The 69,150-nt window shown below is 58.4% G+C and overlaps 2 protein-coding genes and 1 pseudogene across 2 annotated transcripts; 2 read left to right on the top strand and 1 right to left on the bottom strand.

The window, feature by feature from the left end:
- The first annotated feature begins 33,710 nt into the window (after window positions 1–33,710).
- LOC141966717 (nuclear pore complex protein Nup98-Nup96-like) lies at window positions 33,711–43,411 on the top strand. The gene is made up of 4 exons (XM_074919739.1): window positions 33,711–33,814; window positions 34,942–34,986; window positions 41,073–41,194; window positions 42,170–43,411. The coding sequence occupies exons 3-4, from the start codon at window positions 41,155–41,157 to the stop codon at window positions 42,367–42,369; spliced, it is 240 nt and encodes a 79-aa protein (XP_074775840.1). The 5' UTR covers window positions 33,711–33,814; window positions 34,942–34,986; window positions 41,073–41,154; the 3' UTR covers window positions 42,370–43,411.
- On the bottom strand, window positions 39,285–40,805 carry LOC141958791 (protein canopy homolog 3 pseudogene; annotated as a pseudogene).
- A 2,797-nt stretch (window positions 43,412–46,208) lies between the features above and the next one.
- Window positions 46,209–48,011, top strand: LOC141966710 (neuronal acetylcholine receptor subunit alpha-10-like). Its single transcript, XM_074919726.1, has 3 exons — window positions 46,209–46,305; window positions 46,731–47,127; window positions 47,258–48,011. The coding sequence occupies exons 2-3, from the start codon at window positions 46,851–46,853 to the stop codon at window positions 47,740–47,742; spliced, it is 762 nt and encodes a 253-aa protein (XP_074775827.1). The 5' UTR covers window positions 46,209–46,305; window positions 46,731–46,850; the 3' UTR covers window positions 47,743–48,011.
- Window positions 48,012–69,150: the final 21,139 nt, after the last annotated feature.

The raw sequence follows: 69,150 nt of genomic DNA, 5'->3' as shown, positions 1-69,150 counted from the left end.
GGTGTTGTGGGGGACCGTGGTGTGGGCCTGAGAGCTGCTCCCATCTCACCCAGCTCTTTGGGTTTTGCAGGGGATGAGGACAGCAGTGAAACGTTCCCGAAGGAGAGCCAAGGCCCAGACGCAGAAGCCAAGTGGTGAGCGGGTCCGGCCCCAAGCACCCTGCAAACGGCGGACACCCCACGGCAGCCCTGAGAAAAGGCCTTCTCCTTACTCGGCGGCTTCTCCACCGACAGGGAGAGGGATGAAGGAGCCTGCGCCAACCCTGGAGACAGGGCAAGTGCCGGGGGAGACCCCCAGATCCTGCCCCAGCCCCTCAGCCCGTGCCCTGCCCGTCCCGCCGGAGGGGCCGGGCTGCGGCAGGTTCACTTACCTCTGCTCCTCTGCAGGGCCAGGGCGAAGGCGCCGAGCATGGAGGACCTGTGGCAGCTACCTGGGATGATGTATGCCTTGGACACCCCCTCGATAAGCAGCTCCGATTCCTTGGACAGCTTCTTCTGTGTCCCACCCATGGAGCGCCTGTACCCGCTACATCGGACACACTCTGTGGGCCCTGCCTCGACGAGGGCCTCCATTTCCTCCAGCGACAGCTTCTTCTACATCCCAGAGCGTGGGCCTGCTGCCATGAGGGAGCAGGTGGTGCAAAACCCCTCGGGACCTGCCCAGTCCTCCAAGGACGATCAGCGCCTTGTGACGACAGCAGGCAGCAATGGGACCCTCCCCAGGGTACCCTACAAGCCCCCCACCATCACGGAGGTGGAGGCAAAGCTGCGGCAGCCGGGACACAAAATCTGGCTCTATGGGGAGAGAGTGGAGGTGCCGGGGGGGGTCCTGGAGAGAGACAAGGATATGGATGGGGACAAGACAAGCAAGAACGTGGCACAGGACACGAGCAGCTGCGCAAACAAGGGCAGCAGCAGCCCCGTGGGGCTGGAAAGTAGCAGCCCCAAGGAGATGGACATGAGGGGCCCCACAGAAACAAGAAGCAGCAGCCCCGTGCACCTGGGCAGCACCAGCCCCGGGGCTCTGGGCAGCAGCAGCCCGGCACAGCCCAGTCCCCAGCAGCGGGTGCCCGCAGGCAGGACGGGTGGCCGGGCATCCCCGGGGCCATGCAGGCTGGGACGGTGCCTGCAGGAGGGCTGCGCCCGGCTCTGGAGGTATATCAAGGCCTGGTGGCAAGAGGGCTTGCAGTCCTGCTGCTGCTTCTGATGATCCCCCAAGACCCCGTGATAGAGAAACATTGAGAAATTAAGCACAGGATTAATAAAGTGATGATACTAGGTTTAAGAATTATCTGTTCAGTCAAAGGAATGTTGAGCTTTGGGAACACAGACCCAGGCCCACAAAAACAGAGACAGAGGCTCAAGGCCAGAGGAGGTGAAACCATGTCAACAGAAGATAATGGGCATTTTTTGACCCAACTGACTGAGCCGAGGCCAAAGGATGCACAACATTTTTTAGAAAAGGGGGTAACAAGCTGGACAGCCAAAACAAACTGTTTCTCAGGCTTGGCAATGTCGAAACTGGGGAGGAGGTGATGAGGAAGACTACTGGCCTTCCTCCTGACGACCCCCAAAGACGACCAGCAGGAGGCAATGCGCAAAGATGACAGAAACATTCCAGTTCTGCTGGCACAGGCCCTTTGAACTAAACCCCACTCGGGTTATCTGTATGTATGTTTGTACTGTGCAGCCCTATGAATATGGAGAAGGTACCTGCATTTCAGATGTAAGCGAAGGGGCCTGGGTGTGCACGCTAGGCAGAGAGATCCCCCGTGCACCCAGCGCTGCAGTAAAGAATCCTGCCTTCTGATCCTCTGATTCTGGGTCCCAGAGAGTTCTTCCTCCACCGGCTTTTTCGGTATCCCCGGCGGTGGCAAGGCTGGTCCCAGGGGAGCAACGGGCACCCCAGAGACAGCAGACGGGGGGTGTAGGGCTGGGAACCTCCCTGGGGCGACCCCACTTGCTGGCTTCAAAAATTAAATTATCATCTCTCCATCCCTGGTGCCGTGGTTCTTCCACCCAGCCCTCGATGCCCCTTCTCCCCCGTCCCTTTGCCAAACCTCCCCTTTGGGTCCCTTGCTGACCCCCCCTCCTCTGCCAGGTCTCCCCCAGGTGCTGGCTCCGAGCTCCCCCGGGATTTGTCCCCTCTGTGCGGCCCCGTGTCCGTAAGCACCACCACGGGGACGTTTGCTTGGCCCAGAGCCGCTCCTGCCAGAGCAGGCAGGGACTGTGCCTGCCTGCACCCTGCTCCTGCCTCCTGCCCCCTCCAGAGCCCGGGGGCTGCGGGGCACCCACTGCAGGAACAGGGGGATTGGACAGGTCAGGTCCTTGGCTCTTTCACCTCAGATCTAATCCCCTGGGGCACACAGCTGCCTTCTCCGTCCTCCTGCACGACCCCCCCAGGGCACCCGGCCCCGTGACAAAAGCAATCCCAGCCGTGGCTTGACCTTTCCCGACGCGGGAACAGCCCAGACTCTCTGCCCCAGCACACTTTTCATGCCCACTACGGGGCCTTTATCCCCCTCTAGGGCACGTCGGGGGCTTGGTGGGGCCGGGCCAGCCTGCTTGGCAGATCCTCTGCGATCGACTCGCCAGGGGCTTTTGCTGAGCGCACCTCCCAGGGTTTGTTCCCAGTCCCTTCAAATACCCCCATGGGAGACTTGACCAAAACAGTTTTAGATGGGGATCAAACAACCTGACTTAAGTCTCATTAACAGACAAAGGCACAAGCCGTAGTCCAATGCACAAAGTCAGCAACCGTGAGCCAGTAAACAGAGCACGTAATCCAGAAACCGGAATCCAGCGCACACAGCACATCCTTCAAAATTACCAGGAGCAGCGGGTGCGACCCGCAGCCACAATTCTCCCAGAGGGAACTGAAAGCCCCGGCCCAGTTTCAGACCTCGTGGGATTCAAACCCACAGCAGCTCAGACCAGCCGACACTCGCACCCACAGCGTTTCAGACCAGGCATCCTCTGAGCTCTCCTCTGGGAGAACTTGTCCAGGAGGGACTCCAAGCCCTCGGTGCCCTTCGGGCCCTCTCCCCTCTCCCCGTGGCAGTGCCCCCCCAACCAGCCCGGGGCCAGACTGGGGAGGGAGTCAACCCAGGCGGCAGAAAGAACCCACCGGAATCGGGCTGCAAACCAGGGAACCCCCGGGGCCCCGGGGCCGGGAGCCAGCGCGGGCACGGCCCTGGCACGGGGGGGCCACCGCAGCGCACCCCCAGGCCTGTGGCAGCTCCAGCGGGGCCGGCACCGGCCCAACACGTCGCCCGGAAAAAAGCCCCTAAAATCCCGGCAAAAGTCCCGGCACCTGCTACCAGCAGTTCCCACGAGGGCCGGCGCTGGCAGAGGGGCTACCGCGGAGCCCCCCCGCCCCCCTCGCCCTCAACAAGCGCCACCCGTCTGTGTGTCGTCTGCCGTGGCCCCCCCGCCACGCCGAGGCCACCACAGCGCCGGCCCCGCGGTCCGGCGGCCAAGGAGGGCCCGAGGCTGCTGGCCAGCCCCCTCCGCCGCGTCCCGCTCCCCACCAAAGCTCGGCCCGGCCCCGCTCGGGGGGGCCGCCACGTCAAAGACGCGGGCAGGGGCTCTCTGTGCCCCCCCCCGGCCTCCCAGCGGCGCACGAAGGCCGAAAGAGGAGCCGGGGGGGCCTCAGCCCGCGGCAGAAGAGCGAGTCGAGAAAAGCCCCGGGCGCCGTCTCCCTCCCCGGGACTCTCGCTCCTCTGCCGGGCACAACACGGCGACGGCCTTCGCCCAAAACAAACCCCAAAGGACTCGGCGGGGCTCGTGGGGCCGCCACGCCGGGTCCCCCCCGACCCCAAACCCCTCCCGGGGTGACGCAGCCCCCGCAGCCGAGCCCCCCCTCCCCGTCGCCGCTTCCCCAAGCCCCCGCACCGGGACCGGGGGGGGCGGGACTGTCCCCTCACTGCGTCCCCCCCCGACCCTGCCCCAGAGCCCGGCGCTCTCGGGGGACACGGCGCGACCTGACCCCCTCCCCCTGCGCCCCCCAGGACGTCCCGGCTGGCCCCGGGGCTGAGGCTCCTGAGGATTAGGGGGGCTGGGATCCACCGAGCGGCCAGCGGGATTCCCCCCCCTCGCCCACCCCTGCGTGCCGCCGCCCTCTGTCCTCCCCCCGCCGGCAGCCCCTTCCCTTTTCCCTTCCCGCGGGCTTCTGTTCACAAACCTAGCAAGGGGTAACGGGAAGGACCGTATCTTGTAATGCCCTGGGGAAGAGGTGATGCTCTGTCGCCACAGGTCTCAGTCCCCGGTGATTCCCGGCAAGGTGTGAGCAACCCCCCCTGAGGGCGAGAGGCAGCCAGCGCTCAGGAGCCAGCTGTGGGGGCTGTGGGTGCCCCTGTGCCGACAGTTCCCAACCGCTTCGGCTGATCCTTTCAGCAGAATGTCTGGGTGATGTTTGCTACTGCAACAGGACAAACCACGCTGCAGTTGCCAAGTCTTAAAGGAGAAAATGCTGACAGTAATTGCAGCTCCTTAATGAGATATCTGGGACTACTAGTCACTAGTGAAAGATGTATTGTACTTCAGATGACAGGTAGTTAGCAATAAGGATGAAATGCTATCAGAATGGGTGCATTCAACTTTGGTTTGCAATATTAAGAATTAAGAGCTCAAGTGTTTAACCTCATTAGAAACTCGCCTGGTTTTCCCCCTGGAGTGCTGGGCAGGCTCTGCGTGGAACCCAACAGGAGGATGAAATCAGAGGTTTCCGCTTAAAAAAGACTGCCAGTTATTTTGGCCGGTTGATTTAGAGGCCGGACCTGCTTGCAGCGACGTTGGATGCCTCGCCCACAGCTGGACGCATCGCGTAGGGTTTCCCGTTTGCGAGGAAGGGCACGCTAAATCCTCGCTGCATCCAGGGTTCCCCAGCCATTGCGGATCTGAATGTTAGGGCCCCATCAAGTAAGTGTGCTACTCCGAGTTTTCCTTACTGTTTATTTTGTAGTATTTAGTCATATCCCTTAATTACAGGTAGTGAAATTAGCCTACTCTTTTAACTAGTAAGTGTAACTGCTCTATTGTTTTAGCCTTCCGTGGAACTGTTCTAAGTATTCTGGGTTTTGAAGTTTGTCTAACCCTTACCTGACAACAGCTTCCAAACAAGTCTTGCAGGTGCCGCTGCAGAACCAAGAAAGGGGAGATCTGGGAGGCATCGGCCTTACACAGCCTCGGACAAAGAGCTAAGCTTTGGTGAAGAGCAGGCCTCGTAAGATAGGTAAGAAACTGCAGAGTTGTGCCAAGGTGGCAGGGAAAGATCAATCAGGACAGCAGGCATTTTGCCTGGGCTTAGCAACTGCTGCCGACCCGCCTCAGAGCTGTCTGACTGAGTTAGAGCTGAGAGCTCTCTTCCCCCAGCAGCTGGGAGGAGCGTGCAAGATCAGGCCTGGGGATGGGCACAGTGCGGTGGACGAAAAGCCGATCTGACTGGCCATCATGGTTGGTGTAATCAGACAGTCTGGCTGGGATGGCAAAACGGGACCCCTTCAGCAGTCCCGGTAAATGACAGTTGGTTTGCAGTGACGCTGATACGATGGGTTTGCATCTTGAAGAAGGAAGACTATTTAAGAATGATTTGGCTAAAAGGTTACCAATTACTGGTTGGTTAAAGGATTAGTTTTTACATGGAATAACAGTTTAAATTGTCATTGTAATTCTTTTAATGATGTTAAGCCGTGTGTGCAAGTATTTTATGAGAACAATGGACCGAGCAATAAAAGGGGTCTAGACTGCTCAAAAACGAAAAGGGGGGTTTGTGGAATGGCTGGAAAACAACAGAAGCATGATGAGCGATCCAGAGCGAGCGGCCTCGCTGTAACAACAGGCTCTAGCTGGTGTGGAGAACACCTGCAAGGCCAAGGGGCTGAGAAACTGCGTGCGTAGCCAAGAGATAAGGAAGCTGGGCTGTGGAAAACAAGATGTTTACCTGGCAGGAGAGCGGCGTGTGGACACCGCACCCGTCCAATCATCGAGGGCAAAAGGGCGCGTGGACAAGTAGCTCCAGCCTGTGAGCAATCAAGCAGCTGCGCGTGGGCTTGAACTTGACATCAGATAGAACAGGTGGCTTGGCTGTGGAGGTCGAGAGTCTTAGACATGCTGCACTTCAGAATAGGGCTGCCATTGATTTTTGCTTTTCGCACAAGGCCATGGGTGTGAAGAATTTGAGGGTATGTGCTGCGTGAATCTTTCTAATCCCTCTCACTTTACATTTCGGCATTGTTAGTAACCGCACGACAGTGTGCGTAGTGGGATTATTGACATGCAGTCCTCCTCTTTTAATGAGATGTTGTCTGTCTTGTGTGGAAAATAGGATGGAGGCCTTAATAAAAAGAAAAGGGGGAATTGTGGGTGCCTACGCCGGGTCGCGAAACTTCTGCGTCACTGACAATGTAAAAGTGTCATCAGCATTTGGGTTAGCAGATTAACGATGTCGAAATTAAGGACGCACTTGTGTTAGAAGACTAACGGCGTTTAGATTAACGACGGCTAATAGCAAAAGAATTTGTGCCTGTTAGAGAAGAAACAGATAAGAAGGGATTCTCTAAAATAACAAAGCAGAAATTGGTGTACCGGCTTTGCGTGGCTATCGGTCCGTGTTGAAAGTGCTGAGAGATACTCGTTTTTGAAAAGAGCATGCGCTAGAGCAGCACACGGATTTGCGGTTAGTTTTAGATTGTACAAGGGCACATAAGGGCTTGCTTTTCTAATAAGCGACAGAGCTCGACTGTTCACCATATTGGTGTGTGTCTTGTCTCAGCCTCGTCCCGCAGAAATAAGGCCTCCTGCAACACTCCCGCTGCCACAGACACGCTCTGTTCCCACGCCCTCTACAAGAGGCTCCGTTTCCTCGGACAGTTTCTACTGTATCGACAGCCCGGAGGGCACAGCCCGCTGCAGAAGATACGGTCTGTGAGCCCCGCCTTGTCCAGCAGCCCCGGTTCCACAAAAATCCTCCCGGAGCGTGGGCCTGCGGCCATGGCAGAGCTGGCGACACAAAAAAGCGCTCGGGACCCACCCAGTCCCCTGAGGACAATGCGGGACTGGTGGCAACGGTGGGCTGGGCTGGGACCCTCCCCACGGCACCCTACCAGCCCCCCACCTGCATGGAGGTGGAGTCGCCAAACCTGCAGCACCCAGGAGGCAAAATGTGGCTCAATGGGGGGAGAGTGGAGCTGCCCTGGGGGCTCCTGGACACAGACAAGGCTGCGGATGGGGACAAGACCTGAAGGCAGAACGTGGCAGCGGACAGGAGTGCCCGGCTCTGGGGGTGTCCCAAGGCCTGGTGGAGTGGCGCTTTCAGTCCTGCAGCAGCTGCTTCCTCAAGCCCCTGTGGTGGCAGCGGTGCTTCCAGAGGAGGGACGGGCACCCCGGAGACAGCAGATGGGTGCTGAGGGCTGGGAACCCGCCTGGGATGATCTCATCTCAAACACGAAAAAACAAAGGATCCTTCCTGCATCCCTGGTGCCGCGGTGCTTCCACCCAGCCCTTGATGCCCCTTCTCCCCCGTCCCTTTGCCAAACCTCCCCTTTGGGTCCCTTGCTGACACCACCCCCCCGACGGGTCTCCCCCAGGTCCTGGCTGTGAGCTCCCCCGGGATTTGTCACCTCTGTCACCCCACCTGCCCCACCCAGCCCCCTGCCATCAGTGCAGTGAGTTCATTGGGGGCTCAGCCAGCAGCGAGCAGGCAGCAGCTCCCCCCTTTTCTGGAGACTTTGGGCTCACAAACGCAAGCTCTCAGTAGCCAACACCCAAACCTGAGTTTCCGGCAGAGAAAGAGCCGCCGTCGCTGTGGCACAAGAGTCGGAGGCCCCTCAGCCAGAGCGGGTGCGGCCGTTCCTTCAGCCAGTGCTCATCAGGAAAGGGCAAGTCTGGAGGCGCAGAGGGATCGGCGGGCAACGTCCCGAAGATGGTCCCGTGAAGGTCCCGGCGCGGCTCTCGGGCCTTACACGCAGGCGGGCAGAAAGCGCCTCGTCCCACCGCGCCAGGCCTGGCCTCAGCTACGGGGTCTCTCGGCTACGTTGGCCCCGGGGCCCTGTGGGGTTTGTCTCTGAGCCTCCAAGCGGGCCGGGCCGGGCCGACACAGGGCTCCCTGGTTCCCAGGGGGACACCCCAGCTCCTCCTGAGCCCCTCGCCGGGGGAAGGGCGTGGCAGTGGGGGGCTGCCCGGTGTAAGAAAGGCGTCTTGGCCCACCCTGTGATGTCACAAAGTGAGCTTTGGCAACCCGGCGATGTCACAAAGGGGGCTCTGCCCACCTGCCCCAATATAAAAGGCAGCAGCCGCACTGGGGCCACAGCCATGGCGGGTGACAAGGAGCCCACCCTGGACCAGCTCCTTCCGATGCTGATGCTCAGGCTGCTGCTCAGCCTGAGGGAGGCCATGTCGAGGGCCGGGAGGTTCTGGGTAGGTGACGCCGCACCGTGCTGTGCCAGGGGGTGGGATGCTGTGGGGTGGTGTGGGGGGCTGTGGCTTGGGCCTCACAGCTACTCCCATCTCACCCAGCTCTTGCGGTCCTGCAGGGGATGAGGAAAAAGGGGAAAAAATGCAGAAGGAGAGAGAAAGCCCGGGTGGAGAAACAGAGAGCTGAGCGGTCCCAGCGCCGAGCATCCCGCAAATGGCGGACACGCCACCGCAGGCCTGAGAAAACGCCGTCCCGTTCCCGGACGACTTCTCAAGCCAAGCACGGAAGAAGGACGAAGCCCGCCCCAACCCGGAAGACGCGGTGAGTGCCGGGAGAGACCCCCAGATCCTGCCCCAGCCCCTCAGCCCGTGCCCTGCCCGTCCCGCCGGAGGGGCCGGGCTGCGGCAGGTTCACTTACCTCTGCTCCTCTGCAGGGCCAGGGCGAAGGCGCCGGGAGCAGAGCACCTGTGGGAGCTACCAGAACTATTGTCCTTGGGTCCGCCCTTGTCAAGAGGCTCCCTTTCCCCAGAAAGATTTATCGATGTCAAAACCCCGTGGGGCGTGTGGAAGCTGCCCGAGCTACGCTCGGTGAGTCGCCCCTCGTCATTAGGCTCCGTTTCTCCAGAAAGTTTTTGTGATGTCCAAACCCCGTGGGGCGTGTGGAAGCTGCCCAAGCTACGCTCTCTGAGCCCTCTCTCGCCCAGCAGCCCCAGTTCCACAGAAAACCTCCCGGAGCAAAAGCCCTTGGGATACGCTCAGACCACCGCGGATGATCCGGGGCTGGTTGCAAGGGTGGGACGGGCTGGGACCCTCCCCAGGGTACCCTACAAGCCCCCCACCGTCATGGAGGTGGAGGCAAAGCTGCGGCAGCCGGGACACAAAATCTGGCTCTATGGGGAGAGAGTGGAGGTGCCGGGGGGCCTCACTGACACAGACAGGGCTGCAGACGGCGACAAGATCCGGAAGAACGAGGCACGGGGCAGGAGAGCCGGGCTCTGGGGGTGTCTCAGGGCCTCATGGCAGTGGCTCTGCAAGTTCTGCTGCTGCTGCTGCTGCTGCTTCCCCAAGCCCCCGAGGTGACTACGACGGTTCCAGAGAAGCAACGGGCACCCAGGAGACAGCAGAGGGGGTGTGGGGCTGGGACCCTCCCTGGGGTGACCCCAGCTGACAGCTTAAAAATAAAAATGATCTTTTCTCCATCCCTGGTGCCGTGGTTCTTCCACCCAGCCCTCGATGCCCCTTCTCCCCCGTCCCTTTGCCAAACCTCCCCTTTGGGTCCCTTGCTGACCCCCCCTCCTCTGCCAGGTCTCCCCCAGGTGCTGGCTCCGAGCTCCCCCGGGATTTGTCCCCTCTGTGCGGCCCCGTGTCCGTAAGCACCACGACGGGGACGTTTGCTTGGCCCAGAGCCGCTCCTGCCAGAGCAGGCAGGGACTGTGCCTGCCTGCACCCTGCTCCTGCCTCCTGCCCCCTCCAGAGCCCGGGGGCTGCGGGGCACCCACTGCAGGAACAGGGGGATGGGACAGGTCAGGTCCTTGGCTCTTTCACCTCAGATCTAATCCCCTGGGGCACACAGCTGCCTTCTCCGTCCTCCTGCACGACCCCCCCAGGGCACCCGGCCCCGCGACAAAAGCAATCCCAGCCGTGGCTTGACCTTTCCCGACGCGGGAACAGCCCAGACTCTCTGCCCCAGCACACTTTTCATGCCCACTACGGGGCCTTTATCCCCCTCTAGGGCACGTCGGGGGCTTGGTGGGGCCGGGCCAGCCTGCTTGGCAGATCCTCTGCGATCGACTCGCCAGGGGCTTTTGCTGAGCGCACCTCCCAGGGTTTGTTCCCAGTCCCTTCAAATACCCCCATGGGAGACTTGACCAAAACAGTTTTAGATGGGGATCAAACAACCTGACTTAAGTCTCATTAACAGACAAAGGCACAAGCCGTAGTCCAATGCACAAAGTCAGCAACCGTGAGCCAGTAAACAGAGCACGTAATCCAGAAACCGGAATCCAGCGCACACAGCACATCCTTCAAAATTACCAGGAGCAGCGGGTGCGACCCGCAGCCACAATTCTCCCAGAGGGGACTGAAAGCCCCGGCCCAGTTTCAGACCTCGTGGGATTCAAACCCACAGCAGCTCAGACCAGCCGACACTCGCACCCACAGCGTTTCAGACCAGGCATCCTCTGAGCTCTCCTCTGGGAGAACTTGTCCAGGAGGGACTCCAAGCCCTCGGTGCCCTTCGGGCCCAACCTGGCGAGGCTTTTGCCGCCTCTGGCAGGCAGGCAACCGGAAATCCTGACAGAATGCCTTTCACCTCATGTCCTGGTTCAGCTAGGATAGGGTTAAGTTTCCCCCGCAGTGGGGAGGGGGCTCCAGCCGGGTTATTCAGTTCCACGCTGAGGTCAGGTCCAGGCGCTGAACCCGAAGCGCAGGAACAGTTTCTTTGTGGCTTTTGTCCCTGAGCGCACATGGACAGTGCTGCTGTGTCTCCTGCGGTATATCTCTGATATCTTTTGTCCTGTTGACTGTTACTGCTGTTACTGCTATTGATGATGTTTGGTTTATTATCTGTTACGCTGTTGTATTAAATTTTTCCACATCTGAACCCTGGGGTTTGGATCTCACTGCCTGCCCTGTCCAGTCCGAGGGTGGCAGAGGGACAATGGCGGCGTGGTCTCGGGTCTGGCAGGGCCTAAACCACCACTAGAGTTTTCTAAATTTATTTGAAATAGAGACAAGCAAAGCCGCACAGGGTATGCGGGGAGTCAGCGCTCCACAGCCACTGCACACCCTTCAAACCAAACCCACTCTTTTTATAGTCTGGTTTTAATACACATTCATAAAAGGGGCGTCTCTCTTCCAAAAAGTCTCCACCTTCAGTCTGCACATGCGAGTGGAGCTTGTGGAACCTTCTTGGATTTTCTGGTGTTGTAAACAAGGGGCTGGCTGTCTGGTGCAAGGGGCTGTCTGGTGCAAGGGGCTGTCTGGTGCTTTCCCATTCTCCCTCCACCCATGTGCAGTAACAACATAGTCAAAACATCCACTTTGACAAGAGCCTGGAACAGGTTTGAAGACAAAACCCCAATAACTTTTAGCATATATACACTGTAATAAAACATATATGGTGTTTGTTATTCAAACCTCAAGCTATGGTTAAATATATTATTCGGTAAATGAAATCTGAAAAGAGACTGTGTTAATGTCAGGCTGTGTTGTAACTGTCAGACAGTGTTACGATTCTCTTAGGTATAAAACCTCTGGGTGTTTTGCACGTTCCGTGTAACCTAAGGTTGAACAGCAATAAGAGATCAGGCATTATGTCTCCCGTTGCGATGTTAAAATCAGTTGTTAGAAGGGAGCTAACATGGCCGCCGTCCTCAAGGCAAGGCGTTACGGCCAGACCGCTCCGGGCCGTGGATACCAGCGCCCCCGTGCTGAGCCGTCCCCTCCTCCCCGCGGCGGAAAGCCCGCGGACATTCCCTGGCAACAGAAGCCCGGCAAGGAAAAGGTGTTTGCGACAGCGCCCACCTCATGCATCTTCATGAAGGCGGCACTACAAAAGGACTCTGTTCCCGCAGGGCGGGTGTGTCTCGGGGGAGCGGGGGCTCCCGGCGCAGCCGGCGCTGTTTTGCTCACCGGCTCATGAGTTTTGTTGGCCCCTGAAGCAAATCCAGAGGCGGTTATTGCCCCCTAAATTGCGCCTGAGCCGTGACGCCCCCAGGCAGCCATTTTGAGCTGGTCCCCTGGAGCAGCGCGGGGCGGTCAAGAACACTCCGCGGGGCTCCGGCCGCCGCCCGAGGAAACTCCTCGAGGTGCCCTGGGCCTGGGCGCTGCCCCGAGCGGGCCCTGGAGGCTGAGCGCCCTCCCTGGTGAGGTGAGTGAGAGCGTGTCGGGGGCCCTAAACCCTGGGCCGGGGCTTTGTTCTGCCTTCGGCTCGTCCTTGCGGCCCGGGGAGCTGTTGTGCTCTCCGCGGCGGCCGGCGGGAGCTGCGGTTTGCCAAGGGCTGGTTAGTTGTGTTGGTAACTTTCCGTTTCTGCGGGCGGGGTGTTTGTTTGGGGCTCCGTGACAAGCTGGCGCAGCCGGCGGGATGTGGGTAGAGGAGTTTTTAGAGCAGCCTGGTCGTGTCCCTGCTCCCCCAGACGTCCAGCGGGCGAAGGAGAAGAGGTTTGATGCGGCGCAAGTGGTGAGAAGGCGGAAGAAAGCCGGGGGGGGTGGAAGGCAGGAGCGGAGGACAGGTGTGCGCCACCGGAGGTGCAGGATTGTTTTGTTGTGGAGCAGAAAGCGAGTTCGGTGAGCTCCGGGTGAAGTTTTGGCGTAAAGCGGGTGAAACTGAAAGCGAGTGTTTGTGGAGGATTTCTGTAACGGGGGGGGTCGGATTCTGTGCGAGCGGTGCCGAGGCGGGAGAATCCCGCTGGCCGCTCGGTGGATCCCAGCCCCCCTAATCCTCAGGAGCCTCAGCCCCGGGGCCAGCCGGGACGTCCTGGGGGGCGCAGGGGGAGGGGGTCAGGTCGCGCCGTGTCCCCCGAGAGCGCCGGGCTCTGGGGCAGGGTCGGGGGGGGACGCAGTGAGGGGACAGTCCCGCCCCCCCCGGTCCCGGTGCGGGGGCTTGGGGAAGCGGCGACGGGGAGGGGGGGCTCGGCTGCGGGGGCTGCGTCACCCCGGGAGGGGTTTGGGGTCGGGGGGGACCCGGCGTGGCGGCCCCACGAGCCCCGCCGAGTCCTTTGGGGTTTGTTTTGGGCGAAGGCCGTCGCCGTGTTGTGCCCGGCAGAGGAGCGAGAGTCCTGGGGAGGGAGACGGCGCCCGGGGCTTTTCTCGACTCGCTCTTCTGCCGCGGGCTGAGGCCCCCCCGGCTCCTCTTTCGGCCTTCGTGCGCCGCTGGGAGGCCGGGGGGGGGCACAGAGAGCCCCTGCCCGCGTCTTTGACGTGGCGGCCCCCCCGAGCGGGGCCGGGCCGAGCTTTGGTGGGGAGCGGGACGCGGCGGAGGGGGCTGGCCAGCAGCCTCGGGCCCTCCTTGGCCGCCGGACCGCGGGGCCGGCGCTGTGGTGGCCTCGGCGTGGCGGGGGGGCCACGGCAGACGACACACAGACGGGTGGCGCTTGTTGAGGGCGAGGGGGGCGGGGGGGCTCCGCGGTAGCCCCTCTGCCAGCGCCGGCCCTCGTGGGAACTGCTGGTAGCAGGTGCCGGGACTTTTGCCGGGATTTTAGGGGCTTTTTTCCGGGCGACGTGTTGGGCCGGTGCCGGCCCCGCTGGAGCTGCCACAGGCCTGGGGGTGCGCTGCGGTGGCCCCCCCGTGCCAGGGCCGTGCCCGCGCTGGCTCCCGGCCCCGGGGCCCCGGGGGTTCCCTGGTTTGCAGCCCGATTCCGGTGGGTTCTTTCTGCCGCCTGGGTTGACTCCCTCCCCAGTCTGGCCCCGGGCTGGTTGGGGGGGCACTGCCACGGGGAGAGGGGAGAGGGCCCGAAGGGCACCGAGGGCTTGGAGTCCCTCCTGGACAAGTTCTCCCAGAGGAGAGCTCAGAGGATGCCTGGTCTGAAACGCTGTGGGTGCGAGTGTCGGCTGGTCTGAGCTGCTGTGGGTTTGAATCCCACGAGGTCTGAAACTGGGCCGGGGCTTTCAGTTCCCTCTGGGAGAATTGTGGCTGCGGGTCGCACCCGCTGCTCCTGGTAATTTTGAAGGATGTGCTGTGTGCGCTGGATTCCGGTTTCTGGATTACGTGCTCTGTTTACTGGCTCACGGTTGCTGACTTTGTGCATTGGACTACGGCTTGTGCCTTTGTCTGTTAATGAGACTTAAGTCAGGTTGTTTGATCCCCATCTAAAACTGTTTTGGTCAAGTCTCCCATGGGGGTATTTGAAGGGACTGGGAACAAACCCTGGGAGGTGCGCTCAGCAAAAGCCCCTGGCGAGTCGATCGCAGAGGATCTGCCAAGCAGGCTGGCCCGGCCCCACCAAGCCCCCGACGTGCCCTAGAGGGGGATAAAGGCCCCGTAGTGGGCATGAAAAGTGTGCTGGGGCAGAGAGTCTGGGCTGTTCCCGCGTCGGGAAAGGTCAAGCCCCGGCTGGGATTGCTTTTGTCGCGGGGCCGGGTGCCCTGGGGGGGTCGTGCAGGAGGACGGAGAAGGCAGCTGTGTGCCCCAGGGGATTAGATCTGAGGTGAAAGAGCCAAGGACCTGACCTGTCCAATCCCCCTGTTCCTGCAGTGGGTGCCCCGCAGCCCCCGGGCTCTGGAGGGGGCAGGAGGCAGGAGCAGGGTGCAGGCAGGCACAGTCCCTGCCTGCTCTGGCAGGAGCGGCTCTGGGCCAAGCAAACGTCCCCGTCGTGGTGCTTACGGACACGGGGCCGCACAGAGGGGACAAATCCCGGGGGAGCTCGGAGCCAGCACCTGGGGGAGACCTGGCAGAGGAGGGGGGGTCAGCAAGGGACCCAAAGGGGAGGTTTGGCAAAGGGACGGGGGAGAAGGGGCATCGAGGGCTGGGTGGAAGAACCACGGCACCAGGGATGGAGAAAAGATCATTTTTATTTTTAAGCTGTCAGCTGGGGTCACCCCAGGGAGGGTCCCAGCCCCACACCCCCTCTGCTGTCTCCTGGGTGCCCGTTGCTTCTCTGGAACCATCGTAGTCACCTCGGGGGCTTGGGGAAGCAGCAGCAGCAGCAGCAGCAGAACTTGCAGAGCCACTGCCATGAGGCCCTGAGACACCCCCAGAGCCCGGCTCTCCTGCCCCGTGCCTCGTTCTTCCGGATCTTGTCGCCGTCTGCAGCCCTGTCTGTGTCAATGAGGCCCCCCGGCACCTCCACTCTCTCCCCATAGAGCCAGATTTTGTGTCCCGGCTGCCGCAGCTTTGCCTCCACCTCCATGACGGTGGGGGGCTTGTAGGGTACCCTGGGGAGGGTCCCAGCCCGTCCCACCCTTGCAACCAGCCCCGGATCATCCGCGGTGGTCTGAGCGTATCCCAAGGGCTTTTGCTCCGGGAGGTTTTCTGTGGAACTGGGGCTGCTGGGCGAGAGAGGGCTCAGAGAGCGTAGCTTGGGCAGCTTCCACACGCCCCACGGGGTTTGGACATCACAAAAACTTTCTGGAGAAACGGAGCCTAATGACGAGGGGCGACTCACCGAGCGTAGCTCGGGCAGCTTCCACACGCCCCACGGGGTTTTGACATCGATAAATCTTTCTGGGGAAAGGGAGCCTCTTGACAAGGGCGGACCCAAGGACAATAGTTCTGGTAGCTCCCACAGGTGCTCTGCTCCCGGCGCCTTCGCCCTGGCCCTGCAGAGGAGCAGAGGTCAGTGAACCTGCCGCAGCCCGGCCCCTCCGGCGGGACGGGCAGGGCAGGGGCTGAGGGGCTGGGGCAGGATCTGGGGGTCTCTCCCGGCACTCACCGCGTCTTCCGGGTTGGGGCGGGCTTCGTCCTTCTTCCGTGCTTGGCTTGAGAAGTCGTCCGGGAACGGGACGGCGTTTTCTCAGGCCTGCGGTGGCGTGTCCGCCGTTTGCGGGATGCTCGGCGCTGGGACCGCTCAGCTCTCTGTTTCTCCACCCGGGCTTTCTCTCTCCTTCTGCATTTTTTCCCCTTTTTCCTCATCCCCTGCAGGACCGCAAGAGCTGGGTGAGATGGGAGTAGCTGTGAGGCCCAAGCCACAGCCCCCCACACCACCCCACAGCATCCCACCCCCTGGCACAGCACGGTGCGGCGTCACCTACCCAGAACCTCCCGGCCCTCGACATGGCCTCCCTCAGGCTGAGCAGCAGCCTGAGCATCAGCATCGGAAGGAGCTGGTCCAGGGTGGGCTCCTTGTCACCCGCCATGGCTGTGGCCCCAGTGCAGCTGCTGCCTTTTATATTGGGGCAGGTGGGCAGAGCCCCCTTTGTGACATCACCGGGCTGCCAAAGCTCACTTTGTGACATCACAGGGTGGGCCAAGACGCCTTTCTTACACCGGGCAGCCCCCCACTGCCACGCCCTTCCCCTGGCGAGGGGTTCAGGAGGAGCTGGGGTGTCCCCCTGGGAACCAGGGACCCCTGTGTTGGCCCGGCCCGGCCCGCTTGGAGGCTCAGAGACAAACCCCACAGGGCCCCGGGGCCAACGTAGCCGAGAGACCCCGTAGCTGAGGCCAGGCCCGGCGCGGTGGGACGAGGCGCTTTCTGCCCGCCTGCGTGTAAGGCCCGAGAGCCGCGTCGGGACCTTCACGGGACCATCTTTGTGTCCAGCTTTGAGCTCGCTGGGCTGCGCACGGGGCTGGCGCTGATGCCCGCGAGCTGGGGGCGGCAGCGGGGCGCCTTGTGTCCGTCAGCATCTCTGTTGCACTGGGGCTGCTCCTGGCCACTGTCACGTTCGTCCTTCGCCCCTTGTCCCCGTCCGCAGCCTTGTCTGTGTCCGGGAGCACCAACGGCAGCTCCGCTCTGCAGCCCTGGGGCCACATTGTGACCCCTGCCAGCCCCAGCTGGGCCTGCACCTGCATTCTGGGGGCATCTGGGGGGCTCCTTGGGGAGGGCTGTACCATCGCCGCTGGGCCAGGTCCATCTGCATCCACCTGCAGAGCGCCTCAGTCACGGCCTGGCTGCTGAAGATGTGCTGGGTGAGCTCCTGGACGCGCTGCCACTTGGCCGTGGAGTTGGCCGGGGGGGTGTCAGGTGGCGTCTCCACATCTCTGAATGTCAGCCCCTTGTCTGCCTTGTCCCCAGGTCCCTGCTGACTTCTGCTGTGGGGGGTCCTTGCCCAGGGCCAGCAGCCCCTCATCATCCTTGGGGGGACCGGGGGGTCCCCAAGGCTTTTGCGCCACCAGCACCGCCATGGCACGGGGCCGGGGCTTGGGGAAGGAGGGTGTGCATGGCACTGGAGCCACTCATCGAGAGGGGGCTCTGGGCTGCCGTGGGGTGTCGGCCGTTTGCAGGGTGCTCGGGGATGGGACCGCTCAGCGCTCGGCTTCTCCGCCTGGGCTTTGCCTGTCCTTGTCCAACATTTCGCCGCCTTCCTCCTCCTGGGCAGGATCCTAAGAGCTGGGTGAGATGGGAACAGCTCGCTGGCCCACACCACAGCCCCCCCGCCCCCCAGCACCTGCCACCTCTGGCTTGTGGGGGGGGTTTGAATGCTGAGTACAGCCATGAGCGACTGCCTCCAGTATACGTGTTGGAAATGAGCTCTGAAGTCCATCCTCGGGAATGGTTTCTGTAGTTCTTTCCTAACAGAAAACTGCCGTCCTTCCGAGTGTGCCTGACGTCCCGGTTCACAAATCACAGGAGCAACAATCCTCCTCGCCGTGTCCCCATGCCCTTGCGCCAAGGCTTCTCGCCTCACTGTTACCCACGGATCATCCCCAGCTAAGGGAGGACACAGGCCAGATTCTCTTGTAGGATTTACAGGGTCAGGGTCTAAACGATTATCACCGTCCAAAGACCCAGCACATAAAGCTTGCCGCAGGGGTTCAGAACACGTGTCCTCCGTGTCCTCCGATAAATCTGACAGGAAACGTCTCGGTGCTTTGGGGCGTTCCGGCCACGTGGGCGAGTCCTCATCGGCAGGCAGTGGGCATGTGGAAGGGGCTCGCGGCTTTTCTGGGGGTGTCTCAGGCACAACTGTAGACTCGGATCCACTAGGTGAGGTGGCAGCGGCTGCAGCTGCCGCGGCAGTCCCATCAGGTTTTAACTGTTTCGGGGATTCCTTTACCCGTTGCCGTGTAGTTCAAGATGACGCAGCAGGGACCCCACGCCTTTTGCACCAAATAAGCAAAGTCCGTGTCAGCTTTTCCTCAGACTTGATTCCCATCTTCTCCAGAATTCTTATCAAAGTATGTAAAACAGTCTTTTTCTCGGCAGAAGTCTTCTCCCCCCCCTTTAGTCCCCAGCTGCTCACCTTCTCTCCAGGTGCCTTCAGTTACTCAGGTAACAGGAGCCACTTGCCTGCCGGCGTGGTCTGCTGCTACTGGGCCCAGGTCAGGGCTGGACTGAAACGGGCAGGGGGGACGAAGATGGAAACCGGAGAGTTCGGGCAGTTCCCAGCCGCTCTGCCCCGGGGTTTGCAGCGGGGGCAACGGGCAGCGCAGTGTGGCACGGCACGGGATGGCACGGCGCGGTACGGCAAAACACGGCAGGGCCTGACACGGTCCAGCGCGGCGCGGCAAAGCCTGGCGTGGCACGGCGTAACACGGTGTGGCACGGCCGGGGCAGGACAGCACAGCACGGCGCGGTACGGCACGGCACGGGGAGGAGCAGCGCCGTGCGCGGGGCCCGTGCAGACGGTTGGTCTTTTCGGCAGAGAAGAGATGCCGGAGCCGGGCGTGCGGCTTCAGCGCAGGTGAGCCCAGAGCCCCTGATCAGGACACCCCCCCCCCCCAGCTGCCCCTGACTTGGCTTCTGTGACACCCCCAGGCAGGAGCATCCCTGGGACCCCCCCGCGATTCTGGGGGCTCCTCCTGGCAGCCACGGCCCTGGCAGCCACCGGAGGCCCCTGAGCCACGAGGCCACCGAGCCACGGCGAGGACACGGGGTCGTGACCAGTCCCCACCGGCTTGACGGCGACGGCAGCGGGACGGGGGGCTGGGGACATGGGGACAGGAGGGTTGGGGACACGGGGACGGTGTGTCCCCACGGGCACCCGCGGAGGCCGGACGAGGCCTTGGGCAGAGTCGGGAATGGGGGTGGGTGCCGATGGGGACGCGGGGGGGGACACGCATCGGCAGGGCTGATTTTGGGGGTGTCCCTGCCCAGGTTTTTGCTGGTCCCCGAAGGAATAAAGACTTATTGTGGGTGCGGGGTGTCCCCGGGGGGTTCCTGCAGCTGCCTGGGCTGGGGGCAGCACGTGGGGGGCTGTACCCCAGGTCCTTTCGACTAGCCCCCAGCCCCCGAGGGAGCAAAGGGGCAGGCGATGGGCCCGGCTCCCCGGGGGTCCCTGCGCCCCCGGCCTGTCCCTGGCTCTGCGGGTGGGGGTCAGGGACGAATCCTGCCCTGCGCGGGCACAGGAGCCACCTCCTCTCCCTGCCCCTCACCCCCCGGTGCCCCCTGCCCCCAGGGGCGGCCCCGTCCCCAGGACACGGGTGACACCGGGCGGCCTCGATGAGCTTTAATGAACCCTGGGGTCCCACAGCCGGCTGCGGGCAGCTCCCGGGGCCGGCCCGGGCAGCGCTCCCGGCTCGGGTCAGTGACGGGGGGCCGGACCCCCAGGCACGGCGGGGCAGGGAGACGGGCCCCCACGGAGGCATCACGTCCCTGCGGCGGGCGGGCGGGCGTTCACCCGTCCCGAGTTGCTGCCCGGTCTCAGCCCAGTCCGCCGCTCTGGGCGGGGGTCGGGGTCTCCCACCGCACCTCCTGAGTGTAATAAACTATTGTAACTAATTTGCTAAGTTAAGCAAGGCGGGTATGATAGGTTTGAATGATCTGTAAATGTTAAACCACACTATCCTGCTGTCTAAAGTATTGTAAAAATAGAATATGGTACCCTGTGTGGGTTTTGAAGTGATTTGCAGTTACTATGACCCGTATTACAATGAATGTTTGAATATATATGGATAAAATATCAAGTATGGCATTCGGTTGGAAAAATGTAACTACTTCTTGGGAACCCCATCACCTAGAGCTGATAGGTAACCGCTTCTCGGAACACCCCCCCCACCTAGAGCTAACCTGTGACTGCTGCTTGGAGAAAAGCCGCCAAAAGATGGGATCATGAGGCTTTTAAAAGATCCAGTAGGAGAAAAGCGTGCCAAGAGACCAAGGCTCCGAGACTTCCAAAAGACCCCACAGGGGAGGACAAAGCCCCGAGCATCTCAAAGGACCCGCTGGAGAAAAGCAGGACAATCGTCTGACGAGAGAGGGCTGGTTAAAGACGGTGGCACAGGAGTATAAAAACCTCTGTTGTTTTGAACTCGGGGTGCGTGTGGCAGAGCTGCGGCTCTCCCTGCACCCAGCGCTGCTTTGCCTATTGCTTCCCACCCTCAATCGATTGAACCCTGTATTGGGTCTGGCTGAACTGGAATCGGTTTTCCCCTATAGCAGCCCTCACGGTGCTGTGGTTTATGCTGGGAGCTGCAGGGTGTTGACAGCACCCTGGTGTTGTGGCTGCTGCTGAGCAGTGCTTACACAGCACCAAGGTTCTTTCTGATATTTTCCCCAGTGGGACGGGGTGGGCAAGATCTCGGGAGGGGACACAGCTAGGACAGCTGACCCAAACCGACCAAAGGGATATTCCATACCATATGACGTCTGCTCAGTATAAAGCTGGGAGAAAGGAGGAAGGGGGTGGGGTCACCCTTGGTCCTCCGAGGCAACTACTACGCGTATTGGAGCCCTGCTTCCTGAGAAGGCCCGACATCGCCTCTTCATGGGAAGTAGAGAATAAATCTGTTTGCTTTTGCTTCCGCGCGCGGACTTTTGCTTCGCTTTGCTTATATTAAAACTGCTTCTGTTTCACCCACAAGGGTTAGTTTATCTTCTTTCCCCTCTTTACCCTGTTGAGAAAACAAAGGGAAGGGGGGGGGGAAGTGATAGAGCGACTTGGTGGATACCTGGCATTTAGCCAGAGTCAAACCATCACAGTCTATTCTGGCGCCCAACGTGGGGCAAAACAACGGCAGTTTTATATTAAATGTGCTGTAGCTATAGTAGTTATTAAGCAACAAGCTCTTGTGCTGGTCACGGGCTTGTTTATTGCGCTGCTTATCTTTATTTTGTTAAGCTCGGGAACATGCTGCAAGGAATCGGGAACATCATGAGCGGTTTTATTTTGCAGGCTCCCGAGGTACTTAGCCATCCTTATGTTAGTTCATTGATACTCTTTATTAATGCTGTTCGCCTGTTGTGGGTTGTGTGGAGCTCGGTATGCTCTTGGTGTAAGAGAACGCAAATTTTGAGTGAATCGGTGCCAAAATGTGCTCTGAGGCGGCCTGTTCCTGGGTGGCAGGGAGAGTGGAAGGAGTTGGGCAGATTCCTAGGACGGTTATCACCTCCTGTAGCCTGGGATCTCACCCCTGAACAGGCAAGCAACCCCACAAAATTGACACATCACCCGATAGAGGGGTGTCTTGCCTATCCCAGTGAGAATCAGCAACTTCTAGCGCTGTACTGGGGCCTGGCCTGTGCTTATCGAGCTGCAGTTCAGCACTCTCAAAGGACTGTGGTTGACATGGGAACTCAAACAATAACAACAACAGAGATTGCCCCAGTAGTAAAAAAGAAACAATGGACAAGGAGAACAACAGGCCCATACCCTCGATTAATAAGGGAGGAGAAAGAGGAGGAAGAAGCTGGTCCTTCAGCAAAGGCATCAGAAGAGGGAATAACAGAACTGAAACAGGAGGCAGAAACTACCCGGTCCCTGACGTCATCAGAACTGCGAGATCTGCGGAAAGACTACTGCCGCCAGCCGGGTGAGCGGATCGCTGCCTGGCTGCTGCGATGCTGGGATAACGGGGCAGATGCTCAACAGCTAGAAGGTAAGGAAGCCCAACAGCTGGGTTCCCTTGCTAGAAATCGAGGAATTGAAAGGGGAATTGGAAAAGAGACAGCAATTTGCAGTCTGTGGAGACGGCTCCTTTCAAGTGTTAAAGCAAGGTATCCTTTTAAGGAAGATCTTATGGACCACACCCCAGGGAAGTGGGCTACTGCAGATGAAGGTGTCCAGTACCTGAGAGAATTAGCAGTGATGGAAGTCATCTATGGTGATCCAGATAATGATGAAGCCCCTAAAAATCCAGAGGATGTCCCATGCACACGGGCCATGTGGAGGAAGGTGATTAAAGGTGCGCCATCCTCGTATTCTGCCGGCTTGGCCGCAATGTACTACCCAGAAATGGATGCAGGAGAAGGACTAAGATGTACGCCAACTGTGGAGGCAGTCTCTTCCTGGCTTCAGAACTTTGAAGAGAGTCTTGGTACCTCCTCATCTCTACGGGCGAGTGCCCTGGATGTTAGGAGCTCCCCAAGAAATCATTTCTCTTCTGTCCCAGTCAGGGGGAAAGGAAAGCCAAGGCGCATGACACGTGGCGAACTCTGCTTCTTCCTGCGCGACCAGGGGGAGGACATGAGGAAGTGGGATGGTCAACCCACCTTTAAGTTGGAAGCACGTGTACATGAATTGCGAGGAAAGACCCCTGCCAACAAGAAGACATCTAAGAAGGTTGCTAATGTAGCTGGTGTAAAACCACAAGGAAGTAACCAGCGATCTCCCAGATACAGAAAGACTGAGATCACCTCCCTTGATCCTGAAGAAGGAACCTCCGGCCTGGCACGGCAAGAGTCAGACAGTGAGTACTCCGACCAAGAACAGGAATAGAGGGCCCCTGCCTCCAGCCAGGAGGAGGAAAGGGATGATCGGGTGTATTGGACAGTGTGGATTCGATGGCCTGGCACATCAAATCCACAGAAGTACCAGGCTTTAATTGACACCGGGGCACAATGTACACTAATGCCGTCAAGTTATAGAGGGGCAGAACCTATCTGGATCTCAGGAGTGACAGGGGGCTGTCAAGAACTATCAGTATTGGAGGCCGAGGTTAGCTTGACTGGGGACAAGTGGGAAAAACATCCCATTGTAACTGGCCCAGAAGCCCCTTGCATCTTGGGCATTGACTATCTCAAGAGGGGATACTTCAAAGACCCAAAAGGATACCGATGGGCTTTTGGTGTGGCCAGTGTGAATACAGAAAAGGTGAAACAGTTGTCTAATCTGCCTGGCCTCTCAGAAGATCCTTTTGTTGTGGGACTGTTGCAAGTTGAAGAACAACAGGTGCCAATTGCTATGAGGACCGTGCACCGACGGCAGTATCGTACAGACCGAGACTCTCTGGCTCCCATCCAAGAATTGATTCGTCAACTGGAGAACCAAGGTGTCATCAGTAAGACACATTCGCCTTTTAATAGCCCAATATGGCCAGTGCGGAAGTCTGACGGAGGGTGGAGGTTAACAGTAGACTATCGTGGCCTGAATGAAGTGACGCCACCACTGAGTGCTGCTGTACCAGATATGTTAGAGCTCCAGTATGAACTGGAGTCAAAGGCAGCCAGGTGGTACGCCACAATTGACATTGCCAATGCATTCTTTTCAATTCCTTTGGCAGAAGAGTGCAGGCCACAGTTTGCTTTCACGTGGAGGGGTGTCCAGTATACCTGGAATCGACTGCCCCAGGGGTGGAAGCACAGCCCCACTATTTGTCATGGACTAATTCAAACTGCACTGGAAAAGGGTGATGCCCCTGAACATCTACAATACATTGATGACAACACTGTGTGGGGCAATGAGGCAGAAGAAGTGTTCAAGAAAGGACAAAGAGTAATTGAGATTCTTCTGAGAGCTGGGTTTGCCATAAAGAAAAGCAAGGTCAAGGGACCAGCACGAGAAATTCAGTTCTTGGGAATAAAATGGCAAGATGGACGCCGTCATGTGCCATTGGATGTTGTCAACAAGATAGCAACTATGTCTCCACCGACCAACAAGAAGGAAACACAAGCTTTCCTAGGACTTGTGGGATTTTGGAGGATGCATATTCCAGGTTACAGTCAGCTTGTGAGCCCTCTCTATCAAGTGACCCGAAAGAAGAACAATTTTCAGTGGGGTCCTGAGCAGCAACAAGCCTTTGAGCACATCAAACAAGAGATAGCTCGAGCGGTAGCTCTTGGGCCTGTTCGGACAGGACCAGCTGTGCAAAATATACTTTACACATCAACTGGGGAGCACGGACTCACATGGAGCCTCTGGCAGAAGATACCAGGTGAAACTCGAGGTCGACCATTAGGATTTTGGAGCCGGGGATATCGAGGATCAGAAGCCCACTACACTCCGACTGAAAAGGAGATACTGGCAGCATATGAGGGGATTCGAGCTGCTTCAGAAGTTGTTGGTACAGAAGCACAGCTCCTCTTGGCACCACGGCTGCCTGTATTACATTGGATGTTCAAAGGAAACATCCCTTCCACACACCATGCAACCAGTGCTACCTGGAGTAAATGGGTCGCGTTAATCACGCAACGGGCTCGACTGGGGAAACCCAACCATCCAGGGATCCTGGAAGAGATCATGGACTGGCCAGAAGGTAGAGATTTTGGAGTGCGGCCTGAGGAGGTGGCTCGTGCCCAAGAGGCACCGCCATATAACGAGTTACCAGAAGATGAGAGGCGTTATGCTCTCTTTACTGATGGATCCTGTCGTGTGGTAGGAAGCCATCGGAAGTGGAAAGCTGCTGTGTGGAGTCCCACAAGACAAGTCGTTGAGGCCACTGAAGGAGAAGGAGAGTCAAGTCAGTTCGCAGAAGTAAAAGCGATCCAACTTGCCCTAAAGATTGCTGAACGGGAAAAGTGGCCAGTATTATATCTCTACACGGACTCCTGGATGGTGGCTAACGCCCTGTGGGGGTGGCTACAGGAGTGGAAGAAGACCAATTGGCAGCGCAGAGGTAAACCCATCTGGGCTGCTGCATTGTGGCAGGACATCGCTGCCCGAGTGGAAAACGTGGCTCTAAAGGTGCGTCATGTAGATGCTCATGTGCCCAAAAGGCGTGCCACTGAAGAACACCAAAACAATGAGCAAGCAGACAAAGCTGCCAAAATTGAAGTAGCTCGGCTGGACCTGGACTGGGAGCGTAAGGGTGAGCTGTTTGTAGCTCGATGGGCCCATGAAACATCAGGGCATCTTGGCAGAGATGCAACGTACAGATGGGCTCGTGATCGAGGGGTGGACCTGACCATGGAGGCCATCTCACAGGTCACTCACGAATGTGAAACATGTGCTGCAATCAAGCGAGCCACACGAGTAAAGTCTCCCTGGAACAGAGGGCGATGGCTGAGTTTTCAATACGGCGAGGCCTGGCAGATTGACTATATTGGACCACTGCCACGAACACGCCAAGGCAAGCGCTACATACTCACCATGGTAGAAGCAACTACGGGTTGGCTAGAAACGTACCCTGTAAATCATGGCACTGCCCGAAATACCATCTTGGGTCTTGAAAGGCAAATTTTATGGCGACATGGTACTCCTGAAAGAATCGAGTCAGACAACGGGACCCATTTTCGAAATAATCTTATAAACTCCTGGGCAAAGAAACACGGCATTGAGTGGGTGTATCACATCCCTTATTACCCACAAGCCTCTGGAAAGATTGAAAGATATAACGGACTGTTGAAGACTATGTTGAAAGCATTGGACAATGGGGGATGGAAGCATTGGGATATAAATTTAGCAGAAGCCACTTGGCTAATTAATACCAGAGGATCTGTTAACCGTCCTGGGCCTGCCCAAACAAACCCCCTTCATACTGTGGGAGGAGATAAGGTCCCTGTAGTACACACAGGGAGGTGGCTGGGGAAGGCAGTGTGGATTGCTCCTCCCTTGGGAAAAGGCAAGCCCACGCGTGGGATTGTCTTTGCTCAGGGACCTGGATGTACTTGGTGGGTAATGCGGGAGGATGGGACTACTCAGTGTGTGCCTCAAGAACATTTAACCTTGGGGGGAAAGTAATCTGTGGGATGAGTTGTATGTTGCAGGAAGTGATGGAGGAAGTAGGAACGATGAAGAGTGAACCAGACACGTGCAATGACGACCCAAACCCAGCCGGTGCTGGAGTCCAACGGTCAAGCATACTTCTGTCCTGAGCATCTATCTTGACAGATGGAAGCCAAGACACTGAACATCTGAAGAAGTGAAGAAAGCTTATGGAATAGATAAATGAATATTATGTGGGACCTGGGCATAACGTAAATGGTATGGAATAAGGGGGGGAGACTGTATTGGGTCTGGCTGAACTGGAATCGGTTTTCCCCTATAGCAGCCCTCACGGTGCTGTGGTTTATGCTGGGAGCTGCAGGGTGTTGGCAGCACCCTGGTGTTGTGGCTGCTGCTGAGCAGTGCTTACACAGCACCAAGGCTCTTTCTGATATTTTCCCCAGTGGGACGGGGTGGGCAAGATCTCGGGAGGGGACACAGCTAGGACAGCTGACCCAAACCGACCAAAGGGATATTCCATACCATATGACGTCTGCTCAGTATAAAGCTGGGAGAAAGGAGGAAGGGGGTGGGGTCACCCTTGGTCCTCCGAGGCAACTACTACGCGTATTGGAGCCCTGCTTCCTGAGAAGGCCCGACATCGCCTCTTCATGGGAAGTAGAGAATAAATCTGTTTGCTTTTGCTTCCGCGCGCGGACTTTTGCTTCGCTTTGCTTATATTAAAACTGCTTTTGTTTCACCCACAAGGGTTAGTTTATCTTCTTTCCCCTCTTTACCCTGTTGAGAAAACAAAGGGAAGGGGGGGGGGAAGTGATAGAGCGACTTGGTGGATACCTGGCATTTAGCCAGAGTCAAACCATCACAAACCCAAATAAAATTATATGGTTTTATAAAAATTGGCTTTGTCCGATTATAACAATTTGAGATCACGTTGGCGTCACCAGTGTGCTTTCCTGGACTGCGGCTTCTCGAGGGGCGCCCCACAGATTGTGGCTCGAAAGTAGCAGCGTGGGTCAGTCTCCAGAGATCAACGGACAAAAGAGAAGCAATAGTCAAAGGAATTGGAGCTCCAAAGGAAAAACTGCAGTATAAAATACCCGGAATTCTGGTGCACGAAGACCCGAACGAAGCCGACGGAGCGGTGAGTATAAGGCACACCGTTCGGTTGGGTGGGATTCGGTTGCTTGTGTGTGAGAGTGTGATTGAGACGGAACCTCATTCTGGAAACGAAAGTAGTTTTGGAGCCAGGATTTGAGTTCCGAATCGAGTGCGGAGGTCTTCTAACCGCGGTTCCAAACTCCCGCGAGGGATTTGGCCGGAGAAGGACCGAAGCGGATCCTATAGGACTCGTGGGTGGGTGCACGGGTTCTAGGGGTACGTGGGTGGGTAAAGGGTTCAGCCCTCCCGCAAGACACTCTTACTGGTAACCAAGGGCGAGAGGAATTGCCGTAGAAAATTCCTAAGGCGAGAGGAATTGCCGTAGAAAATTCCCAAAGGATACGTGGATGGGTAAGAGGCCCAACTCCCTGGGTCCAACCCCCTACAAGGGCTGTAGGAGTTTCCACAGTAAAAGCCCTAGATGGGTCAAAAGGAATCAAAAACCCGGGAGCAAGAAAGAAAAAAAAAAAAAAAAGAGTAAATTACCGGATATACCACCAGATAGTCCATTAGGCATAATGGTTAGAAACTGGAATGAAAGTGGTCCTAGAAAAGGAAAAAGTAAATTAAAATGAGTCCAATATTGTATGGTTGAATGGCCGAAGAAACCTTTAAACCCACCTGTCTTCTGGCCTACTTTTGGATTTTTTTGAAGACTGGATTTGCCAGGCTTTAGTACATCTGTTTACTCAAGAAAACCTTTTAGTCGAGAAGAAAGCGATTATGCAAAATTGTGGATCAGGACTTCACGTCCTTATCCAGCTTCAATACTTACACTAAAAAAGGATGAAAAATCTGAAGAAAAAAGGGGATAAGAACAAGGAAGGGATAGAGGAAGATGACGAATGGGCACCACTAGATAACTGGCCGCCTCCATACTTTAACAGCCCCGGCCCCGGCGGCCTTAACTCCGGCTGCTTCAACTGCCCCCGAGGCCTCAACTGCCCCGGCGGCTCTGACACCCCCGGCGGTTCCCTTCTGCCTCCGGCTGCATGTGCAAGAGGTAAAACTGCCGTAACTGAGGGACCTTCTTTACCCCTCACGGGAGGTGCCCCTCGGAGGCGATCAAGGAGGCATCGGATTTGGGGCAGTCCCGTTCAACACCTCCGATGGACCAAATTTAAAAACAAGAAAAAAAAATGGGGACTCTATTAGATGATCCTCTGGGAGCAGCTGAGAGGTTGGATCAATGTTTAGGTCCCAGTACTTGCACCTGGGAAGAAGCACAGTCCCTTTTAAGCGTTTTATTTACGACCAAGGAAAGGCAAATGATTAGACCAGCCGGAATGTGTTTGTGGGAACCGCAAAACCAAGCGGGGTCGCCGGCGGGTCGGAACTGGCCCAGTGTCCGCCCTCACTGGGGTCATAAGAACAGGGCCGACAGAATATGAGGGACCTCAGAAATTGAACAGTGGCCGGCATTAGAGAAGCAGTTCCTCGGGGGCAAAACATTAATAAAGCCTTTAGCGAACATCAGGGGAGAGATGAACCACCCACTGGTCGGCTGGAAAGATCAAGAGAGAATTTACAAATGTGTTCGGGGGTAGAGCCCACACGCCCCGTGGGAGCGGCTTTATTAAAAAACAAAACCAAACCAAAAAACCAAACCCACTCAATTCGTAGCCAATTCATGAGGTGCCATCAGGGCAAAGTTAGAGGAAGTATACAATTGGCAAGACCGGAGTCTGCAGGAGGTATTAAAAGAAACACAGAAAGTGTAAAAGCAGAAAGCAAACGCGAAAATATTTGCAGCAGTCAGAGAAACCTCTGAGATCTCATTCTAACGGATTTACCTGCAGCTTTGGGTGGTGAAGAGAAAGGGGCAGTAATTAGAGGAAACGAATTAGCATGCTATTATTGTGGAAAGAAGGGACGTTTACAGCAGAACTGCAGAAAACAGGAGCAGGATAAAAGGATGTTTAAAGAAGAATAACAGAGTCGGGAGTTCTATTTTCTGGGGATAAAGACGTCAAAGGAGTGCTTGATAAAAATAAAATGAAGCCCCAGAGAGAAGAGTTTGGATTTTTAGCAAATAGGGGTGCGGGGGGAAAAAAAAAATCAACTGTAAAAAAATATTCCGAGGGGATTTATTATTGCTACCAGAAGCTGAAATTAAAAAAATAAATAATAGTACAAGAAAAATTAAAAAAAAAAATAATTATACATTAATGGGAAAAGACGAGCGACAGATAAATCCTAAAGTCTGGTATACAAAAGGAGAGATTGGAAAGCTTAAAATAAAGCCTATTTAAATTGTTAGAATTGATCCGGAGACACCAATTCAGACAAAACAATACCCCGTTCCCCTAAAGGGTCGAGAGGGGCTGGAACCAATTACAGACGAATTATTAAGTAAAGGCACATTGGGACCTTGTATGTCTCCACATAATACACCTATTTTACCGGTTTTAAAATCAGACGGATCTTACAGATGGGTGCAAGATTTCAGGGCTGTGAATCAGCCAACTGTGGCTCGTTTCCCTGTGGTAGCAAACCCCCATGTGCTGCTTAACCAACCACCCCTGACTATTCGCTGCAGTGTAACTGACTTAAAGGATGCATTTTGGTCCTGCCCCTGGACAAGGGGAACAGAGACTATTTTGCATTTGAATGGGAAGATCCATCTAATAATAGAAAACAACAACTCAGAGGGACAGGGCTTCCCCAAGGGTTTACAGAATCGCCTAACCTTTTTGGGCAGGCATTAAAAAAAAAAAAAAAAAGGTACTGCAGATGTTCAAGCCATCCTCAAAAATAAAGCTTTTACAATATGGAGATGATTTATTAATAGCTGGACAAACTGAGAATGATGTCAGGATGGGGACTATAGAACTGCTGAACTTTGTAAAAAAAAAAAAAAAAAAAGATTCAAGGTTTCAAAATCTAAATTACAAATTGTAGAAAATGAAGTCCTGGGGGCAGTAGGGCTTTGAGTGATCATTTCTTGAGATATTTTGGCTGCATTGGAATATATGAAATTGCAAAACAAACTACATACGGTTGTTTATCCTGTTAAAGGATTAATAAAAGAACTATGAGACAGACCGCAGCTGGTGGAAGGAAAACAGCTTATCAACCTTTTGAGAGGGTCCAGGTAGATTTCACAGAACCACCAAAAGTTGGGAGATACAAATATTTGCTGGTAATGGCAGATCAATTAACTCACCGGGTAGAAGCCTTTCCTACCACCAGAGCGACTGCTCAGTCAGTAACTAAATAGTACTGGAACAAATTCTACCACGGTTTGGAATTATAAAAGCATTTAATTCGGATCATATTAGCCCAGACACCTCCTTTAGGATTTGCAGTACACAAAACACAGGGAGGAGATGAAGTAATGATTAAAACCTGGAAGGAGGAAAGCTTACCTCATGGATAAGAAGGACCATTCCGAGTACTATTAACCACAAAAACTGCTGCAAGAACTGCTGAGAGAGGGTGGACTCGAGTTTCAGGGTGAAAGGACCGGTTACAGAAAAGCCTCAGTGGAAGATTGAATCAACGCCGGGAGACCTAAAGCTTCGAATGCAGCGGAATCAACAAAGGGATGGACTCATTAAGACTAATTGAATAATTAGAAGGACTCTGTATTGGTAACAAGAAAATGTAAGGTATTTGCTATGAAGCTTTGTAAAATCCTGAATGTTTGTTATAATAAGTTGTGGTGTCTGCTTTATAAATAAGTGTATAAGCCGCTGTATATAGTTGAACAAGAAGTTGAATAAGAGTAACAAAAAGGAGAAGAAGACTAAAAATAAATTCGAAGTGAGGGCAAGACCGGGTTGGCCTCCATTTTTGCTGTTGAGAAGATAAACACCCGACCGTTGGCAGCAACCCAATGGGTCTAGGGACAAACAGAAAAATGTGCCATACCGGACCTCACTATAGGGGTTTCCTTTTTCTCCTAATTATATGTGTCGGCCCTGTCCTGGATACAGAAAGCCGAAGTGCTCCATGTGATCCCCTTGAAGATAACAAGTTTGTTTTATTAGCCAAGACAATGAGCAGAACTTTCAATCGAAGCCACTGTTGGGTCTGTGGAGGACCTGTAGGACTGTCCAGCTGGCCGTGGGTCTCTGTACCCCTTACTCCATCGCAGATTGTGAGTAATTACAGTGATGTTAACAACACTACCAGGGAAGAAAACGGAGCATGGCCAATCCAGTTTCCAAATCAGGGCAGATCTGTGTGAACCGAACTCGGACAGGAGGAACTGATGTAGGGGAGAGTAAATGCCAGTGGACACTTACACATAAATCGATCAACAAAGACAGAGGTATTTATATATGGTTATGGCTTAATGAACAGGGACATAGCAAAGGGGTCAAGGGATTCTGGTCAGATAAAAATAAAACTGAATATGCTAAGTTATACAGAAACAGCGTTTATAGTCGAACCTGTGTATGGAGAAATGATACGGGATCCTGGTGTTGCCATGTACGGATAAATGATAATTTGAACGAAGTTTTCAGTCCTTTAGGAGATAAAAACAACCTTAATTGGATCCCTGATTATTTTGTTAATAATTCTCACTTTTGGACCTTGTATCTTAAATTAATTAACCTTGTTAAGAACAGGATTAAAACTGTCCAACTCATGATATTAAGGCAACAATATACTGACTTAACAAGAAGATGGCACCTTTTTAGGGGCTGCTAGGGAAGCTATTTTTAAGCTTAACCAGCAAGTTGAGGTATAAAAAGAAATGGGGGGACTGTAATAAACTATTGTAACTAATTTGCTAAGTTAAGCAAGGCGGGTATGATAGGTTTGAATGATCTGTAAATGTTAAACCACACTATCCTGCTGTCTAAAGTATTGTAAAAATAGAATATGGTACCCTGTGTGGGTTTTGAAGTGATTTGCAGTTACTATGACCCGTATTACAATGAATGTTTGAATATATATGGATAAAATATCAAGTATGGCATTCGGTTGGAAAAATGTAACCGCTTCTTGGGAACCCCATCACCTAGAGCTGATAGGTAACCGCTTCTTGGGAACCCCATCACCTAGAGCTGATAGGTAACCGCTTCTTGGGAACCCCATCACCTAGAGCTGATAGGTAACCGCTTCTTGGGAACCCCATCACCTAGAGCTGATAGGTAACCGCTTCTCGGAACACCCCCCCCACCTAGAGCTAACCTGTGACTGCTGCTTGGAGAAAAGCCGCCAAAAGATGGGATCATGAGGCTTTTAAAAGATCCAGGAGGAGAAAAGCGCGCCAAGAGACCAAGGCTCCGAGACTTCCAAAAGACCCCGCAGGGGAGGACAAAGCCCCGAGCATCTCAAAGGACCCGCTGGAGAAAAGCAGGACAATCGTCTGACGAGAGAGGGCTGGTTAAAGACGGTGGCACAGGAGTATAAAAACCTCTGTTGTTTTGAACTCGGGGTGCGTGTGGCAGAGCTGCGGCTCTCCCTGCACCCAGCGCTGCTTTGCCTATTGCTTCCCACCCTCACTCGATGGAACCCAATAAAATGATATATTTTTATAAAAATCGGCTTTGCCCGGCCATAACGCGGGTGCCGGCGCCGAGGGGGCTCAGCACCTCGCGGGTGGCGTTGGTGCCGGGCGCCGAGGGGGCTGAAGCTCAGGTCGCGGCGCGGCCCCCCCCGGCCTCCGGGGGGCGCCCCCCTCCTGGCCGCCCCGGTCCCCGCGGAAAGGCCCTGCCCGCCCCCCGCTGCGGAGCCGCCCCGGGCTCGGCCGGGAGAGGGGGCGGGCCTCGGGCCGGGCGGGAGGGGAGCTGGGCTCCGGGCCCGCAGTGGCCGGGGCGGCTGCCCATCGCGTGGGACGGGAGCGCGGCTCGTTCGCGCGGGGCCGGGACCGGCCCGGCGCCGCTTCTCCGCTCCGCCGGCGGCTCCCGCCGCCGCGTCCCTCCCGCGTGTTACCGGGGGGCGGGAGGGGAGCGGCCGGCCGCGTGGGGAGCGGCCACCGGCCGGGCTCAGACCCCGCCCGGCCTCGGGGCTGAGCCGGGACAGACGGCGCCTCCCGGCGGTCCCTTGGCCCCCGCAGGTTTGGTCGCCGCGGCTGCCGAGCGGCGTGCCGGCGCTGCCGCCGCCCCGTGGCGCCGCGGGCAGGTCCCGGCGCTGCTGTCGGGCGGGAGGCGGCCCGGGGGCTGTGTGCGGCTGTGCTGGAGAGTTCCGGGCGTGCCGAGGGTCCCGGGGCTGCTGGCGTTCCCTGCCGGCGCCTCGCTGCTGGGAGCCGGCGTGTTCCTGCCCGCGGCTCGGGCTGGGTTGGGGGCGAAGCAGCTGTTGGAGAGAATCCCCCGGAGCTCGGCCCCGGGGCTGGAGTGTTGCGAGCGGCTGGGGGTGCGGGGTCGCCCGGGCAAGTGCCTGGGCCCGCGGGCGCCTGCGGGGCACTGGAACTTGGCTGCCCTATTCCTCCCTCGTTGGAGCTTCGGGGATTTTCTGGAGAAAGTGTAATTGCAGAGGAGCGCGGGTCGCGGCGACATGCTGGGGCCTGGCCCACGCCTACCGGGTGCTGCTGAAGGAAGGCTTCTCCGTGCCCTCCGAGGGGAGAGAAGGGCTCTGGGGCTGGGAACAGACCCCAGAGGCTGCGGCCCCTGCCAGGTCCTCAACGGAAACTGCAGCCGCTCCAAGGCCGAGGGCGGGCGCTGCCGCCGAAGCAGAGGCCCAGCCCACGCCGGTGTCGGGCGCTCCCGGCGAGAAGACAAACACCCCGAGCAATGCCCTGGCAGTGTACGCGGTGAGGACGGAGCAGGGCCATCGCCAGAAGAGGAGGAGGCGGAGGCAGAGCCAGGGCCAGTCACCCCATCCTGAGCCCTGCGGGAGCTGCCAGAGAGGCGGAAGGATTTCAGCCGCCCCCCAGGTGAGCACCTCGTTCCCCGGCTGCCCCGGTGCCGGGGTCGCGGGGCCGGGAGTGGGGAAGCAGAGGGGAGGGAGGCCGGGCAGCGGGGAGCCCCGTCTCGGGAAGGGGCGCCGACAAGGAATTGGGAGAAGGAAATCGCTGGGCTGCGGACGGGATCCTGGTCTGGGGGGTGGGTGCTGTGCCGAGGGAGCCTCCCCCCGTCCCTCCGCTGCCTCGGAGGTGGGGGATCCCTGCAGGCCCCCCCCAGCACGGCGGGGTTCAACCCCTGCCCGCCGCCCACCCGCACACCCACCCGCACTGCCCAAAGCCGGAGCGAGGGTCTCTGAGCCCCGGCAGACTCACCGTTCTGCTCCCAGTACCCCCAGTGCTCCCACTGGGCAGCCCCTGGGGGGTTCCGCGGCCGCTCTGCCTGAGCAGGGTGACGGGTGGGGCCCCACAGGGGCACTGTGGGTACTGGGGGACACTGGGAGCACTGGGGACACTAATGGTACTGGCGGGCCCCGGGAGCCCTGGGGGCCCTGGGTGCGGCTCCTGCTCCCCCCCGCCGCTCTCCCGTGGCTGGGGGGGTCGGGCCCCTCCCGGAGCCCGCAGCGGCCCCGCGCCCGGCCGGGCCCCCCTGCGCCTCGCCAGGGGCTGCGGCTGCGAGGCCGAGGCCTCCGAGCAGGTGCGCGGGGAGGGGACCGGGGCCTGCCGGGGGGCGTCGGCCTGTCCCTTCAGGCTGCCGGGGCGGGGGGCACGGCCCCGGGTGGGGGCAGCGAGCAGCAGGGCCGCCAGGCCGCGGGTCATCGCGGTTACTCGGCTTCTGACCAATCTCAAACTGTCAGGATTGTTCCCAGAGCGCCTGGGCGCTGGTAATTAAACCTGTCAAACGATAGCCACTTATTAATTTTTCCTGCTGTTAACAATATCCTGAGAGAAAGGAGTTTTTCTAAAGCTTCTTCCTTTTACGAGTTCCCTCCTTTGGTTTTTCCATTGCACTCCTGCGATCCTTCTTATTTATCATTCCACATCTCTCTATTTTCTGCTTTATAAAAGAACCACAACCAGGGCAGCACTGAAACCGGTCAGTCACACAGACTAGTATGACTAGAGTTGTTAGAACAGCGACAATTACTTTCTTTAACCAGGTCCTTAAGTTCGGAAACCAGGATGTCATGAACTTCAATCTCGGGGTAAGTGCCTGATACCCATCAGCAGGATTGTGTGTTTTTTAAAAAAAAGCATTTTGCAGATATTACAGATATTGTGTAACCAGTTCATCTCCATCCAAAAGACTGTACCAGGCACAGCAAGTATTCTCCCAAATAAAATTTCAGCTGGGGAAATCCCAATTGGCTTCTTGGGGTATTCCTTATATCCCGGAACACTACATGTAAAGCATCAGGCCACTTTAGGCAAGCCTGTTTACAAGCCTTAACTAATTTTTCTTCTAAGGTTCTGTTCATTCGTTCTACTTGACCAGATGATTCTGAATACCAGATGAGTATGAAACAAAAAATGCCAAAGGAATTACAAATCTGAATTCAAACCGCAGCTCTGAAATGACCCCCTCGATCAGAATCGGTGACTTCAGGAACTCCGTATCTGGGAATTGTTTCCTTCAGTAAAATTTCTACTACTGCTTTTGCCTCCTTTTTCCTAGTAGGAAAAGCTTCTATCGCTAACATGGCAGAGTAGCCCATTGTTTCTGGCATGGCAGCGCTGTCAGTTGGGAGCTTTTGAAAAGGAAAGGTGGCTGGAGGTCTTTTTCCGCTGGGTGCCTTAATTCATACAGAAGCATATTTTTTACAAAGTTTACACCCTTCACAGATTCTTTTGGCTGCTGCACTAATTCCCGGGGCAGCCCCAAGTCTTTGAATCGGGAGTGCTAAGCTCTCTGGCCCCCCATGAGTGTTTTTGTGATGCCATCGCGTCACCGGTAACAAATACCTTTGTGGAAGAAGAGGCTTGAGACTGAGCACCCGTTGTTCTCCTTGTGGCTGGGCTCCAGGCCGGATCCACTGCTCCTTTTCTTCGCCAGGGAGGTCTTCAGGTAACTTCTTTATCTCCGGGAGTTCGATATCGCCTCACGATGTGATAATGACACGATAGACACCACCTGTCGTGCTGCGGCTCTGGCTGCTTGGTCAGCTCAAGCATCTCCTTCTGAAATCCTATCTTGCCTCTGGGTAGGTGCTGTTATACAGGTGGCAGAAATCTCAGAGGGTGGTTGTAGCGCCTCCAGTAATGCCTTGAGCTGCTTGCCATGAGCCATAGTCTTCCCAGCTGATGGTAAGCAGCCCCATTCTTGCCATAAAGTCCCAGTCGCGTGGCAGATACCAAAAGCGTATTTAGAGTCCGTATAAATGTTACCTCTGGTCCTCCTGCGTAATTTGCAGCTTCTGCGAGAGCAATTATTCCCGCTCCCTGTGCCCCCAAAGGTGCAGGCAAAGGTCCCGCCGAGAGTACCCGCGTTTCCGTAGCCCCTGCGAAACCGGGGACATCTGCGACCTCCTGCATAACAGGAGGAGCCGTCCGTGAAGAGGTTCAAGTCAGGGTTATCTAAAGGCTGATCCTGTAAACCGTCTCGCAGTGTGCTGCTTTGGCTTCATAACTGAACACGGTTCTGGTTATCTTTCTCTCCATGGGAGGGTGAAGGCATTAGGGTGGCAGGGTTCAATGTATTGCACCTTTCCAACTTCAAACGATTAGCCAAGGATAGGACTGTCTCTGTGCGCCCCTTGAGGAGAGAAAGCTTTCTCTGCATATTGTTTTAACGGTATCTCTACGTAATGGGGCACACAGACCGTTAGTGGATGTCCTCGGACAATTGTCCTGGGGTTTCTTCTGTCGTTCCAGCTGCTGCTGCTATTGCTCTAATGCAAAAAGGAGTTCCTTCAGTCACTGGGTCTAATTTGGGAGAAAAATAGGTAACAGGTCGTTCGTGTGGTCCTAAAGTTTGTACTAACACCCCTCTTGCAATTCTTTTCATCACAACAGAATGTAAAAGGCTTTGAATAATCAGGAAGTCCTGGCTTTAATATGAACCCAAGATATTTCGCCCGCTGTTTGCGCATAGCGGTCACTTGGACAGAGATGCACGGTGTCCCTTGTTAACCAGCTGGATACACAGATACTCAGAATGCCTGATACAGTCATCCTTAGTTTTGCTTGCCAGTAACAAATCACCAACATATTGTATCCAGGCAGACTTACCTGGAAAAAACAAATTTTGTAAATAATTTTTCAAAATTTGAGAAAATACTGTTGGAGAACTGGTAAAATCCTAGTGGTAACCTAGCCCAGGGGAACTGCTTCCCGTGCCACGTGAAGGCAAAGACTGATTGGCTTTCTTCTGCAATTGGAATGCCAAAGAAAGCTCCTGTAAGATTAAGCCCCGTGAAATACTGTGCCCGGACTGGAATCTGTGTTAAAATCAGCCTAGGATCTGGTACCACAGGGTGTGAAGCCGTGACCTGCTCATGTACAGCTCGTAAATCTCGAACAAATCTATATTCAGCATCTCCATCGTTATCTGCTTTATGTTTACTAACTGGTAAAATTGGAGTGTTACAAGGACTACGACACTCCTTCAAAACTTAAAAAAACCGCACAGTTTGTTTTTCTATACTGGGAATGGCCTCATTTATAATTGGATATTGCCAAGCTGAAGGAGTCGTCCCTCCTTCTGTTTTTATCACAACTGGCTCAGCTGATTTTAACCATCCCACTGCATCTCCTGTTGGACTTCAAAGTTCTCTGGGAGCCGCAGCCAATTCAAAGCGTACATCGTTCAAATCATTTGGGTTTTGACCTCCCAATTCAATTATTTTTGAGCCCATTCAAATCGACCGAATCCCTGTTAGAGCCAAGGAGATAAACGTACCAGGTTCCTGCAAAAGGTCTCGTCAAAGGGGTAGATCCATGTTTTATCGCTTCCCCTACTGCTCTCTGTACGATCATTTGGAATGTGAGGAACTTCAAAATTCAGTAGAGGCCCAGAAGGCCAGTAGGGGAATTGGGAGAGATCACAAAGTTACCCCAAACCAAGTCCTTACCCAAAACGATTCTGTTTACCTTTGCAGAAATCTGACCGTGCTCGTGTACCTTGGTTCCAAGGGGTCCCGTTGTTCTTTCGGTTCCCAGAGAAGATGAGTGAGGTCGAGGAGGTCTGGCAGGTGGAGATCCTCCTTGTGCAGACACGGGTCTCAGCGGGCTCTCTCTCTGCCTGCGGCCCAGATTCCCACAGCAGAAGCACTCTAGAGAACTGGCATATTGAGAGATGGGAGGAATTCTGCCTCGCGTCCGCCTTCCCCTCATTCTGCCTCGGGGAAATCCCCGACCTCTCCCTCTTGGGTTATAGGTTTGGGCAATCGCTGCAGCCAGCAACCTAATTTCGCTTTCTTTCTTTCCTTGCTCTTGCTTCTTCTCAAGTTTTAACCTTTCGCCACCTCTCCGGTCAAAAGCAAAACCAGCAACGTTCAAGATTTGACTGTTTCACCTTGCCAGCCTGGCGTGAGTTTCTCCAAAACCCCAAAATAGCTAGTGGCTCTTGGAAATTTTCAGGGGTCATGCCCCATAATGAGTAAAGTAGCCTTCAATCGGCCCTAATAATCACTTCGGTGCTCGTCTGATCTTTGTCTCCATTCCAAAACTTTTGACAAATCAGTTACTCTCTCACTTTTGTTGGAAAATCTTTTCCCTTTCCTCTGTTTGAAATAGTTCTTGTAATAGTTTTCCTATCATTCCAGTCAGGGGTGACAATTCCCGGCTGAGCACATTTTTCAGCAGCAGCCCGTAAGCGAGGCGCTTCTGCCTGCCAAGCGACTAAATCCCCTTGTTTCCAAGGCTCGTGTCCCCTGGCTGCTGTTACTGGAGAGACGCCGGCGCCTGCCCCAGGGCCCGCTCCAGGCTTTGGGCTGGAATCCAGAGGCGCTGGATACACGCCAGCACTCTGAAAGGTGGTTCCGATTCTTCAGCTGCAGGAGCTGGAGGAAGTCAACTCCCTTCACTTTTTATCCAGGAGGTTTTCTGTCTTGGTTGACCCCCATTCTACTAGACATGCCGAGAATCAATATCTTGACTCTCAGAATCCTCCAAAATGATTCCGAGCAATTTCTGCTGATGGGGTGTAACTGTTCCTTTCGGAGGCCGTACACCCATTGGCCCTCCTCCTCTGTTTCTTGTCAGGAATGGCCATTCCTCTTGGCACCATATTATCAGTTTCCTTTTCTGTTATGATTGTGCCAAAGGTATCTTTCCCTAATTTTGGAAAACCTCAGCGAGGGGCGTCCCTCCCCCTTTCAACGCTGAGTGCTGTCCCCATCTTCTGTATATTTCTTTTATCTCTCTCTTTGCAGATTTAAACACCAAGAGTTCCCCAATATAATTTTTAAAAAATCCCCCAAACCCAAAATAATGAACGTGGCCAGGCTGTTAACACAGAGCATGAGAACACAGAGTGCGAGGATGCAGGTTTTGAAGCCCGGGAGCAAGATTTATATGCTGGGTCTTTTGGCTGTGATAAGCTTTCAGACCCTGACGCTGTAAATCCTGAAAAAACCTGGGCTGTGCTCTCCTTAGCTGGGGATGATCCGTGGGTAACAGTGAGGTGAGAAGCCTTGGCGCAAGGGCATGGGGACACGGCGAGAAAGATTCTTGCTCCTGTAAGCTATGAGCTGGGACATCAGCCACGTTGGGAAGGACGGCATTTTTCTGTTATTAAAGAACTACAGAAGAGCATTAATGAGGACGGGCTGCAAAAGTCATTTACAACACGTACGCCGGAGGCAGTCGCTCCTGGATATCAGTCAGTCCCATGGAACTGGCTGGCGCTTTTACAAACGGCACTGACGCCAGCACAGAACTCTATCTGGAAAACCCAGCGCGTGGATCTCTGTGCTCAGCGTTCGCGCCCCCCCGCCTGCAGGCGCGGAGCTGGCGGCTCCGTGAACGGCCCCCCTCACCCCGCTGCTCGCAGGACCGCACCCGGGCGGGCAAGGCTGGGCCGGGCCCTCCGGCCACCCGGACATCGGTCCAGCCTCCCCGCAGTCGCTCCCGCTGCGATGCCAGTCCCCCTTCCTTTGTCACCCACAGGATGCGGCAGGGCAGCCCCCACGCCCACAGCTCATCGGCCGGGCTGTGGGCAAGCCGAGCCTCCTCCTGGGGCCCGCTCTCCTCCAGGGCCTCCCCCGCTGCCGGGAGGCCGGCAGCTCCCTCGCTCTCGTCCTTCCAGCCCTTCTCCGTCCTGCTCTTTTTCTTGCTCTGCTTCTCCCGCACGCTCGCCAAGTCACCCTTCTTGCCACGCCACTTCTCTGCCAGGCAGCTTGTGTCCTCCCTTCCCGCACGTGGTCAGCGCAGAGAAGCTGGGAGAGATCCTCCGTCTGGTGGTGCCCGTGCCAGTCCTCGATCACGTCTGCGTACTCCTCCGCCAGCACATTTGAGGTCAGCCGCCTCAGCAGAGGTCTCGTTCCACAGCTCACGGGGGATGTCCGTCACCACCTCGACGGCCTTGTGCACCAGGTTGTGCAGGGCCTCGAACGTCTCCGACATGCCCTTGGCGAGTCTGTTCCTGCCGCTCCTCTCCTCACGCAGGTTGTAATCCCGCAGCCGCTTACAGATGTTTTCCGATATCCGACTGCGTGTACTTGACGGCAGAGCCCTTCCCATCCAGGAAGCTGCACTTGGTGTCGGTCACCTCCTTGGCGTTGCCAGTCTCCTCAAAAGCAGATTTCGGCTCCGCTGCCACGCGCTTGCACACCTCGCGCTTGCTGGGCGGACGCACCCGGTCCATTTCGCCGCCAGCAGCAGCGGCGGCGCTGCCGCCGCCACGGCTCCGGTTCCGGGGCCGCCCGACCCCCGGGCGCAGAGCCCGGCGCCACGCTCTCGGCCCGCGCCCGCCTACCCCCCCCCGCCAAAGCGACAGTTTTTCACAGAGAAGGTGCTGACGCTGTCGTGCAGCAATGGCTTTCAGTATCCCGAATGATGTTTTGATGTTGGTAGTATTTGTCATTCTATGTCGTGTCGGCAGTAAGTGTAAGGGGCCCCGTTGTGCGGTTGTTTTGCGTGTGGGAGACGCAGCCCAGGTGATGTTGCGCAGCGCGGAGCTCTCCCACCCGCCAGGGAAGCGCCCGGGGAGGAAGGACAGGGCCCGGTGCCCGCCCGCTGGGTCATCACTGCTGCTGTGTGTTCGGGCTCAGGGTTTTAAGTGTCAAAGGTGAAATACCTCCTCTAGCGGGAGGCGGTAATTCTGTGTTCATTGTTGTTGTCTTGAATTTAGGTGCGTACCTTGTGGGGAGAGTGCACCTCTGGACCATCTGCCTGACGGAAATATTGTCAGAAGATCATCTACAACCTTACGGATGTTGTTTGTTTTTGTCCCCTCTGTGCGGCCCCGTGTCCGTAAGCACCACGACGGGGACGTTTGCTTGGCCCAGAGCCGCTCCTGCCAGAGCAGGCAGGGACTGTGCCTGCCTGCACCCTGCTCCTGCCTCCTGCCCCCTCCAGAGCCCGGGGGCTGCGGGGCACCCACTGCAGGAACAGGGGGATTGGACAGGTCAGGTCCTTGGCTCTTTCACCTCAGATCTAATCCCCTGGGGCACACAGCTGCCTTCTCCGTCCTCCTGCACGACCCCCCCAGGGCACCCGGCCCCGCGACAAAAGCAATCCCAGCCGTGGCTTGACCTTTCCCGACGCAGGAACAGCCCAGACTCTCTGCCCCAGCACACTTTTCATGCCCACTACGGGGCCTTTATCCCCCTCTAGGGCACGTCGGGGGCTTGGTGGGGCCGGGCCAGCCTGCTTGGCAGATCCTCTGCGATCGACTCGCCAGGGGCTTTTGCTGAGCGCACCTCCCAGGGTTTGTTCCCAGTCCCTTCAAATACCCCCATGGGAGACTTTATTCTCCGTTAGAACACAGTGACTCAGGGACGCCGGTAGCCCCCGGGGACACTGGTTTTACGCCCCACCGCTGCGGGCTGTCGGTGTGGCTGTTCCTCCGCCTGTGGGATGGGGAGGCTGCGGGTGGGGAGGGGAGCCGGGGCTTGCTCCAGCACTTGCCCTGCATGCAGCTCTGCCAGGAAAGCTCCTGTCCTGGCTCCCGAGGAATTTCCCCTTGCATCGCTGCTAAATTCACCCCAAAAAAGTCTGCCAGGCGAGCTCCTGTCCTCGCTCAGGAGCAATCTCCCCTCGAATTACTGCTGAATTCACCCCAAATTCTGCAAAAAAAGAACAACACCCTGCCACACTCACTCCTGTGCTGGCTCCTGCAGACTTTCCCCTCGAATCGCTGCTGAGTGCACCCCAGACCCTGCGGTACCCCAAACCGAGCTGTGCCGCGCCGCCGACGCTCCCTTTTTCTCCCTTTTCTCCCCGCAGACATGGCCAAACGCGTGGCCAACCTGCTGCGCGTGGTGCTGAGCCTGCAGCCCCTGGCCGAGGCCGCCCCGGACCCCCAGCGCGTGCCCCTGCGCCTGCTGGCCCCCCACATCGGGCGCTTGCCCATGCCCGAGGACTACGCCTTGGAGGAGCTGCGCGGCCTCACCCAGTCCTACCTGCGCGAGCTGACCACGCGCTGAGGGCCCGTCCTTCCGCCATCCTTCCTCCGAGGGACAGGGTGTGGGGCTTTCACCTTGTCCGCAGGACGAACCACCGAGTCTCTGCCCGCACAGGTTTTTCTGTTGAAGTTTCCAAAAAAAAAAAGTTGATTCCGTGGGCTGACACAGGAGTTCATTATTATTTTGTGTGTCACCTGGGGGAGCGGTGAGAGGCGTTGGACCTTCCTGCCCGGCGCCGTGCCCCCCCCTTCTAGAACCAACAAAGCCCGTTTTGCCCATCCTGCCTGCCCCGAGCTGCTACCTGGGGAGGGGCAGGTCCTTCCCCTCCCGCCGTCGCGGCGCCGAGGACGTTTCGATGAATTCTGGGATGGTTCCGAGGGCAGGTGGCCCCGCGCCCTGCACCCCACCTGGCTCTAAGCGGGGCGTTAGCGGGGCTTTGTGGTGAAAATGCGCCGGGGGGTGGGGGGGAGCGTGCCGAGGGAGTAAAAATCCCCTTCAGCAGCGTCTTTTCCTCTTGGTAAGTGGGGAACGTGCAACCGCCTTTCGCTTCTCCGTCTCCCAAAGCGAAGCGACACCCCCCCGGCCCTGCCGCGCTCTGGGGCTCCGGGTTTCTGCTGGGAGGGGGCAAACTGTGCGCCCAAAGTGGGGAAAAAACCCCACACCAAAACCGATCACACCCCCCCAGCCCCCCAACTCCCTGGGCACTGAGCGGAGCCCCCGTCCCCCCCACGACCCCCCGGCTCCCTCCCCGAGCTCCGCTGGGTCCAGCCTCTACTCTTGCTCTGTTTAGAAACTGAATGTTTTTGGAAGAAGGAGAAGAGGAAGAAAAAAAAGAAAGAAACCAAACGTGTCTCGGTCTGCTCTGATTTCAGGGTTACTGCGGCGGCCCCTCCTGCCACGGCTCGCAGTAGCCAGCGGCTTCCAGCCCGCCTGCTGCTGCTTTGCGTTGGCTCACCGAAGGTCTCGATGCATGGGGGTTATGTAAAGGTTTTTATTAAAAAAAAATTATTAATAAATGATCTAGATTATTTTCCTGTCTTTTTGAAAACAATAAATAAAATGTTTATAGTATTCCCACTGTTTCCTTTGCTTTTTACGTAGGTTTTCTGGTTGGGAGCCCCGGGGCTGCGTCTCGTCGTGGCTCTTACTGGTTAGACTGGGCCTAAGCAGACTTAAGGGAGGGCCTGAGCCTGGAAGACCCTTCGGGAAGGCTGCAGCGCTGTGGAAGACCAGCGGGAAGAAAAGCGGAGGAGGACGGGGGGAGCCGGTGGGGAGCTGCAGCCGGGTGCTGGGCACCTCCTGCGGCGTGAGGGAGAGGAGGGTGGGGTGAAGGCCGAGGGGGTGCGGAGAGGGGAAGGCCCTGGCTTGGAACAGGGATTTCTGGAGAGGGGAGGGATGAGCCAGGGGCCGGCGTCGTGGCAAAGGGCGGGAAGCGCTTCTCTGTGCAAGGCCGAAGGGCTTCGCCAAGGCTGGAAGCGGCGTGTCCAAAGCCGGGTTACACAAACCACAGACGATTATCCTCGGCTGGGCACAGATCCGCACCCCAGGGTGGGGGGATAGCGGGTGCCCGCCCCTGGCTTCTGCAGAGGGGGCTGGGGGGCTCCTGCTCCCCAGTGAGGGGCACGAGCAGCCGTAAAACCAGCAGCAGTTGGTGCCCCCTGGGCGCTGCACGTGCCCCCGGCGCGGTGCGGGGAGCCGGGGCAGCCGGCTGCGCCTCTTGCGTTACCCTCATCGCGTCCCTGCAACCCCAGCTGCCGCCCTGGGCAGAGGCCGGGACCCGGCGCTGGGGATGAATAATTCACCGGCGGGAAACAAAACCTCCAGCCTTAAAACCGATCGGCGCCCTGCTTGGCGTCTGCTGCCGGGGACCGCTGTGGGAAAGGTGCCAGGGAGGGGCCGGGGGCAGCGGGAGCCGGCGGCCTCCCGCAGGGCCGGAGCTGGGGCGACGCTCCGGCACCTCTGCGGCAGGGACCTCTGCCACTTGCTGCTGCGTCTCCTTGGGCGCGTCCCTTAACCTCCCGGGATTTTGCTCTCAATGGGAACACTCTTCCCTTTCCTCGCTCTTTAACCAAGGCCGGAGACCGGGATGTCCGGCACCGCGGTCCCCCCGCCCCGGGCCCCCCAGCGCCCACCCTGGGCTCTTCCCACCAGCCCTGCCCCGGCCTCGGTGGGCTTCAGTGCCCCCACGTCTCCCTGAGTTCCGCCCTGAGGTTTCCTTTCCCAGCTCGCTCTGAGCCAGGGTCGTGGGGAGCGACCCCCAAAGCCCGCAGCCCCCCAGGCCCCGAGGCCCCTGGAGACGGTGCTTTCCAGAGCACGGAGCCGCGGCCCTTGTCACCCCCCAAACCCCGTCCCGGCCCCCTGCCAGGGCCCGGCTGGGGACCCTCCGTCCCGCCCCCCCCCCCCGCACAGGGCTCGCTGCACGGAGATCGTCGCTCCCTGGGGGGGGCCGTGCCCCCCCGCGCTGTCCCAGCCCTGACGTCACCCCGGCGCTCGCAGGCAGCACGGGCACCCCCCCGTGTCCCCCGAGACCTGCGCGGGGCGGGAACGCGGCGGGATGGAGCCCGGAGCTGGCCCCCTGCTCACCCTCTGCCTCGCCGGCTGCCTCCTGGCCCCGGGTAAGCAGCGGAGGGGCAGTGAGGGGCGCTGACACCCCCCCACCCCCCCCGGCCCCGGGGAGAGGGTCCCCTGAGCCCTGCGAGCAGCGGCAGCCCCGCACGTCGGGCAGCCCTGGGTGGGGGACGGCGTCGGTGGAGTTGGGGGGCTCGGGCTGGTGGCGAGGAGGGACGGGGGTCCCCGTGTGCTCCCCCGGCCGCACTCAGCTGGTTCCTGGGGGTGCCTGGGGAGGGCTCTGGCTGCACCCCCGCCTGCAGCCCCTCCAGCCCCACTCTGGGTCCCCGCAGGCTGTTGGGGGGCTCAGGGCAGATTCGCCTACAAGTTGCTCCACGACCTCTTTGCCAACTACTCCAGCGCCCTGCGGCCCGTGGAGGACACAGAGCGGGCGCTCAGCGTCACCCTCCAGGTCACCCTCTCCCAGATCATCGACATGGTGAGTGGCACCAGCGCCGGCGGCCCGGCCCAGCCAAACCGGGACCGGCCCCGTCGCACTCCTGGCCACGGCTTAGCTGGGCTCTGCTCTTCCCCAGCGGGTCCTGCTCATCCCTCGAAACGAGCCAGGACCCCCCAAAGCCAGCCCAGCTGCCCCCGGGTCAGCTCAGACCACCTGAAGACAGCTCAGGCCCCCCAAAACCAGCACAGCCCCCGGCAGCGTGAGGTTGGATGAGGGATGGGGGGTTCAGTCTGGAGCAGAGGAGGCTGAGGGGAGACCTCCTGGCCCTCTGCAACTCCCTGCCAGGAGGGGGCAGAGAGGGGGGATGAGTCTCTGGAGCCAAGGCCCCAGCGCCAGGCCCCGAGGGAATGGCCTCAAGCTGCCCAGGGCAGGGTCAGGCTGGCTCTGAGGAAGGATTTCTGTGCAGAAGGGGCTGTTGGGCCTTGGAATGGGCTGCCCAGGGCAGGGGGGAGTCCCCGGGATCCCTGGGGGGGTTGAAGAGTCGGGCTGAGCCAGCGCTGAGGGATCTGGGGGAGTTGGGAACGGTCAGGGGGAGGGTCATGGTGGCACTGGAGGAGCTGCAGGGGCTTTTCCAACCCGGATCACTCTGGGGTGCTGTGACTCAGATCGCTCCCACCCCCCCACAAGCAGCACCCTGGAAGGCAGCTCAGCTCCCCCAGAACCCTCGCAGTGTTGGGGGCTGAGGGGGGGGTGGCACCAGGGTCTGTCCCCGCACGCACCCACTGCCCTCGGCAGGACGAGAGGAACCAGGTCCTCACCACCTACCTGTGGGTGCGCCAGGCCTGGCTGGACGCCCACCTCGCCTGGGACGAGGACACCTACGGCGGCATCGACAGCATCCGCATCCCCAGCAGCTACGTCTGGCGGCCGGACGTCATCCTCTACAACAAGTGGGTTGTGCTGGACACCCCCCCACACACAACGGCTCCCGGAGCTGGGGGGGCTCTGGCTGGGACTGGGGAGGGGCTGCATGGGAGATATTTCCAACCTTGGGCCCCCGGGGCGTTCCCGGTGTGGGTGACGAGGGCGGGGGGGGGCCGGCACCCCCGAGCCCACACTTTTGGGGGCAGGGTGATGCGGGGAGGGGACACGGCGTCGGGGGCAGGTGATCGGCCCTGCAAAGCCCCGGCCCACGTGGGGCTCGGGGCCACCTCGGCCCTATGGCCGTCCCGCCCCCAGCGCCGACGACCGCTTCGGCGGCTCAATGGAGACCAACGTGGTGCTGCGCTCCGACGGGCTCATCATGTGGGACTGGCCCGCCATCACCAAGAGCTCCTGCAAGGTGGACGTCTCCTACTTCCCCTTCGACCGGCAGCGCTGCCGCCTCACCTTCGGCTCCTGGACCTACAATGGGAACCAGATCGACCTCCACAACCGCCTGGACACTGCGGACCTGACGGATTTCGTGGAGAATGTGGAGTGGGAGGTGCTGGGCATGCCGGCCACGAGGAACGTCATCACCTATGGCTGCTGCTCCGAGCCCTACCCCGACGTCACCTACACCCTGCTCCTCCGCCGCCGTGCCTCCTTCTACATCTTCAACCTGCTCCTGCCCTGCATCATGGTCTCCTTCCTGGCGCCGCTCGGCTTCTACCTGCCGGCTGACTCGGGGGAGAAGGTCTCGCTGGGGGTGACGGTGCTGCTGGCCCTCACCGTCTTCCAGCTGCTGGTGGCAGAGAGCATGCCACCCTCGGAGAGCGTCCCGCTCATCGGTGAGCCTCGACGGCAGCCAGAACCCTCCCGCGGGACCCGCGGGGGGGTGGGTGGGCAGCACCCATGCCAGGGGAGGGGAGGGTGGGGCTCTCCACCCCTTCGCGGCATCACCGTCCGTTGCCCACGCAGGGAAGTATTACATCGCCACCATGACCATGATCACGGCCTCAACCGCGCTGACCATCTTCATCATGAACGTCCACCACTGTGGCCCGGGGGCCCGGCCCGTGCCCCCCTGGGCCAGGCGGCTCATCCTGCACCACATGGCCCGGCTCTGCTGCGTCTACGAGGTGGGCGAGAGCTGCAAGAGCCCCCGGCGGGCGCTGGGCGAGCGGGAGGATGGAGGGGACGCTGCAGGGCTGGGGGAGAGCCCCGGCCGGGGGGAAGTGGGTGCTGAGGCCAGAGCCTGTCCCCGAGACCGCTGCCTGTGCCACCACGATGGGCTGCTGACGAACGTTGGCTACATCGCCGGCTGCTTCCGACGCCACCGAGCTGCACAGCGCCGCACCGGCGAGTGGAAGAAGGTGGCCAAGGTGATGGACCGCTTCTTCATGTGGGTCTTCTTCCTCATGGTCTTCCTCATGAGCGTGCTGGTGCTGGGCCGAGCTGCCTGATGGCCCCCTGGACCCATCGCCCTGATGCACCCACTGCCCACAGCCCCCCGCCCGCTCCAGGGACAATGGTGGCCATGGGTGTGTCCTGAGAGCGGCTCATCCCGACACCTGGCCCCCCACAGCTGCAGGGTGGGAGCTCCAGCCGCACCAGGCAAGAGGAACCTGACAGCGGGAGCCCCACCCCAGCCAGGGCCACATCGTCCCATTCCACCCCCCGCCTGAGAAACCCAACAAAACCCAAACTAAATAAACCCTGGAGGGTGACCTGGCTCTCCTGCCTGGGGTGGGGAGGTTCTGGGGGGGTGACCCTCCTGTCCATGGGGCCGTGCCCGGCCCTTGCGGCCCCATCTGCAGCTCTGCAGCAGGGGGCGGGGGAGCAGAGCCTTTCACCTCAGATCTAATCCCCTGGGGCACACAGCTGCCTTCTCCGTCCTCCTGCACGACCCCCCCAGGGCACCCGGCCCCGCGACAAAAGCAATCCCAGCCGTGGCTTGACCTTTCCCGACGCAGGAACAGCCCAGACTCTCTGCCCCAGCACACTTTTCATGCCCACTACGGGGCCTTTATCCCCCTCTAGGGCACGTCGGGGGCTTGGTGGGGCCGGGCCAGCCTGCTTGGCAGATCCTCTGCGATCGACTCGCCAGGGGCTTTTGCTGAGCGCACCTCCCAGGGTTTGTTCCCAGTCCCTTCAAATACCCCCATGGGAGACTTTATTCTCCGTTAGAACACAGTGACTCAGGGACGCCGGTAGCCCCCGGGGACACCGGTTTTACGCCCCACCCCTGCTGGAGAGCTGAGCACGCACACGACCGATGTGATCAAGCAATGCCCGTTTATTACAGCTAAGAAAGCCCTTTCATAATGTTTTCCCGCACACGTGAGTAACATGCAGTACAAGTCCTCAAGACTGTAGAGTTAACTTAGCCCGCGCTTTAAACCTTCTCATGACGGGATAAAAAGTGCCCCATCAGCCTTGCCAGGCTTCCCGCCTTGTGGAACTGCCTCTTCCGTCCCAACCCCTGCCGGGGGTTGTTTGTCTCGTCGAGTTTCTCCCCCCTCACTCAGGGTCACATCCTTATCGCATTCTTGCTCGGCTGAGGCTCCTATCAGTCTTGTTCTCACGCAGGATTGCTCACATGGCCATTCTCTTGCCGAAAGTCCTCCAGATCCCAACATATCCCTCTTCTTGGTTTTGAGCAATCCAAATTTCTTGCAGGCCCTTCTGTACTGAATGTGTGACACAAAAAACTAACCACAGCAAAATAACAGCAAGCATGATAACTACAAGAATTACAACAATTCCCCCTTGTAACAACTCCTTCCCCCACAGATCAAGAAAGTGTGGGCAGGTAAACATAATCCCACTGTGTTATTACCCCAAACATAGGAATACGACATTTTGGGGGACAGCAATTGCCAGGTTGGTTCCCAGTATATGAAGCGTTGCTTGGTGTCACTGTTTGTCAGGGGTACGTTAGAATTAACTAATAAGGCAGCTTTTTTCCCACTCCCTACTGCCCCAAAGCTGGGTGGCATAGAGCCTAACAAATCTAACTCTCGTGGTTCAGTCATGGTTTTGTTAAGACTCATAATGAGCTGACCTTGCCAAAAAGCTGTGGTCTTGATGCCACGATGAGTAGCTTGGACAGGGGCATTGGCCTGTGAAAAGGTCATCTTTGCCCAACTGTTGTTTGACACCAGCCCAATAAACTCCTGTGGGTTAAAGTATGGAACTCCTAATAGACATGTTCAGAATGGGTCTGAAGGAGTAGCCAATGAAAGGCAAAAGGATTCTTGGCCTGTCTCATTAGCTATCATTACCCATATATTTGGTCGAGGAGAAACGGCTCCTACTGGACGAGCATTAAGCACTGTCAGAACCATCACAAGGTTTAGGATTGCGAGCTTGGCCTTCTCTCCAGGGCCGCACCCAGCGAGATGGAACCCACTGCAAGCCATGATCTGTAAGCAAACACATATCACCTCTGCCGGTTAATTGCACTTTAACAGGCCCTTCCCGTTGCCCAGTATTTGAATTTTTGAACACACCCAACGGTTGCTGTATACCCCGAGATCGTTCAGCATCACCTTTTATTGCTAAACTGTGAATCATCATTGGTGGTTCTTGACGTTCTCCTGTAAGCCTCAAGAAATTAAAAACATATAAAACCTTGCTTAATTGTTCAGCTGGCATCATACCCGTGGTTCCCTCTTTTTGTTTTTGAAGCATTTGGTTCAGAGTTTGATGAGCTCGTTCAACGATTGCTTGTCCAGTGGGAGAGTGTGGAATTCCTGTGCAGCGTTCGATTCCCCACAAGATACAGAAATGCTGGAAGCGCCCAGAAATATATGCTGGACCACTATCTGTTTTGATCCTTTTTGGCACCCCAAATACTGCAAAAGAACTATATAAATGTTTTCCAACATGTTTAGCTGTCTCTCCAGTTTGGGCTGTAGCCCAGACGGCCATGGAGAAGGTGTCAATAACAACGTGCACATATTTTAGCCTACCAAATTCTGCTATGTGAGTAACATCCATTTGCCACGATTATAGAGGAGATAGGCCCCGTGGGTTGACTCCTGTTCCCAGGCCAAACCCTATTGGCAACATATTGCCCTATGGGCAAGAGGCAACAATGCCTTTTGCATCTGCCAAAGGAATTTTAAATTGTTCATGCAACAATTTTGCTGACTGATGCGAAAAATTGTGAGATTCTCTAGCTTGTGCAAACAAATTTGGAGAAGGCCGGAGCAACTAATTGATCCGCTAATTCATTCCCATATCCGAGTCCCTCCTTGGATTGATGACTTCTGAAAAGTAGACAACACTTCTCTGATCCAGAGTGTGAAATAATTGTTGCCACAGTTTTCCTAAGCGTTCATTTTTTACTTCTTTTATTTGTCCCCGTTCAATCCTTTTTACTACTCCTACTACATAGCGTGAATCAGACACTACATTTAATCCGAAATGTGGCCAGGACAGAAATGCCCACAAAACTGCTTGGAGTTCTAAAGTCTGTAAGGAATCTTCTCTTTGGCCTTGAATGAGGTGATAGTTCCATTCATTTCCTTCTAACCAGGTGCACGCAGCTTGCTCCGATTTTTTCCCTGCATCTGTAGAAACTGGTAACCCTTGAACTGGCACTTCTGATTGCACGGGAAAATTTTCGATTACTTGGTTCATTAACAATAGTAGTAATCGACGTGCTGGGTAAACATTAGACAGCTGACCAGTATAATCTTCAAGAGCAACTTGTGATGCCTCAGAATGTCTGCGCAACCAGTCTAAATAATCCTGTATTAATGGAACAATAATCGTTTGAGGATCAGTAGCTGTAATTTCAATAATTTGATGTCTGCCTTTCACGATTAATTGTGATAGTAATTCTGCTCTTGTAGTTATGGTTTTCTTAGGGGTATGTGCAGTGAAAACCCACTCTAAAATTCGTAGAGGTCGTTTGTTCTGAGTCCCATTGCATAATGATGGCCAATGGATATTGTCTCTTTCCTCCACTATTGATAATCATATATTCCTCCTCTTTCTCCTCCCTTAGCAGTCGAGGGTATGGGCCTGTTGTTCTCCTTGTCCCTGTTTCTTTTTACTACTGGGGCAATCTCTGCTGCTGGTGTTACTGTTTGAGTTCCCACCTCCACACCAGTGCTTTGAGAGTGCTGAACTGCAGCTCGGTAAGCACAGGCCAGGCCCCAGTACAGCGCTAGAAGTTGCTGGTTCTCACTGGGATAGGCAAGACACCCCTCTCCCAGGTCTTGTGTCGATTTTGTGGGCTTGCTTGCCTGTTCAGGGGTGAGATCCCAGCTACAGGAGGTGATAACCGGCCTAGGAATCTGCCCAGATCCTTCCACTCCCCCCACCACCCAGGGACAGGCGCCTCAGGGCACATTTTAGTATTGGCTTATCCAAAATTTGCCTTCTCTTACACCAAAATCATACCGAGCTCCACACAACCCACAACAGGCGAACGGCATTCATGAGGAGTATCAGCGACCTAACGTAAGGGTGAATAAGCACCTCGGGAGCCTGCAGAATAAAACCACCCATGTTCCCGCTGGAATGCCTTGCAGCGTGTTCCCGAGCTTAGCTAAAGAAACATAAGCAGAGAAATCAACAAACCTGTGACCAGCACAGGAGCTTGTCGCTTAATAACTGCTATAGCTACAGCACACTTAAACCTGCCGCTGTGTGCCCCACGCTGGGCGCCAAGAAAGGCTGCGATGGCTTGACCTTGGCTAAATGCCAGGTACCCACCAAGTCGCTCTATCACTTCCCCCCCCCCTTTCCTCTTTTTTCTCAGCAGAGCAAAGAGGGAAAAGAAAATAAGATAGACCAACCTTTGTGGGTAAAACAAAAGCAGGTTTAGTATAAGCACAGCGAAGCAAAGGTCTGCGTGTGGGAGCAAAATAAAAGCCCAGATTTACTCTCTCCTTGCCACGGAGAGGCGCTGTGGGGCCTTCTCAGGATCAGGGCTCCAATACCGTAGTGGGTGCCTCGGAGGACCAAGGGTGACCCCCCCCTTCCTCCTTTCTCCCAGCTTCACACTGAGCAGACGTCACAGGGTCTGGAATGTCCCTTGGGTCGGTTCGGGTCAGCTGTCCTGGCTGTGTCCCCTCCCGAGATCTCGCCCACCCCGTCCCACCGCGGGGGGAAATGTCGGAAAGAGCCTTGGTGCTGTGTGAGCCCTGCTCAGCAGCAGCCACCACCCCAGGGTGCTGCCAACACCCTGCAGCTCCCAGCACAAACCACAGCACCGTGGGGCTGCTGGAGGGGAAAACCGATTCCAGCTCAGCCAGACCCAGTACAACCCCCAGTACTCCCAGTGCCCCCAGTGCTCCCACTGGGCAGCCCTTTGGGGGTTTCATGGCCATTCTGGCTGAGCAGGGTCATGGGTGGCGTCTCACGGAGGGCACTGGAGGGGGGCAAGGGGAGCCCACCTGCCCCCCCATCACTGCAGTGAGTTTGTTGGGGCTCAACCCCTCACTCTGGCTTTGGGGGGGGGGTGTCAAGGAGAGCGGTTGAGCCCTGCTGTGCTGGAGGGGGCTGCAGGGATCCCCCAGCACAGAGCCTGGGACAGGCTGGGAACAGGAGAGGGCTCTCTACGGCCAGCACGCACCCCCCAGCACAGCACCCACCTCCCAGTCCAGGATCCTCCCCCCCAGTCCAGCACCCAGCACACCCCAAAATCGACACCCCCACCCCCAAATCCAGCCCCTCAATGCAGCTGCCACCCCCTGGCTCTGGTGGGTGCTCCCCAGCCCCAGGATCAAGCCGCACCCCAGTATCAAGTCCCCAGCCCCAGTGACAGGACCCATCCGAGATTTGGCCACGTCTGGCAGGCAGGCAACCGGAAATCCTGACAGAATGCCTTTCACCTGACATGGGAATTTGCTCCCAGCTCTTCGGCCCAGGGATCAGAGGATCTCCCCGAGGATCCCTCGGTGTTGGCTGCAGGTCCTATTATGCCACGTGTCCATCGAGATTCAGCAGCAGTGTCCCATCTGGGTCACCAAATCTTACCATAAATTGGACCTCAGAAGAACCCTCTGAGGCTCAGTTGGAAGTTTTGGAAGGCAGGCAGGCTGTGCTGCAGCGCTGGGTGCTCGGGGGATCATTCCACCCAACAGCCATGCCCAAAGCCAAGGGCACACTTGTTATGGACAAGAAAAGAAAGGAACTTTCCTGTCATATCCGAAAATACACACCTATTTCAAGAGGATCTACTGCCTGTGTGAATACACTGCCTGGGGGAGAGTCCCTGAGGGGCTTCCCCAGGTGTCTGCTGGTTCTCTGCCCTCCCCGGGATGGACCCACCCAAGCTGCAAACATGAGGTCCTTGGGCACAATCCTGCCCCAGGCCCCTCACAGCACTGAGCCCCAACTGCTGGCAGCCAGCAGCGAGCAGGCAGCAGCTCCCCCCTTTTCTGGAGACTTTGGGCTCACAAACGCAAGCTCTCAGTACCCAACACCCAAACCTGAGTTTCCGGCAGAGAAAGAGCCGCCGTCGCTGTGGCACAATGTAGTCCACGAACTTTCGACGAGCGGAGGAAGCAAGCAGTCGATTCAATGTGAATGACAGAGCAAGCTTCAGCTTTATTCTGTTGGCTTACATCCTTATATCCACTGAGAATTGCATATACATAGAACGCCTATACATATTTATGTTCTATCTCCGCCTATCTTCGCTTCTTATTGTAATTAGGTCTCCTCCCTTTTACGCCTGCGCAATGAGCAATCAATGTCCTGGGCAGGGGGCGTGAAGGGCTGGTCGGTGGTCGTGGAGAGGAAGTTTCTCCCCTTCCTCACTGCTGACCTTTTCACCCTGAAGTCCTGCGCAGCCTCCGTCGCGCCCTGGGTCCGGGCCAAACCGCTGAGCCAGTCTGGGTGGGTTCTTGGAGTAATCTTTTGCTGACATACGCATTCTCGCAGGTAGGGGGGCAGCTTCAGTTCCAGGCAGGAGATAGTAGCTGAGCAACTCAAGCAATATCTATTTTGCGTAGACGTAACAAATCACCCTGTATTTAATCTCTAAACAGTTTTTCCATGCTGCCATCTCCTTGTTCTTGAAGCCATTCTCCAACAGCACAAGAGTCGGAGGCCCCTCAGCCAGAGCGGGTGCGGCCGTTCCTTCAGCCAGGGCTCGTCAGGAAAGGGCAAGTCTGGAGGCGCAGAGGGATCGGCGGGCAATGCCCTGCTAGTCGCTACCCCCCCACCGGGAAGGGGCACAAAGATGGTCCCGTGAAGGTCCCTACGTGGCTCCTGAGGCCTCGCAGGGGGAAGGGCGTGGCAGGGGGGCGCTGCCGGGTGTCGCAAAGGGGGCTCCACCTGCCTGCCCCAATATAAAAGGCCGCAGCCGCGCTGGGGCCACAGCCGTGGCGGGTGACAACAAGCCCACCCGGGAGCAGACACTTCCGATGCTGCTGCTCAGGCTGCTGCTCATCCTGAGCGAGGCCATGTCGGGGGCCAGGAGGTTCTGGGTAGGTGACGACGCACCGCGCCGAGCTGGGGGGCGGGGTGGCATGGGGTGTTGTGGGGGGCTGTGGGGGTTGTGGTGCGGGGCTGGGAGATACTCCTGTCTCACCCAGCTCTTGGGGTCCTGCAGGGGATGAGGAGAAAGGCAAAACAACAGAAAGAGAAAACAAAGGCCCAGACGGAGAAGCCGAGCGCTGAGCGGTCCCAGCCCCGAGCACCCTGTAAACGGCTGACACCCCCCAGCAGCCCTGAGCTCACCCCGCCTCCTTCCCGGGCAACGAATCTACTGAAGCACAGAGGGATGAAGGAGCCTGTGCCGACCCTGGAGACAGGGCGAGTGCCGGGGGAGACCCCCAGATCCTGCCCCAGCCCCTCAGCCCCTGCCCTGCCCGTCCCGCCGGAGGGGCCGGGCTGCGGCAGGTTCACTTACCCCTGCTCCTCTGCAGGGCCAGGGCGAAGGCGCCGAGCACGGAGGGCCTGTGGCAGCTACCCGGGATATTATATTTCATGGGACCCCACCTTGACCTGCAGACGCGTTTCCTCCCACGACAGCTTCCTCTACATCGCAGAGCGTGAGCCTGCAGCCATGGCAAGTAAAAGCGCTTGGGACCCGCCCAGTCCCTCGAGGATGATCAGGGACTGGTCGCAACGTCGGGGTGCGGTGGGACCCTCCCCAAGGTGCTCTACCAGCCCCCCACCTGCACGGAGGTGGAGGCGAAGCTGCGGCAGCCAGGAGCCAAAGTGGGCTCAGTGGGCAGAGAGTGGAGCTGCCATGGCGGCTACTGGAGAGAGATGAGGCTGCAGATGAGGACGAGGAGAGAGCAAGAACATGACACAAGACACAAGCAGCTACAAAAAGTCAGTTGGCAGCAGACCCAGTGGGGCTGGAGAAGAGCAGCCCCATGGAGAAGGACACAAGCGGGGACCCAAGGCACCTGGGCGGCAGCAGCCCGGCACAGCCCAGTCCCCAGCAGCGGGTGCCCGCAGGCAGGACGGGTGGCCGGGCGTCCCCGGGGCCGTGCAGGCTGGGACGGTGCCTGCAGGAGGGCTGCGCCCGGCTCTGGCGGTATCTCAAGGCCTGGTGGCAACAGGGCTTGCGGTCCTGCTGCTGCTGCTTCCCCAAACCCCGAGTTGAAAACTGTGGTCCCAGGGGAGCAACGGGCACCCCAGAGACAGCAGAAGGGGGTGTAGGGCTGGGAACCTCCCTGGGGCGACCCCACTTGCTGGCTTCAAAAATTAAATTATCATCTCTCCGTCCCTGGTGCCGTGGTTCTTCCACCCAGCCCTTGATGCCCCGTCTGCACCCCTGCCTTGCACCCTGATGCACCCCAAACCCACCAGAGACCCTCGCAGGGGGAAGGGCGTGGCAGGGGACCCGTGCTGTGATGTCACAAAGGGGGCTCCGCCCACGTGCCCCAGTATAAAAGGCCGCAGCCGCGCTGGGGCCACAATCATGGCGGGTGGCAACAGGCCCAGCCTGGGCCAGAGGCTCCCGCTACTGATGCTCAACGTGCTGGTCTTCCTGACCAACGCCATGTCGAGGGTTAAGAGGTTCTGGGTAGGTGACACTGCACCATGCCGGGGGGTGGGATGTCGAGGGGTGTTGTGGGGGACCGTGGTGTGGGCCTGAGAGCTGCTCCCATCTCACCCAGCTCTTGGGGTTTTGCAGGGGATGAGGACAGCAGTGAAACGTTCCCGAAGGAGAGCCAAGGCCCAGACGCAGAAGCCAAGTGGTGAGCGGGTCCGGCCCCAAGCACCCTGCAAACGGCGGACACCCCACGGCAGCCCTGAGAAAAGGCCTTCTCCTTACTCGGCGGCTTCTCCACCGACAGGGAGAGGGATGAAGGAGCCTGCGCCAACCCTGGAGACAGGGCAAGTGCCGGGGGAGACCCCCAGATCCTGCCCCAGCCCCTCAGCCCGTGCCCTGCCCGTCCCGCCGGAGGGGCCGGGCTGCGGCAGGTTCACTTACCTCTGCTCCTCTGCAGGGCCAGGGCGAAGGCGCCGAGCATGGAGGACCTGTGGCAGCTACCTGGGATGATGTATGCCTTGGACACCCCCTCGATAAGCAGCTCCGATTCCTTGGACAGCTTCTTCTGTGTCCCACCCATGGAGCGCCTGTACCCGCTACATCGGACACACTCTGTGGGCCCTGCCTCGACGAGGGCCTCCATTTCCTCCAGCGACAGCTTCTTCTACATCCCAGAGCGTGGGCCTGCTGCCATGAGGGAGCAGGTGGTGCAAAACCCCTCGGGACCTGCCCAGTCCTCCAAGGACGATCAGCGCCTTGTGACGACAGCAGGCAGCAATGGGACCCTCCCCAGGGTACCCTACAAGCCCCCCACCGTCACGGAGGTGGAGGCAAAGCTGCGGCAGCCGGGACACAAAATCTGGCTCTATGGGGAGAGAGTGGAGGTGCCGGGGGGGGTCCTGGAGAGAGACAAGGATATGGATGGGGACAAGACAAGCAAGAACGTGGCACAGGACACGAGCAGCTGCGCAAACAAGGGCAGCAGCAGCCCCGTGGGGCTGGAAAGTAGCAGCCCCAAGGAGATGGACATGAGGGGCCCCACAGAAACAAGAAGCAGCAGCCCCATGCACCTGGGCAGCACCAGCCCCGGGGCTCTGGGCAGCAGCAGCCCGGCACAGCCCAGTCCCCAGCAGCGGGTGCCCGCAGGCAGGACGGGTGGCCGGGCGTCCCCGGGGCCGTGCAGGCTGGGACGGTGCCTGCAGGAGGGCTGCGCCCGGCTCTGGAGGTATCTCAAGGCCTGGTGGCAAGAGGGCTTGCAGTCCTGCTGCTGCTTCTGATGATCCCCCAAGACCCCGTGATAGAGAAACATTGAGAAATTAAGCACAGGATTAATAAAGTGATGATACTAGGTTTAAGAATTATCTGTTCAGTCAAAGGAATGTTGAGCTTTGGGAACACAGACCCAGGCCCACAAAAACAGAGACAGAGGCTCAAGGCCAGAGGAGGTGAAACCATGTCAACAGAAGATAATGGGCATTTTTTGACCCAACTGACTGAGCCGAGGCCAAAGGATGCACAACATTTTTTAGAAAAGGGGGTAACAAGCTGGACAGCCAAAACAAACTGTTTCTCAGGCTTGGCAATGTCGAAATTGGGGAGGAGGTGATGAGGAAGACTACTGGCCTTCCTCCTGACGACCCCCAAAGACGACCAGCAGGAGGCAATACGCAAAGATGACAGAAACATTCCAGTTCTGCTGGCACAGGCCCTTTGAACTAAACCCCACTCGGGTTATCTGTATGTATGTTTGTACTGTGCAGCCCTATGAATATGGAGAAGGTACCTGCATTTCAGATGTAAGCGAAGGGGCCTGGGTGTGCACGCTAGGCAGAGAGATCCCCCGTGCACCCAGCGCTGCAGTAAAGAATCCTGCCTTCTGATCCTCTGATTCTGGGTCCCAGAGAGTTCTTCCTCCACCGGCTTTTTCGGTATCCCCGGCGGTGGCAAGGCTGGTCCCAGGGGAGCAACGGGCACCCCAGAGACAGCAGACGGGGGGTGTAGGGCTGGGAACCTCCCTGGGGCGACCCCACTTGCTGGCTTCAAAAATTAAATTATCATCTCTCCATCCCTGGTGCCGTGGTTCTTCCACCCAGCCCTCGATGCCCCTTCTCCCCCGTCCCTTTGCCAAACCTCCCTTTGGGTCCCTTGCTGACCCCCCCTCCTCTGCCAGGTCTCCCCCAGGTGCTGGCTCCGAGCTCCCCCGGGATTTGTCCCCTCTGTGCGGCCCCGTGTCCGTAAGCACCACGACGGGGACGTTTGCTTGGCCCAGAGCCGCTCCTGCCAGAGCAGGCAGGGACTGTGCCTGCCTGCACCCTGCTCCTGCCTCCTGCCCCCTCCAGAGCCCGGGGGCTGCGGGGCACCCACTGCAGGAACAGGGGGATGGGACAGGTCAGGTCCTTGGCTCTTTCACCTCAGATCTAATCCCCTGGGGCACACAGCTGCCTTCTCCGTCCTCCTGCACGACCCCCCCAGGGCACCCGGCCCCGCGACAAAAGCAATCCCAGCCGTGGCTTGACCTTTCCCGACGCAGGAACAGCCCAGACTCTCTGCCCCAGCACACTTTTCATGCCCACTACGGGGCCTTTATCCCCCTCTAGGGCACGTCGGGGGCTTGGTGGGGCCGGGCCAGCCTGCTTGGCAGATCCTCTGCGATCGACTCGCCAGGGGCTTTTGCTGAGCGCACCTCCCAGGGTTTGTTCCCAGTCCCTTCAAATACCCCCATGGGAGACTTGACCAAAACAGTTTTAGATGGGGATCAAACAACCTGACTTAAGTCTCATTAACAGACAAAGCCACAAGCCGTAGTCCAATGCACAAAGTCAGCAACCGTGAGCCAGTAAACAGAGCACGTAATCCAGAAACCGGAATCCAGCGCACACAGCACATCCTTCAAAATTACCAGGAGCAGCGGGTGCGACCCGCAGCCACAATTCTCCCAGAGGGGACTGAAAGCCCCGGCCCAGTTTCAGACCTCGTGGGATTCAAACCCACAGCAGCTCAGACCAGCCGACACTCGCACCCACAGCGTTTCAGACCAGGCATCCTCTGAGCTCTCCTCTGGGAGAACTTGTCCAGGAGGGACTCCAAGCCCTCGGTGCCCTTCGGGCCCAACCTGGCGAGGCTTTTGCCGCCTCTGGCAGGCAGGCAACCGGAAATCCTGACAGAATGCCTTTCACCTCATGTCCTGGTTCAGCTAGGATAGGGTTAAGTTTCCCCCGCAGTGGGGAGGGGGCTCCAGCCGGGTTATTCAGTTCCACGCTGAGGTCAGGTCCAGGCGCTGAACCCGAAGCGCAGGAACAGTTTCTTTGTGGCTTTTGTCCCTGAGCGCACATGGACAGTGCTGCTGTGTCTCCTGCGGTATATCTCTGATATCTTTTGTCCTGTTGACTGTTACTGCTGTTACTGCTATTGATGATGTTTGGTTTATTATCCGTTACGCTGTTGTATTAAATTTTTCCACATCTGAACCCTGGGGTTTGGATCTCACTGCCTGCCCTGTCCAGTCCGAGGGTGGCAGAGGGACAATGGCGGCGTGGTCTCGGGTCTGGCAGGGCCTAAACCACCACTAGAGTTTTCTAAATTTATTTGAAATAGAGACAAGCAAAGCCGCTCGGGGTATGCGGGGAGTCAGAGCTCCACAGCCAATGCACACCCTTCAAACCAAACCCACTCTTTTTATAGTCTGGTTTTAATGCACATTCATAAAAGGGGCGTCTCTCTTCCAAAAAGTCTCCACCTTCAGTCTGCACATGCGAGTGGAGTTTGTGGAACCTTCTTGGATTTTCTGGTGTTGTAAACAAGGGGCTGTCTGTCTGGTGCAAGGGGCTGTCTGGTGCTTTCCCATTCTCCCTCCACCCATGTGCAGTAACAACATAGTCAAAACATCCACTTTTACAAGAGCCTGGAACAGGTTTGAAGACAAAACCCTAATAACTTTTAGCATATATACACTGTAATAAAACATATATGGTGTTTGTTATTCAAACCTCAAGCTATGGTTAAATATATTATTCGGTAAATGAAATCTGAAAAGAGACTGTGTTAATGTCAGGCTGTGTTGTAACTGTCAGACAGTGTTACGATTCTCTTAGGTATAAAACCTCTGGGTGTTTTGCACGTTCCGTGTAACCTAAGGTTGAACAGCAATAAGAGATCAGGCATTATGTCTCCCGTTGCGATGTTAAAATCAGTTGTTAGAAGGGAGCTAACATGGCCGCCGTCCTCAAGGCAAGGCGTTACGGCCAGACCGCTCCGGGCCGTGGATACCAGCGCCCCCGTGCTGAGCCGTCCCCTCCTCCCCGCGGCGGAAAGCCCGCGGACATTCCCTGGCAACAGAAGCCCGGCAAGGAAAAGGTGTTTGCGACAGCGCCCACCTCATGCATCTTCATGAAGGCGGCACTACAAAAGGACTCTGTTCCCGCAGGGCGGGTGTGTCTCGGGGGAGCGGGGGCTCCCGGCGCAGCCGGCGCTGTTTTGCTCACCGGCTCATGAGTTTTGTTGGCCCCTGAAGCAAATCCAGAGGCGGTTATTTCCCCCTAAATTGCGCCTGAGCCGTGACGCCCCCAGGCAGCCATTTTGAGCTGGTCCCCTGGAGCAGCGCGGGGCGGTCAAGAACACTCCGCGGGGCTCCGGCCGCCGCCCGAGGAAACTCCTCGAGGTGCCCTGGGCCTGGGCGCTGCCCCGAGCGGGCCCTGGAGGCTGAGCGCCCTCCCTGGTGAGGTGAGTGAGAGCGTGTCGGGGGCCCTAAACCCTGGGCTGGGGCTTTGTTCTGCCTTCGGCTCGTCCTTGCGGCCCGGGGAGCTGTTGTGCTCTCCGCGGCGGCCGGCGGGAGCTGCGGTTTGCCAAGGGCTGGTTAGTTGTGTTGGTAACTTTCCGTTTCTGCGGGCGGGGTGTTTGTTTGGGGCTCCGTGACAAGCTGGCGCAGCCGGCGGGATGTGGGTAGAGGAGTTTTTAGAGCAGCCTGGTCGTGTCCCTGCTCCCCCAGACGTCCAGCGGGCGAAGGAGAAGAGGTTTGATGCGGCGCAAGTGGTGAGAAGGCGGAAGAAAGCCGGGGGGGGTGGAAGGCAGGAGCGGAGGACAGGTGTGCGCCACCGGAGGTGCAGGATTGTTTTGTTGTGGAGCAGAAAGCGAGTTCGGTGAGCTCCGGGTGAAGTTTTGGCGTAAAGCGGGTGAAACTGAAAGCGAGTGTTTGTGGAGGATTTCTGTAACGGGGGGGGTCGGATTCTGTGCGAGCGGTGCCGAGGCGGGAGAATCCCGCTGGCCGCTCGGTGGATCCCAGCCCCCCTAATCCTCAGGAGCCTCAGCCCCGGGGCCAGCCGGGACGTCCTGGGGGGCGCAGGGGGAGGGGGTCAGGTCGCGCCGTGTCCCCCGAGAGCGCCGGGCTCTGGGGCAGGGTCGGGGGGGGACGCAGTGAGGGGACAGTCCCGCCCCCCCCGGTCCCGGTGCGGGGGCTTGGGGAAGCGGCGACGGGGAGGGGGGGCTCGGCTGCGGGGGCTGCGTCACCCCGGGAGGGGTTTGGGGTCGGGGGGGACCCGGCGTGGCGGCCCCACGAGCCCCGCCGAGTCCTTTGGGGTTTGTTTTGGGCGAAGGCCGTCGCCGTGTTGTGCCCGGCAGAGGAGCGAGAGTCCCGGGGAGGGAGACGGCGCCCGGGGCTTTTCTCGACTCGCTCTTCTGCCGCGGGCTGAGGCCCCCCCGGCTCCTCTTTCGGCCTTCGTGCGCCGCTGGGAGGCCGGGGGGGGGCACAGAGAGCCCCTGCCCGCGTCTTTGACGTGGCGGCCCCCCCGAGCGGGGCCGGGCCGAGCTTTGGTGGGGAGCGGGACGCGGCGGAGGGGGCTGGCCAGCAGCCTCGGGCCCTCCTTGGCCGCCGGACCGCGGGGCCGGCGCTGTGGTGGCCTCGGCGTGGCGGGGGGGCCACGGCAGACGACACACAGACGGGTGGCGCTTGTTGAGGGGGGCGGGGGGGCTCCGCGGTAGCCCCTCTGCCAGCGCCGGCCCTCGTGGGAACTGCTGGTAGCAGGTGCCGGGACTTTTGCCGGGATTTTAGGGGCTTTTTTCCGGGCGACGTGTTGGGCCGGTGCCGGCCCCGCTGGAGCTGCCACAGGCCTGGGGGTGCGCTGCGGTGGCCCCCCCGTGCCAGGGCCGTGCCCGCGCTGGCTCCCGGCCCCGGGGCCCCGGGGGTTCCCTGGTTTGCAGCCCGATTCCGGTGGGTTCTTTCTGCCGCCTGGGTTGACTCCCTCCCCAGTCTGGCCCCGGGCTGGTTGGGGGGGCACTGCCACGGGGAGAGGGCCCGAAGGGCACCGAGGGCTTGGAGTCCCTCCTGGACAAGTTCTCCCAGAGGAGAGCTCAGAGGATGCCTGGTCTGAAACGCTGTGGGTGCGAATGTCGGCTGGTCTGAGCTGCTGTGGGTTTGAATCCCACGAGGTCTGAAACTGGGCCGGGGCTTTCAGTCCCCTCTGGGAGAATTGTGGCTGCGGGTCGCACCCGCTGCTCCTGGTAATTTTGAAGGATGTGCTGTGTGCGCTGGATTCCGGTTTCTGGATTACGTGCTCTGTTTACTGGCTCACGGTTGCTGACTTTGTGCATTGGACTACGGCTTGTGGCTTTGGCTGTTAATGAGACTTAAGTCAGGTTGTTTGATCCCCATCTAAAACTGTTTTGGTCAAGTCTCCCATGGGGGTATTTGAAGGGACTGGGAACAAACCCTGGGAGGTGCGCTCAGCAAAAGCCCCTGGCGAGTCGATCGCAGAGGATCTGCCAAGCAGGCTGGCCCGGCCCCACCAAGCCCCCGACGTGCCCTAGAGGGGGATAAAGGCCCCGTAGTGGGCATGAAAAGTGTGCTGGGGCAGAGAGTCTGGGCTGTTCCTGCGTCGGGAAAGGTCAAGCCACGGCTGGGATTGCTTTTGTCGCGGGGCCGGGTGCCCTGGGGGGGTCGTGCAGGAGGACGGAGAAGGCAGCTGTGTGCCCCAGGGGATTAGATCTGAGGTGAAAGAGCCAAGGACCTGACCTGTCCAATCCCCCTGTTCCTGCAGTGGGTGCCCCGCAGCCCCCGGGCTCTGGAGGGGGCAGGAGGCAGGAGCAGGGTGCAGGCAGGCACAGTCCCTGCCTGCTCTGGCAGGAGCGGCTCTGGGCCAAGCAAACGTCCCCGTCGTGGTGCTTACGGACACGGGGCCGCACAGAGGGGACAAATCCCGGGGGAGCTCGGAGCCAGCACCTGGGGGAGACCTGGCAGAGGAGGGGGGGTCAGCAAGGGACCCAAAGGGGAGGTTTGGCAAAGGGACGGGGGAGAAGGGGCATCAAGGGCTGGGTGGAAGAACCACGGCACCAGGGATGGAGAAAAGATCATTTTTATTTTTAAGCTGTCAGCTGGGGTCACCCCAGGGAGGGTCCCAGCCCCACACCCCCTCTGCTGTCTCCTGGGTGCCCGTTGCTTCTCTGGAACCATCGTAGTCACCTCGGGGGCTTGGGGAAGCAGCAGCAGCAGCAGCAGCAGAACTTGCAGAGCCACTGCCATGAGGCCCTGAGACACCCCCAGAGCCCGGCTCTCCTGCCCCGTGCCTCGTTCTTCCGGATCTTGTCGCCGTCTGCAGCCCTGTCTGTGTCAATGAGGCCCCCCGGCACCTCCACTCTCTCCCCATAGAGCCAGATTTTGTGTCCCGGCTGCCGCAGCTTTGCCTCCACCTCCATGACGGTGGGGGGCTTGTAGGGTACCCTGGGGAGGGTCGCAGCCCGTCCCACCCTTGCAACCAGCCCCGGATCATCCGCGGTGGTCTGAGCGTATCCCAAGGGCTTTTGCTCCGGGAGGTTTTCTGTGGAACTGGGGCTGCTGGGTGAGAGAGGGCTCAGAGAGCGTAGCTTGGGCAGCTTCCACACGCCCCACGGGGTTTGGACATCACAAAAACTTTCTGGAGAAACGGAGCCTAATGACGAGGGGCGACTCACCGAGCGTAGCTCGGGCAGCTTCCACACGCCCCACGGGGTTTTGACATCGATAAATCTTTCTGGGGAAAGGGAGCCTCTTGACAAGGGCGGACCCAAGGACAATAGTTCTGGTAGCTCCCACAGGTGCTCTGCTCCCGGCGCCTTGGCCCTGGCCCTGCAGAGGAGCAGAGGTAAGTGAACCTGCCGCAGCCCGGCCCCTCCGGCGGGACGGGCAGGGCACGGGCTGAGGGGCTGGGGCAGGATCTGGGGGTCTCTCCCGGCACTCACCGCGTCTTCCGGGTCGGGGCGGGCTTCGTCCTTCTTCCGTGCTTGGCTTGAGAAGTCGTCCGGGAACGGGACGGCGTTTTCTCAGGCCTGCGGTGGCGTGTCCGCCGTTTGCGGGATGCTCGGCGCTGGGACCGCTCAGCTCTCTGTTTCTCCACCCGGGCTTTCTCTCTCCTTCTGCATTTTTTCCCCTTTTTCCTCATCCCCTGCAGGACCGCAAGAGCTGGGTGAGATGGGAGTAGCTGTGAGGCCCAAGCCACAGCCCCCCACACCACCCCACAGCATCCCACCCCCTGGCACAGCACGGTGCGGCGTCACCTACCCAGAACCTCCCGGCCCTCGACATGGCCTCCCTCAGGCTGAGCAGCAGCCTGAGCATCAGCATCGGAAGGAGCTGGTCCAGGGTGGGCTCCTTGTCACCCGCCATGGCTGTGGCCCCAGTGCGGCTGCTGCCTTTTATATTGGGGCAGGTGGGCAGAGCCCCCTTTGTGACATCGCCGGGTTGCCAAAGCTCACTTTGTGACATCACAGGGTGGGCCAAGACGCCTTTCTTACACCGGGCAGCCCCCCACTGCCACGCCCTTCCCCCTGTGAGGGGCTCAGGAGGAGCTGGGGTGTCCCCCTGGGAACCAGGGAGCCCTGTGTCGGCCCGGCCCGGCCCGCTTGGAGGCTCAGAGACAAACCCCACAGGGCCCCGGGGCCAACGTAGCCGAGAGACCCCGTAGCTGAGGCCAGGCCCGGCGCGGTGGGACGAGGCGCTTTCTGCCCGCCTGCGTGTAAGGCCCGAGAGCCGCGTCGGGACCTTCACGGGACCATCTTTGTGTCCAGCTTTGAGCTCGCTGGGCTGCGCACGGTGCTGGCGCTGATGCCCGCGAGCTGGGGGCGGCAGCGGGGCGCCTTGTGTCCGTCAGCATCTCTGTTGCACTGGGGCTGCTCCTGGCCACTGTCACGTTCTTCCTTCGCCCCTTGTCCCCGTCCGCAGCCTTGTCTGTGTCCGGGAGCACCAACGGCAGCTCCGCTCTGCAGCCCTGGGGCCACATTGTGACCCCTGCCAGCCCCAGCTGGGCCTGCACCTGCATTCTGGGGGCATCTGGGGGGCTCCTTGGGGAGGGCTGTACCATCGCCGCTGGGCCAGGTCCATCTGCATCCACCTGCAGAGCGCCTCAGTCACGGCCTGGCTGCTGAAGATGTGCTGGGTGAGCTCCTGGACGCGCTGCCACTTGGCCGTGGAGTTGGCCGGGGGGGTGTCAGGTGGCGTCTCCACATCTCTGAATGTCAGCCCCTTGTCTGCCTTGTCCCCAGGTCCCTGCTGACTTCTGCTGTGGGGGGTCCTTGCCCAGGGCCAGCAGCCCCTCATCATCCTTGGGGGGACCGGGGGGTCCCCAAGGCTTTTGCGCCACCAGCACCGCCATGGCACGGGGCCGGGGCTGGGGGAAGGAGGGTGTGCATGGCACTGGAGCCACTCATCGAGAGGGGGCTCTGGGCTGCCGTGGGGTGTCGGCCGTTTGCAGGGTGCTCGGGGATGGGACCGCTCAGCGCTCGGCTTCTCCGCCTGGGCTTTGCCTGTCCTTGTCCAACATTTCGCCGCCTTCCTCCTCCTGGGCAGGATCCTAAGAGCTGGGTGAGATGGGAACAGCTCGCTGGCCCACACCACAGCCCCCCCGCCCCCCAGCACCTGCCACCTCTGGCTTGTGGGGGGGGTTTGAATGCTGAGTACAGCCATGAGCGACTGCCTCCAGTATACGTGTTGGAAATGAGCTCTGAAGTCCATCCTCGGGAATGGTTTCTGTAGTTCTTTCCTAACAGAAAACTGCCGTCCTTCCGAGTGTGCCTGACGTCCCGGTTCACAAATCACAGGAGCAACAATCCTCCTCGCCGTGTCCCCATGCCCTTGCGCCAAGGCTTCTCGCCTCACTGTTACCCACGGATCATCCCCAGCTAAGGGAGGACACAGGCCAGATTCTCTTGTAGCATTTACAGGGTCAGGGTCTAAACGATTATCACCGTCCAAAGACCCAGCACATAAAGCTTGCCGCAGGGGTTCAGAACACGTGTCCTCCGTGTCCTCCGATAAATCTGACAGGAAACGTCTCGGTGCTTTGGGGCGTTCCGGCCACGTGGGCGAGTCCTCATCGGCAGGCAGTGGGCATGTGGAAGGGGCTCGCGGCTTTTCTGGGGGTGTCTCAGGCACAACTGTAGACTCGGACCCACTAGGTGAGGTGGCAGCGGCTGCAGCTGCCGCGGCAGTCCCATCAGGTTTTAACTGTTTCGGGGATTCCTTTACCCGTTGCCGTGTAGTTCAAGATGACGCAGCAGGGACCCCACGCCTTTTGCACCAAAGAAGCAAAGTCCATGTCAGCTTTTCCTCAGACTTGATTCCCATCTTCTCCAGAATTCTTATCAAAGTATGTAAAACAGTCTTTTTCTCGGCAGAAGTCTTCTCCCCCCCCTTTAGTCCCCAGCTGCTCACCTTCTCTCCAGGTGCCTTCAGTTACTCAGGTAACAGGAGCCACTTGCCTGCCGGCGTGGTCTGCTGCTACTGGGCCCAGGTCAGGGCTGGACTGAAACGGGCAGGGGGGGCGAAGATGGAAACCGGAGAGTTCGGGCAGTTCCCAGCCGCTCTGCCCCGGGGTTTGCAGCGGGGGCAACGGGCAGCGCAGTGTGGCACGGCACGGGATGGCACGGCGCGGTACGGCAAAACACGGCAGGGCCTGACACGGTCCAGCGCGGCAAAGCCTGGCACGGCACGGCGTAACACGGTGTGGCACGGCCGGGGCAGGACGGCACAGCACGGCGCGGTACGGCACGGCACGGGGAGGAGCAGCGCCGTGCGCGGGGCCCGTGCAGACGGTTGGTCTTTTCGGCAGAGAAGAGATGCCGGAGCCGGGCGTGCGGCTTCAGCGCAGGTGAGCCCAGAGCCCCTGATCAGGACACCCCCCCCCCCCAGCTGCCCCTGACTTGGCTTCTGTGACACCCCCAGGCAGGAGCATCCCTGGGACCCCCCCGCGATTCTGGGGGCTCCTCCTGGCAGCCACGGCCCTGGCAGCCGCCGGAGGCCCCTGAGCCACGAGGCCACCGAGCCACAGCGAGGACACGGGGTCGTGACCAGTCCCCACCGGCTTGACGGCGACGGCAGCGGGACGGGGGGCTGGGGACATGGGGACAGGGGGGTTGGGGACACGGGGACGGTGTGTCCCCACGGGCACCCGCGGAGGCCGGACGAGGCCTTGGGCAGAGTCGGGAATGGGGGTGGGTGCCGATGGGGACGCGGGGGGGGACACGCATCGGCAGGGCTGATTTTGGGGGTGTCCCTGCCCAGGTTTTTGCTGGTCCCCGAAGGAATAAAGACTTATTGTGGGTGCGGGGTGTCCCCGGGGGGTTCCTGCAGCTGCCTGGGCTGGGGGCAGCACGTGGGGGGCTGTACCCCAGGTCCTTTCGACTAGCCCCCAGCCCCCGAGGGAGCAAAGGGGCAGGCGAAGGGCCCGGCTCCCCGGGGGTCCCTGCGCCCCCGGCCTGTCCCTGGCTCTGCGGGTGGGGGTCAGGGACGGATCCTGCCCTGCGCGGGCACAGGAGCCACCTCCTCTCCCTGCCCCTCACCCCCCGGTGCCCCCTGCCCCCAGGGGCGGCCCCGTCCCCAGGACACGGGTGACACCGGGCGGCCTCGATGAGCTTTAATGAACCCTGGGGTCCCACAGCCGGCTGCGGGCAGCTCCCGGGGCCGGCCCGGGCAGCGCTCCCGGCTCGGGTCAGTGACGGGGGGCCGGACCCCCAGGCACGGCGGGGCAGGGAGACGGGCCCCCACGGAGGCATCACGTCCCCGCGGCGGGCGGGTGGGCGTTCACCCGTCCCGAGTTGCTGCCCGGTCTCAGCCCAGTCCGCCGCTCTGGGCGGGGGTCGGGGTCTCCCACCGCACCTCCTGAGTGTAATAAACTATTGTAACTAATTTGCTAAGTTAAGCAAGGCGGGTATGATAGGTTTGAATGATCTGTAAATGTTAAACCACACTATCCTGCTGTCTAAAGTATTGTAAAAATAGAATATGGTACCCTGTGTGGGTTTTGAAGTGATTTGCAGTTACTATGACCCGTATTACAATGAATGTTTGAATATATATGGATAAAATATCAAGTATGGCATTCGGTTGGAAAAATGTAACTACTTCTTGGGAACCCCATCACCTAGAGCTGATAGGTAACCGCTTCTTGGGAACCCCATCACCTAGAGCTGATAGGTAACCGCTTCTCGGAACACCCCCCCCACCTAGAGCTAACCTGTGACTGCTGCTTGGAGAAAAGCCGCCAAAAGATGGGATCATGAGGCTTTTAAAAGATCCAGTAGGAGAAAAGCGCGCCAAGAGACCAAGGCTCCGAGACTTCCAAAAGACCCCACAGGGGAGGACAAAGCCCCGAGCATCTCAAAGGACCCGCTGGAGAAAAGCAGGACAATCGTCTGACGAGAGAGGGCTGGTTAAAGACGGTGGCACAGGAGTATAAAAACCTCTGTTGTTTTGAACTCGGGGTGCGTGTGGCAGAGCTGCGGCTCTCCCTGCACCCAGCGCTGCTTTGCCTATTGCTTCCCACCCTCACTCGATGGAACCCTGTATTGGGTCTGGCTGAACTGGAATCGGTTTTCCCCTATAGCAGCCCTCACGGTGCTGTGGTTTATGCTGGGAGCTGCAGGGTGTTGGCAGCAC

Source organism: Athene noctua, chromosome 1 (assembly GCF_965140245.1).
Source record: "Athene noctua chromosome 1, bAthNoc1.hap1.1, whole genome shotgun sequence".
Classification (NCBI taxonomy): domain Eukaryota; kingdom Metazoa; phylum Chordata; class Aves; order Strigiformes; family Strigidae; genus Athene; species Athene noctua.
This window is presented reverse-complemented; position numbering and strand designations above follow the sequence as displayed.

Excerpts from the sequence above, each read along its gene's own strand:
- LOC141966717 (XM_074919739.1), top strand. The coding sequence starts at position 41,155 with ATGTTGTTTGTTTTTGTCCCCTCTGTGCGGCCCCGTGTCC. Across the intron at positions 41,195-42,169 it reads CTCTGTGCGGCCCCGTGTCC|ACATGGCCAAACGCGTGGCC; the intron begins GTAAGCACCACG and ends TTCTCCCCGCAG.
- LOC141966710 (XM_074919726.1), top strand. The coding sequence starts at position 46,851 with ATGCCGGCCACGAGGAACGTCATCACCTATGGCTGCTGCTCCGAGCCC. Across the intron at positions 47,128-47,257 it reads GGAGAGCGTCCCGCTCATCG|GGAAGTATTACATCGCCACC; the intron begins GTGAGCCTCGAC and ends TTGCCCACGCAG.